Source organism: Triturus cristatus, chromosome 7 (assembly GCF_964204655.1).
Source record: "Triturus cristatus chromosome 7, aTriCri1.1, whole genome shotgun sequence".
Lineage (NCBI taxonomy): Eukaryota > Metazoa > Chordata > Amphibia > Caudata > Salamandridae > Triturus > Triturus cristatus.
The window spans coordinates 1,211,473,746-1,211,545,834 of record NC_140590.1 but is presented as its reverse complement, the minus strand read 5'-3'; positions in this window follow the sequence as shown (position 1 = coordinate 1,211,545,834).

Below are 72,089 nucleotides of genomic sequence, written 5' to 3'. Positions count from 1 at the left end.
GACGGAACGGGACCACTGGGCCCCCTCCCCGACAAATAGCCGCCGCAGCCCTGGGGGAAGGAGAGGAAGAGGAGGAAAGCCGTGAGGACGGGACCCCCGAGTGGGAACCAGCTGCCATGTCCCTCGTATGCCTGGGACCCCGAGAAATGGTGCCCCGAGCTGCCATCCCAAGCAACACCCAGAAGTACCAGCAGTGGGTCACCATTAATGGACAACGGGCCGAAGCCCTCCGGGACACTGGGGCCAGTGTGACCGCTGTTCGCTGCCACCTGGTGACCCCCGAACAAATCCTGCCGCATGTCCTATGCCCTGTCCGGACCGCGGACAACACCGAAAGCATGTGCCGGATGGCCAGGATCCCCTTCGAGTGGGGAGGAGTGTCAGGCACTCTAAAAGTAACTGTCCGCGACGACGCCCCGGTGGACTGCCTCCTGGGGAACGACCTAGAGAGCTCCCCCTGGGCCCAGGTGGAGCGCCGAGAGCATCTGGGGATGCTAGGGCTGCCCGAGTGGGCCTGCGCCACCACCCGGCCCCCGACGAGCCCACGGGCCAAGAACTGCCACCCTCATCCGGCACGGAGAAACCTGACGATGAGGCCGGACCCCCCGAACTTTTCCCCGACGAGGCCGCCTCCCTCAGCGAGATCCCCGAGCTGGCCCAGTGGCGCCACGACGGGGCCCCACCCGCGAACAATTCCAGCAAGAGCAGAAGGCCTGCCCGTCCCTCGAGGGGGCCCGACAGCAAGCGGCCGCCCAGGCCTCGGGGGACCCCACGGGAACCCACTGGATCTATTGGGACAATGACTTGTTGTATAGCGAGCAGAAAGTCGCCGAACTGGGAGCCGGCCGTGTGTTGGTGGTTCCCCTCCGATTCCGAGAGTTCCTCCTGAACCTGGTGCATGACGTGCCCCTCGCCGGACACCTCAGGCGAGACAAAACTTACAGCCGCCTAGTGACCCATTTTTATTGGCCCCGAATGCGGAGAGATGTGGACCACCACTGCCGGTCCTGCCCGACCTGCCAAGCTAGCGGAAAGACTGGGGGTCGAGTCAAGGCCCCCCTCCAACCGTTTCCAGCCGTCCACACCCCGTTCGAACGAGTAGGGATCAATATCGTGGGGCCCCTCGACCCCCGAACCGCCCTGGGACACCGCTTCATCCTGGTACTGGTCGACCACGCCACCTGAAACCCCGAGGCCATCCCACTCCGCACTGTGACAGCTCCAGTGGTGGGCCGGGCCCTGATGGGCATCTTCTCCAGGGTGGGGTTCCCCCGAGAAGTGGTGAGCGACAGGGGTACGAACTTTATTTCAAAGTACATGAGATCCCTCTGGCAACAATGTGGGGTCACCTACAAATTCACCACCCCTTACCACCCCCAGGGGAACGGACTGGTCGAGCGGTTCAACAGAACCTTGAAAGGGATGATCAAGGGCCTGGAGGAGCCCCTGAGGAGGAGATGGGACGTGCTGCTGCCCTGCCTCCTGTTCGCCTATCGAGAGGTACCACAGAAATCCCTGGGCTTCAGCCCCTTCGAACTATTGTATGGGCACCACGTCCGAGGGCCCCTCAGCCTGGTCAAGGAGGGCTGGGAGGCGAACGTCCAAGATGCCCCCCACCCGACGTCTACCGGTACCTCCTGACCCTGCGGAACCAGACTCGGAAGTTCCGGGCCCTGGCAGAAGCCAACCTCGAGGCCAGCCAAGAAGACATGAAACGCTGGTATGACGAAAATGCCTTGACCATCGAGTTCGAGCCGGGCCAGCAAGTCTGGGTCATGTCGCCCGTGGACCCCTGCGCCCTGCAGGACAAGTGGGCCGGGCCCTTCAAGGTGGTCGAGAAGAAGAGCCCCGTCACCTACCTGGTCGACATGGAGTCCCCGAGGAACCCCCTCCGGGTCCTACACGCCAACCGGCTCAAGCTCCACTTTGCCCGAACTGAACTAAGCCTGCTGCTGGCTACCGATGATGGGGGCGAAAGCAACTCCGAGCCCCTACCAGACCTCCTGGGGTCCTCGGGCCAAGACGGCTCCTTGGAGGGCGTCCACCTCTCCACCACCCTGACACCCGAACAGCGCCATGACTGCCGAAAGCTGCTGCAACCCTTCGCTGCCCTCTTCTCTCTCACGCCCGGGGTGACCCCCTCGGAGTCATCGAGCCATCCGACAGCCCGTGGGCCAGCCCTGTGGTCTTGGTGCCGAAGGCCGCCGCCCCAGGCACCCCCCGGAACTCAGATTTTGTGTAGACTACCGGGGCCTGAACGCAGTCACCAAGACCGATGCCCACCCCCTGCCACGGGCAGACGAACTGATCGATCGCTTAGGGGCCGCCCGCTACCTAAGCACCTTTGATCTCACCGCTGGGTACTGGCAGATCAAGCTCACCCCCGGCGCCCAGGAACGATACGCTTTTTCCACCCCCGATGGGCACTACCACTTTTGGGTGATGCCCTTCGGTATGAAGAACGCCCCAGCAACCTTCCAGAGGCTGGTGAACAAGGTCCTGGCCGGGCTAGAAGCTTTCAGCGCGGCCTACCTCGACGACATTGCCGTCTTCAGCAACCACTGGGCCGCGCACCTAGGCCACCTCCGAGAAGTCCTGGTCGCTCTCCAAAGGGCCGGGCTCACGATTAAGGCCAGCAAGTGCCAGATCGGTCAAGGATCTGTGACCTATCTGGGCCACCAGGTGGGGAGTGGCCAGGTGGCGCCCCTCCAGTTAAAGGTCGATGCCATCCAGGCGTGGGAGCCCCCCGCAACCCAAACCGCTGTCCGGGCCTTCTTAGGCCTCACAGGCTACTACCGTCGATTTATTAAGGATTATGGCAGTATTGTGGGGCCCCTCACAGAGCTCACTTCCAAGAAACAGCCCAAGGTGGTGCACTGGACGCCCCGCTGTCAGACCGCTTTTGAAGCCCTCAAGGCGGCTATGTGTGCTGCCCCTGTGCTACAGGCCCCTGACTACAGTAAGGAATTTGTGGTCCAGACCGATGCCTCGGAGTACGGGGTCGGGGCGGTCCTCTCCCAGATGGACACCGAGGGCCACGACCGACTGGTGGCCTTCATCAGCCACCGACTGCTGCCACGAGAACAGAGGTGGAGCACCATCGAGTGGGAAGCCTTCGCCGTGGTATGGGCTCTCAAGAAGCTCCGGCCCTACCTTTTCGGCACCCACTTCAGAGTCCAAACTGACCACCGGCCCTTGCGGTGGCTAATGCAAATGCGGGGCGAGAACCCCAAGTTGTTGCGATGGTCCATCTCGCTGCAAGGGATGGACTTCACCGTGGAACACCGGCTCGGCAACGACCACGCCAATGCCGACGGCCTGTCCAGATTCTTCCGCCTCGGCGAGGAGAACCCCCAAGGAGATGGGTGACTCTCCCTGCCTTCAGCTGGGGGGGACGCGTGTTGGAGCCGGCCTCGTGGCGTGGTCCTGTTCCCCCTCACTAAACCGCACGAGGTCCCATGCACCTCGGGGCTCCTCCATTTTGGATTGTACGTGACTCTACGTCACCGCCTACGTGACCCCGCTCCACCCGGCCTCGGTCCCGGCGAGGCCCGACATCAGGGCGCCAACCCCTGGCCCGGGGGATACCACGTGAACACCTCCCCACTCCCGGCGGAGGGCAGTATCGATGGGACCCCCAACCGTCCTTCCACACCTAGGTGCGATCGCCCCACAGCTCTCTTGGGACTGGCGCCTCTCCTGCTGGGCGTCTGGCCGCTCCCGACCCGGCCTCTCCGCCCCCCCGGGCGCAAGGGTCCGGACATCAAAGGGCTCCAAACCTATATCTGGGGCGACCCTGCAACAAGACGGCAGTTGTATCCCGGAGTCAAGAGCCCTGCTGATCGGATCGCGGCTGACCCTACGGAGAAAGACTCATCCCGGAACCACGCTCTGAGCCCTGCTGACTACGTCGCGGCTCCACCGTGCTTAAAGACCTTCACGAACCTTTGGGGCCCTGCTGACGCTGTCACGGCCCGACCTTGTTGAACTTGCCATCAGAGCCCAGCTGACCTCGTCGCGGCTCGACCGAAGCGGACCTACCACCGGAGCCCTGCTGACTGTGTCGCGGCTCGACCCAAGCGGAACTACCACCCGAGCCCCACAGACACCGTCGCGGCTCTCCACGTCCGAGCTGCTTTGAGACCTGCACCTGCCGCTCCGGTCCCGGAGCCTCCTTCGGCCTAATGCAAGGTCTGGCGCAGAGCATTCCCCGTACCAGGCTGGTACTAAGACTTTCCCGCTACCCTGTCCCTACAAAGACATTGAGACTCTTTCTGGATCTCTCGATCCCCCTGTAAATATCTTGAATGTGCTACTGTTGATAAAATACCTAGATAAAGCAACTGACACGGAGTCCTGTGTGGTGGTGTTACTGGGCCTAGTACGATCTTAGGAGAAAGACCTCCCCTAGGAGGCTTCTCAGCGGCGCTCGGCTAGAACTTTGCGGTAGGAAGGTGCCCCGGAGTGGTCCCCCTGACCCCCCCGGTGGTCCTCCCTCCAACAAGCTGTGTTATAAGATGTTACACAAGTGATTAGATCATCTTTTGATTCCTTTGGTATAGTATTCAGGAGACATTCTCTCGGTTGGTGTCTGGCTCTTTTTGGCATTTGCGTACGGTTTTCATTGGATAGTCTCTTTTCACCAGTTTTTGTATTAAATCATCGGCTTGTTGTTTGTAGTCCTACAATTTACTACAATTACGTCTAAGACGTAAAAATTGCCTGTAAGGAAGGTTGTCCCTTAAAGGCCTAGGGTGGAAACTTTTGTAAGATAACAAGCTGTTCTTTGCAGTGGGTTTATAATAGGTTTTTGTTTCAATGCTGTTATTCTCTATGTAGAGAGTAATATCCAGAAAATCCAATCTGCTTTTGTCAGCTGTATAAGTGAATCTTAGGCATTCGTCTCTGGTGTTGATCCAATGTATAAAGCTCTGGAGATTGTCACTGGTATCGTTCCAGATAACGATAATATCATCTATATATCGTTTCCAGAACAATATCTTGGGAAAAAATGGATTTTGATCATTCAGTATGTGTAGGTTCTCAAAACTGCTCACATACAGGCCTGCTACCGATGGCGCAAAAGCGCTGCCCATGGATGTCCGTGGCAGTGTACATACATTGATCCATCATACTCCCCAAAACAATTCTGTTAGGGCTAGTCTACAGCATTCTAGGACGAAATTCCTCGGTGTTTTGTATTGGCATTGTTCAGAGAATAAAATGGTCTCTAGAGTCTCCAGAGTATTTTGTTGCGGGAGGCTCGTGTAGAGACTCTCTACGTCCAAGCCTACTAAGTACATCTAATTTTCGTCAAACAGTAGGCCTATGAGTTGGTTCAGGAGGTCCCGGCTATCTTTTAGATACATAGGTGTTTTTTGGACCAGAGGTTTAACGAACTGATCAGCGAATTGGGACAATGGTTCTAGTACTGAACCTATCCCAGAAACGATTGTACGACCTGGGGGTGGGAATCTGTTTTTATGTGTTTTTGGTAATGAATAGAAATATGGTGTCTTTGGGTTCCGTGCAATCAAAAAATCTGCTTCATGTTTTGTGATCCAGGAGTTTATTTCAGCTTCTTTCACCACCATTTTTATAGTGTGCTGCAACCTGATTGTAGGATCACTCGTGATTTTTGTGTAAAACTTTTCATCAGAGAGGAGAAGTAGGCACTGTTGGTTATATCCTTCCTTGTCCAATAGGACAATTCCTCCCCCCTTGTCAGCGGGTTTGAGCTGGTCCAAGGCTTGTTGTTCGTGTTTGGTGATGTTGAAGAAGGGTTTTTGATGGTTTTCTGGACTTCCTCTGCCTCTTTCATAATAGCTTGTTCAAAAGCTTGTATTTCAATTGGTACCATATGATTTGGAGGGCAGAAGGTTGATTTTTTACTTAAATTTGTGTTGCTTTCCGGTGTAGAGTCTTCCTTTCGAGCGAAATAGGCTTTCAGTTTTAACTTCCTACAAAATTCAGCCAACTCACATCTTAGTTTAAATATGTCCAATGTTGGAGTTGGGACGAAACCTAAGCCTTTATTCAGGATCTGTACTTTATTTTTTTTTTTTTTTTTTTTTTTGAAGTTTTATATAGCGCTGACCTGACCGGAGGGTATGGGAGCGCTTTACATCAGTTACAGAACAGAACAAAACAGAGCAAAACATAATACAATAAAGCGGGAAAATCCGAATAAAAGTATTAATAATGTCAATGATGAAGAGTTCCAGTTCGGGGTCTTGTTGACACAGCGTCGGAGAGGAGTGAGGTGTCTACCTCAGCACTCCGACTGCTCCTACCGGTTTGCTAGGGATCGATAGAGGAACAGGATTTTTAGCTGACTTTTGAATTTAGCGAAGGAGGGAATAGTTCTGATGTGAGGTGGAATAGAGTTCCAGATTTTGGACGCATTTCCGGCGAAGCACCTGGCCGCGTTTTTTTGTTTTCGTGATTTCAGCGGGTTGAGTAGTAGGGTGTTAGAGCTCCTGATGTTCCTGGTCTGACCTGCTTTTTTGAGTTTGGCAGCCAGATATTCGGGTTTGCCGGTGTGTAGGGCTCTGTGTGTGAGGCAGGCTGTTCTGAAGCTCGCCCGCATTTCTACCGGTAGCCACTTGAGCTTTCTGAGTGCAGGTGAGATGTGATCAAATTTCTTGATTCCGGTGACCATTCTGGCAGCCGCGTTGAGAGTTGTTTTCAGAGGAGCAAGATGTGATTTAGCTATTCCCGAGAGGACTGCATTTCCATAGTCTAATCTTGACAGCACCAATGATTGGGTGGCTTGTTTGAGATCTTTGGGCGGGATGAAAGGTTTTATTTTGTTCAGTAGCTTCAGGTTGAGGAAGGCGCCGAGTTCTTAATGTGTTTGCTCATGTCCAGTTTTGGGTCTAGCAGGATGCCTAATGATTTAACAGAGTCGGCCAGGGTGAGGTTCCCATTGAGCGCATCGATAGATTTTAACCAATCGACCATTTGTGGGTTCTCTTCTTTGTTCGATAAGAGGAGTAATTTGGTTTTGTCCGGATTCAGTTCTAAGTGGTTACTTGACAGCCAAAGTTGCACTTCTTTGAATGTCTTTAGCAGAGGAGATTTCCAAGTAAATTAGAGTATCATCGGCATATAGGTGGAAGGGAATGTTAGCTTTTTTGAGTAGGGTGGTGAGGGGTTCCATGTAAATGTTGAAGAGTTGAGGGGAGAGCACTGACCCTTGAGGAACTCCCCTATTGACTGGGTGAAGGTCGGACTCAAAGCTTTTGATTTTGATTCTTTGGGAGCGATTGTTTAGGAATGAGGAGAACCATTTGAGGACCACCTCGTCAAGTCCGGCCCTTTCTTCAAGAGCCTTGATGAGAAGTTTGTGATCTACTGTGTCGAATGCTGCCGATAGGTCTAGGAGAATGAGGAGGCAACATTGGTCTGAGTCAAGTGATTTGTGGATATCATCGATGATGTTGAGGATCGCGGTTTCTGTGCTGCAGCCTTTCCTAAATTCCCGACTGATAGGAGTCGAGGAGGTTGATACTGTCCAAGTGTTGAGTTAATTGTTGGAGTACACATCTTTCTAGGATTTTGGATAGAAGAGGAAGGTTGGAGACGGGTCTGAAGTTATTCAAATCGTTTATATCCAGGCCAGGTTTTTTCAGCAGTGGTGTGACTTGTCCTATTTTGAGGCAGTCTGGAACGATTCCGCTTTTTAGGGAGCTGTTTATAATCGTGCACCAGAGTGGGCTAAGGAGAGTTTCAGCTTTTTGGTTAGTTGCGTGGTAGAGGGTCTAGGACGTGACATGAGGGCTTGGAGGTGGAGATCAATTTGACTATCTCTTCTTCTGGGATGGGATGGAAGAGTGACCAGGGTTTAGTGTGGGGTAAGGGAGCGCTACCAAACACCCCCGACGGGCTGCTATTGGAAAGGGGGGCGTTATTGATGTCCAGTGAGCACTCGATCTTAGAAATCTTGTCATTGAAGAAGTAGGCGATGTTGGCGCAAAGTTCTTTGGATTCCTGCCCTAGGGACGTAGCGGGTTTGGAGGTTTGTTGTCTGATGATGTTAAAGAGCTCCTTGGGTCTGTTTTTTGCGCTATCCAGTGCGGAGCAGAAAACGTGGATTTTTTGTTCTTGATGTGACTGTTGTACTTCTTCCGGACTGTTCTGAGTTGATTGCGGTGAATCGTAGTAGGATTGTTCCTCCAGCGTCTTTCTGTGGCTCTTAATTGTCTCCTTTTCTCGTTGATGTCTGAGTCAAACCATGATCTGGACAGAATAGCTTGGCTTTTTTTTTATTTCAGGGGTGCTAGTTGATCAAGCAAGGCTACCATATTCGAGTTATAGAGCAAGGTGAGATCCGTTGTGGAGAGGTGGTCATTGCCGCTGGGGAGGAGCGAATTTAGCCTTTCTTCCATGACGCCAAGGGGAATCTGGGTGAGATTTCTGGACCATTTGGGTGGGTCTTGTACGGGTGACAGGGATAGCACTCTTTGGTTGATGTGGAATAAGATCATGTGGTGATCCGACCAGTCCACTGGTAGAATGTTGTCGATCGTAATTACGTCTCGATGGGCGATGATGACATCCAAGGCTGCTCCTTTATTGTGAGTTTCCTCTGAACAGTGTTGGGATAGATTATTGTCACAGAGAAGATTGTTTAGAGTTTGAATTAGCATGTTGTTGGCTTCATTCCAGCGTAGGTTAAGGTCACCAAGGATTAGGTTGTTAGCGTCTCCGAGTGGGCAATGAGCAATCAGGTCGGATAAGTGTTCCCTGAATGTGAGGGTGTTGCCTGGTGGGTGATAGAGAAGGTGACAGAGTAATGGACTATTATCCTTAGTCTTGATGTTGACAGTAAGACATTCAAAGGAGCTATACTTGCAAGTGTCCATTTCAATGATGTTGATGTCGTCCTTGTGGATGATAGCTACACCTCCACCTTGTTGATCTTTTCGATCTTTGTTGATGATGGTAAAACCTGGGGGCACAAGCATATCCAAGCATGGTGGGGAGATCTAATTTAGCCACGTCTCCGTGATGAACGTAATGTCTATGTCCTGAGAGAGGATGGATTCTGCTAATTCCGTTGCATGCTAGGGGCTGATCTGCAGTTAATGAGCATGCAGTTAGTGAAGAGCCCTTTTTTGCTGAGATACTTTCCAGATGGGGCACTAGGTATAGTGGAGAGGAAGGGCGAGGGTCTTGTGGTTTTAGTGGGGGGTAATCTCTTTGGAAGCCCATGATCACTTGAATTTTGGATTTAGGAGAGGCTGTGGGAGGAGAGTCGTGTGTGGAGGCTAGATCCACTGCTGCTTCTGCAGACATTGCTGCTTTGGTTCTGGAAGGTCTTTGTGTCTGGATCTCAGCATCCTTACTTAGGAAACTCTGTGCCTCGGACGCGGGGTCTATGGTTCTTATGTGACTCTGTGACAGGATCTCTGCGTCAATTGTAATGGGCCTCTGTAGCCAGGTCGCGTAGGAGGATGAGGACCCGATAGGTTGTTTTAGAAGGTTGGAGTTGGTTGGTGTGGAAGCCCTAGGCCGGGATTGCCGGGGCTTTCGGGTCTTGTCAGGGTTGGTTAGGATTTCATTAAGGCCCAAGAATATTATTTCTAACTGACTTTCTAATAGGGCCAGACGGTGTGCCATGCTTTCCGGGGCTGGGGGTATGAAGTCTTGGCTAGGGCCGTCTCGTGGGGTGGGGGGCAAGACCGTGTTGTGAAGTCTATTGCTATTTGTGGAGGCCATGCTGCCTCTGTTTGTGACCCTCGGTAGGGGGTGCAAAGGGTCGACTCGTGAGTTCTTCCTCCTGGTTTCTGCGGGAGTGGAATAGAGGTCAGTGGACAATGCCCGCAGGGTGGGGTTGTGATGTTGAAGATGGTTACTCTGGAGGGGCGGTGGGGTCTGATGTTCCTTGGAGAGTTGGAGGTCGTGATTCGAGGGGGCGGAGGTGTGGGTAGAGACTCGAGAGGGGAGGCTGAAGGTTCTCGCAAGGGGTGTGGGAATTGATGTTTGCTTCGCCTGATGGGGCAGGTTGAGCAGGGAAGGGAGATGTTGCGGGGAAGGTCAAAGCGAGTGTAAGTGGGTGGATCGAAGTGCCAGGAAGAGGGAGTCGAAGGCCTCTAGGTTCTCATTGTTTGCCTGTATCAAAACTGTGCCATTTGAATAAATGGTCACAGATGTGTTCCCACTCCTAGTCGACTGGTTAGGGAGAGAGGTAGTCAGTTTACAACTATGTGTGGTGGTCGTTGTTTTATAGATGTGAAGTTGCATTCTTAATGTAGTGTTTCAGTTATCAGGTCTGTAGTGTGCAAGATGAGATCCATCTTTATCTGCCCTTTGGAGGTGCAGTGGTATGTGTCCGCCAATAGTGTTTCTGGATGCTGTCTGATCAATCTATGTTTGAAGTTTCTTTTCGCTTTTGGAGAGAGGTTAGGGGGGAAGCTAATAGCGAAGGAGTTCACACTGTGCGGTTTCAGGTGGGCCGGCATGGAGGGGTTGATGGAAATTGGAGTGCCCAGTGACATTGTTGTGTTTCTTTGAAGAGGGGGCCGTGCTTCTGATAAGGTGGGGCATCTACCTTGGTCAGGGAATGTCATCTGGGGGAAGCTGGACACGACGTGCGGCTGACATGCGCATGGGGGCTCTCACTAATATGAGAGCCGTGAGACTAGATTGGGAGAATAGCCGCTGCGTAGTGATGGAGGAAATGGGTGTCTGTGGGTTCTAGTTGCCCTGATCTGAGGTGGAAGGAAGTTCAGTAAGGACAGTATTTGTGAGAATAACTATCAGCGATTCTCCGAGCTCGGTCCTGGTTTGTCTTTGGACATGCTGCTTGTCTCTACTTGGCGTTGTTGTTGTATGGTCCAAGTCACTGCTTTCCATCTTCCTCTTTGGGGGTCTGGCCTCTTCCTAAAAAAGGCGGTTGTTGCATGTTCTGTGGTCCCATCATTGGAGCTATTCCTTGTTGGTATGTATTCATCCAACCGTGGTAGTTAAGTAAGTATGGTTGAAAGAAAGGAAATTGTTGATCATCATAATTCGGTCTGTGTCATCTGTTAGCTCTTCTCTGGCATTGCTGATTTCTGAATTTTTTTCGTCCTCTACGCTGGAAGCAATCTTCTTCACTCCAATCTGAGCTGTCAGTGGAGTTTCCTCCTGTTGAATCGTTAACCGTCGATTGATATGGAATGCCATAATGATCTTTTGAGTACGGATGCATCTTTTCTTGAGAGAAGCGTTTTAGATCTTTTCCCAGTTTTTGTATCTTGTTCTGGGTGATATAGTCTCTTGTTTCATTTATCTCACAGTTTATTTCTTCCAACCTCTTCTTATATGCCGAGATATGCACAGTTGTTTTCAGTTTTGCCTCACTTATTTGGATTTTTATGGTCAAAGCCTCAGATAATCTGGTAGCCGTTTTTATAATCAAGACCAAATAATCCTGTGTGCATTTCCAGGAAATTGAGGACCAATCTTTCCGGAAAGTAAGATCGTGTAGGAAGATACGGGGAGCATTATGTACCCATAGGTCCCTTGGGGCAGCGTTGGCACAAAGATATTCCGTCATAATTAAGCCATGTATGGCTGTTCTGACTTGTTCTCTTTTAGTTTCAGATAATTCTTCCCAGTCATCTGTTTGAGCCAGTGTTTGTGTCAGTTCCGTATTTTGTAGTAGTGGTGGTACCGATAGGATCTCACTGATATCTTCCTTGTTTATGGCTGACAAATAGGATGTTTAGCCTGGTCTCCAGGCCAGCCAGTCAAGACAAGTGAGATATCACACTTGGCAATAGAAATCTTAGGATGTGTAAATGTTGAAAATATTTGGTTGCATTAGGTTTATAAACTGCCACGGGTGATACCTGGAACCAAAAGACAGGTACCCTAAACTGGCATTTCACATTCAGTTGCTTTCAAATTTTCCTGAATGCACCACTCACAGTTTATTTATTATGGGCGCCCAAATCCTTTGAAGCTTACTCATATCTGATAACTGCAACAACAAGAAAACTATGGGAACACAAATGTGGGAGAAGCCGCGACATGGATATGTTTCTAAATGGATATGACTGGAGGGAATTACAATGGTTTGGAAAAAATTGCAGGAAATCTGAAAATCAGGCCAATCAGGGCGAGGGAAGTCTGTCTTGCACCAGTAGATAACTTAGGTCACACCTAAAAAACAATATATATATATATATATATATCTATATATATATATTACCTACTGGCGGTCGCCAGTAGGTAGTTATAGTTAGGACCACGTTTCCATAGGAAAACCTCAACATTCTATTTTGGATAACTTTGGCGCCGGTCGACGAATCGTCGCGAATTTCTCAAAATAGGTGGGGCGCTACGCTCCGCTCCTACCCTGAAAGTCTCGGGGGGATTCGTCAAGCGGGGGCTGAGATAAAAGGGGGGTCCCAAAACGCGTTTTTCCCATGCATTTTTCCATAGGACCTTTAGACAGGGCTACAGCCCGAACGGCTGAACAGAATTACTAGAAATTTGGCAGAGAGGTAGTCCTCAGGTCAAGGAAGTGCCTTTTGTAGGTTTGGTGTAAATCTGTTCAGTAGATTCTGAGAAAATAGCCTTTAAATCAATATATATATCTGAGCCAGCTTACGGTGCGCTTACGGTACGCTTACCGTACGCGTACGGTGGCGTGCGCGAGCGCGATTCTGATTGGCCCTTAGATCTTAGTAAACATTCGAATCGGTCGAAACCAGGAAGCGGCGGCCGCCATTTTCTCTCTCGCACTCAGAGGGGGGAGCTGATAAACAAATGCCAAAAACAAATAAAGGGGCTGTTTAGACAGCGCCCATGCACATAACCTGTTAGTTGAGTCTTCAAAAATCCCCCAAGGCAAAAAACGGTAATTTTTAATTTTTGCGAAAATTTCGCCGATTACGCTTACCGTACGCTTACCGTACGCGTACGGTAAAAAATTATAAAAAAAAAAATCCACACTCTCTCCACCCCGTGTGCAAATGGTGGTCGAAGGCCACCATTTGTGCATGGCTTATAAGACTACAGCATTTCCCCCAAAAATTTCAACAGATTACCTATCACAAGGAAGCGCATAATATGTCCTCCATGTGCGCACGGTGCGCGAAGCGCATCGTGCGTACATGGCCCATCTAGCGTAACGTGGGCACGCGGTGTGCGTAGCGCACCGCGTGCCCACCGTGCGTGCACGGCACTAACTGCGTAAAGTGGGCGCGCGGTGCGCGAAGCGCACCGCGTGCTCACTGTGTGCGCACGGTGCGCGAAGCGCACCGTGCGCGCACGGAACGAACTGCGTTAAGTGGTCGCGCACGCCACGAATGGCGTAAAGTAACTTAGCATTTAAAAAACCGTACAAATTCACTGAAAAAACCATAGGTTTCACACACGTTATAGTTAGGAATTAGCATTTAAAAAACCTTGCAAATTCACTGAAAAAACCATAGGTTTCACACATGTTATAGTTAGCGGAAATTTTACTGATAAAAAACCAATGAAATTCCCCCGTTATAGTTAGTGCAGGCAACTATAACTCACGCGACCGCAATCTTCTGCTGATGACATATGTGTCTTTATGAAAACAAAATATTTGTAATATATGTATAGCTAAAAATGTATGGAAGAAGACATGGGCAAATAAGTGTCTAAATACAGTATTAGCATCAGCAGAGGATTGCGGTCGCGTGAGTTATAGTTGCCTGCACTAACTATAACGGGGGAATTTCATTGGTTTTTTATCAGTAAAATTTCCGCTAACTATAACATGTGTGAAACCTATGGTTTTTTCAGTGAATATATATATATATATTATCTACTGGCGGTCGCCAGTAGATAGTTATAGTTAGGATCGTGTTTCCATAGGAAATCTGAAAATTCTATTTTGAATAACTTTGGCGCCGGTTGACGAATCCTCGCAAAATTTTCAAAACTAATGGGGCGCTCCGCTCAGTTCCTACCCTGAAAGTCTCGGGGTGATTCGTCAAGCGGGGGCCGAGAAAAAATGGGGGTCCCAAAACACGTTTTCCCTATGCATTTTTCCATAGGGACTTTTAGTCGAAGGTACAGCCCGAGCGGCTGAACAGAATGACTTGAAATTTGGCAAAGAGGTAGTCCTCAGGTCAGGGAAGTGCCTTTTGCATATCTGGTGTCAATCTGTTCAGTATTTCCTGAGAAAATTGCATTTAAAAGCATATAAATATCTATAGGCGCGCACGTGCGCGCACCGTGCGCGCACCGTGCCGTGCGCAAGCGTAAATCTGATTGGTTGTTAGATGTCAGTCAACATTCGAATCGGAAGAAATCAGGAAGTGTCGGACGCCATTTTGTGTGTCGCTATGAAAAAAAAAGGTGGAGAACGTGAAAAGGGGGCAGGGTAGGGAGTTCCTGACCCCCTAGCCTTTCTCAGGGGGTCACAGAAGGAGCCCGAAGGGTGAAAAAAACATTATTTATTTTTTTTAAATCGCGGGGTGCGGTGTGCACACGGTGAAAAACCCTTAAAAAAAGAAAAATAACATATAAGAACGTAAAAAGGGGGCAGGGTAGAGAGTTTCTGACCCCCTAGCCTTTGTCAGGGGGTCCCTGAAGGACCCCGAAGGGTGAAAAAAACATTTTTTTCAAAAAATCACGGGGTGCGCGCTCCGTGCGCAAACCGTGCACGCACGGTGCGCGCACGGCAGAAAAAAATCATAAATAAAATAGAATTAAAAATCAAGTGTAAGTGTTTAGATATTAGGTGGTTCTAAAAAGAGCTGTTGTGTTAATGGAGGAACAGAGGAACAAAAAAAACCAAAAATGAAAAAATTATGGCGTGGAGCATGTGTGCTGCTGTATCTTGCTCTCTATCAGGTTAATGCTGGTGTCACCGTAAGAGAGAAGAGCATAGCACAGATTGCACCGTATATGAACCCCCTTGAAGATAGGGCGCACATCCAGAGGAACAGAAGTAGGTGAAGCTGCATCCGCAGATGAAGTGCTCAGCTGACCTGCCGATGATGTGCTCGGCTGAGCTGCTGCGGATGTGCTCGGCTGAGCTGCTGGAGGGTTGTCGCTAGCAGCTCGAGCAAAAGCCATAGGAAGTAGTCCTTTAACGTGCCTGATCATAGAGAAAATACTAAAAGAGTATTTCTTTTTAGGATCTCCTCTTGATAAGATCACTCCACAAATAGTGCAGGTGACTTTAGGAGCATTCACCTTCTTCTGCCCCTGAGGAAAAGTGAAACATTGCCATATAAAAGAGTCTTTCTGTTTCCTCTGCCTCTGTAGCACAAGGGTCTCCGGCTCACTCCCAGAAGAAGACTGCTGCTCTGCCATTCTTAAGTACTGGAGTACTAGAAAAGCTGCTCAGCTCCTTCACCCAGGGAATTAGAAGAAAGAATGAGGGGAGTGGGAGTGGTGTTGGAAGATTATGGAACTGAAACTACTATTAACAAATGAAAAGTGTTGTTTTGTAATCACATGACTTGCCTTGGGAGTGGTTTTGGAAGATTCTGGAACTGAAACTACTATTAACCAATTAAAAGTGTTGTTTTGTAATCACATGACTTGCATTGGGAGTGGTGTTAGAAGATTCTGGAACTGGAACTACTATTAACCAATGAAAAGTGTTGTTTTGTAATCACATGACTTGCTGTGGGAGTGGTGCGCACCGTACGCGCACGGTGCGCGCACGAAGCACGCGCGCATGCGCGTACGGAGCACTCGCATGAGCGCCCGGAGCACGTGCGCATGCGCGTACGGAGCACGCGCGCGCGGAGCACGCGTGCATGCGTGTATGGAGCACACGCGCACGGAGCACGCACGACGTACCCATGCGCACACGGAGCACGTACGCATGCCCACACCGTGCGCGCACCGTTCGCGCACCGTGCGCGCATGGTACAAAAACCCTAAAAACTGTTTATAAGTTTATAGAAGATATTAACTATGCTGTTCAACTTTATTCAAATTAAAAAAAAAAAGAGCTGAGCCATTCCATATTACAGGATACAGTCAATCTATAACTATATACATAGGTAGCTTATTGTAAAATAAATATTTAAAAAATTTATTAATACATTCATAAATTAGCATTTAAAAAACCTTTGAGAAGGAGGAGCCTAGCGCGCAACCAAGATGGCCGCGTAGGTGCGAGGCTCCCGAGGACCTCCGCGACCTCCTGAATTAATCCTGGCGATATCCTGTCCTTGTTGAGGGGACTGTGTCGGGGAACCCGAGCTGAGGCGCCACCCGTTTTTTGGGCTCGAATCGGACCCCGGACACCGGTGGGAGCATCGATCGAAGGTTGCGGCCTTCTCCTCGCCGGCCCCCCGGATTGGAGTAGTGGGGCGATCCGGGGACAAAGTGAATAACAGCGGCGAGCGGGGCTGGGCGACTCGCGTACCCCGCACTTTCACTTTCGCTTTTGCGCCCTCCTTGCTCTCAAGCGGGGTCGGGCTGCGGAGCGGGGTGCGGTGGTGTGGCCTTGTCCAGGTGCCCGGCTGACCCGCCGGCGGTGGGTTGACCCGCGGCTCGGTGGTCGCCCCCGCCCCCCCCCTGACACCCGTGATTTGGTATAGCGGCCCGTTTGGAGATCTTGGCACGACGGCAGAGGAGCCAGCATGTCCACCAAGCAAGATGGCGACCGGGCGAAGGTGAAGACAACCCGCCGTGGCACGGCGCACCAGGCTAATAGTATGGACCGCTACACGCTCCAGAAGGGTTCTCCAGAGACATCGCGGTCATCCCCGGTGGGCCCGACGGAGGCATCCGCTCATCCGGTGGATCTGACCCTCCGGGACGTCATGGGCGCCATCGCAGAGATGAAGGCCTCAGTGGACCAGCGTTTCGACACCTTGGCGCAAAAAATTGACTCGGTCCTGGTGGATGTGAGCCTTGTGAGGGCAGACTTGTCCAAAACAAACGACCGAGTCGACTCCCTGGCCCACACCACAACGAGCCTCACGACGGACGTGGTGGCCCTCCAGAAGGAGGTGCGCCAGCTTGGCCAGGCGAGCGCCCTGATGGACCGGCGACTGGAGGATTCCGAGGGTCGGGCCCGGAGGAATAATGTCCGTATTATTGGTGTGCCGGAGGGACGAGAGGCGGAGGCGGCGGATCTCTTCGTGGAAGAATTGATCCTGACCCATCTCCAGCCCCGGGGGCTGAGTAAGCTGTTTGCGGTGGAGCGTGCCCACCGGGTCCCCGGGGGCCGCCCTAAGACCGGTGCCCCGCCGCGGCCTCTTATTGCCCGGATTTTTAATTTTCGGGACAGAGATGCCGTCCTCCAGACCTCCAGGCAACAGGGACCGGTCAAGCTGGACAACATGGATGTACATTTCTACCCAGACTTTACTCCGGCGGTCCAGAAGCAGCGACAGAGCTTTCTTGGTGTTAAACGTCGCCTAAGGGACCTAAACCTCAAGTACTCAATGCTCTTTCCGGCTAAGCTGCGGGTGGAGGTGGATGGTCGTACGCACTTCTTCGACCGGCCCGAGGCGGCTGGGGACTGGTTGGACACTCTGCCTGGAGGTCGGGGCCGGGGGGGCGGGGGGGGCGCGGCTGGCGAGGAGGGCCCGCCGGATCAGAATTGAGGGGTGACTGAATAGGCCTTGCTCTGAATGTTGTTCCTTTACCGTATATTGATTGCGTATGTTCCCCTCCCATGGAGGTCGTGCGGGGTCTGCTGGGGGCTTCCCTCCTCCTCTGGGGGACTAGTTAGTACTTAGCTATGGGGCGACAGGCACACTGCACTTTGGGGGGGCTGTCTGGGCTCATGCAGGGGTGCAGGGAGGGGGGAGTTCTGTTGGGACCGGGGGGTGGGGGGGGTGTGTTGTTTGTTAGCACCGCAAGGCAAACCCGCTACTGTGTTGTTGTTTTTAAGATGCTCGGTGGGGGACGACCGATTGTTTCGACGTATGATGGGGGGTAGGGATTTGACTGTGTTGTCATGGAATGTCAACGGCCTGGGGGATAGGATTAAGCGTGGTGTGGTCCTGCAATACTTAAAACGTATTTCACCAGATGTTGTCTTCCTGCAGGAGACGCACCTTATAGGTAACACCTTTCATGCAATGAATCGGCGGGGATATCGTTTGGCGGCCCATTCCGGCTTCACTTCGGGCTCGCGGGGGGTGGGTATTATGATCAAGAACTCGCTCCCGTTAGAGATTGACGAGGTGCGCCATGATGAGAGGGGACGCTACACTGTACTGGTGGGACGAATGGAGGGTAGAGTGTTTATCTTTATATCAGTGTACGTCCCGCCTGGGTTACAAGCCACCACATTTGCGGACTTGGGGCGCCTCCTTCTGGACCTTCCGAGTGGCCTGCTGGTGGTTGGAGGGGACTTTAATGCGGTAGCCTCTGGGTCTATGGATCGCCATCCCCCTAGGGACCTCCCCCGGGCACAGGCGTGGCTGCCCGGCCTTTTGGACACGCTGGGCCTGGTGGATTGCTGGCGATTAAAGCATCCCGTATTGCAACAGTACACCTTCCACTCGGGTGCCCATGGTAGCCTCTCGCGGCTTGATTACATCCTTGTCCCGGCGGCCCATGCAGGGAGGGTGGGGGAGGTGCGCCATCTGGCGCGGGGTATCTCAGACCACTCCCCATTGTTGTTGCATTTCGATGTCTTCCCGAGGGGGGATGGCAGGGTGGCCCCGATCAATGCATGGTATTTGCGCGACCCCACCATTCGTGCCGATTTGATCAAATCCTTACAGCGATATTTCGATGAGAATGTGGGGTCGGTCCCGTCGGCCATCTCCCTGTGGGAGGCTTTTAAGGTAGTTCTTAGAGGGGAGGCCCTCTCCTTTATTTCCAATGCCCGGCGGCGCGAGCGGGAGGAGGTGACCCGGGTAGAGGCCGAGATTGCAGAACTGGAGGGTGACCTGGGGAGCGGGGTAACCGACGCCAAGTTGCATGTTCTACACCTAAAGCAGGTGGCCTATCGGGCCCTCGTCACGGAGGCGGCCAGGGGCCTCAGTAGAGAGCAGCAGGGGCGATTGTATGATGTGGGTGACAAGGCTGGCAAATTGATTGCGTGGTTGGATAAGAGGGAGAGAGCGAGCCGCGTGGTGCCTTTGATTGAGAGTGTGGATGGTGCGTGTGTCACTGAGCCGGAAGCCATTGTCTCCTGCTTCGCGGATTATTTCTGCGAAGTCTACTCCCCGGTTTCTCCCTGCTCGGAGGAAGATTCCCATGCCTTGCTTCGGGACATCGCACTGCCCTCCCTTACGGTGGAGGACAGGGATTCGCTGGACGCCCCTCCCACCTCGGACGAAATTGCCTTGGCTATTCGCTCGGTTGCATCCGGCAAGGCCATGGGCCCCAATGGTATTCCCATTGAGCTATACAAGCTACGCCCGGATGTGTTGGCGCCCCACCTGCGCGCGATGTTCCTGGCGGCCCACTCGCAGGGTTCCCTCCCGCCGGACCAGCGTCTGGCCACAATTGTGGTGATCCACAAGGAGGGGAAGCCCCGTGAACGGGTCACATCCTATAGGCCGATTTCGCTCTTGAACGCGGAGCCCAAAATCCTCGCCAAGGTGTTGGCCAACCGGTTGGTTGGCGTGGTGGGCGATTTAGTCCACCAAGACCAATCGGGCTTTATACCACACCGCAACACGGCGCTCAATCTGCGGCGCTTACACGGGGTGCTCGCGCGTGTCCCATTTGTGCGGGAGCCGGCCATCTTGGCGTCCTTGGACGCCACCATGGCGTTTGATACGCTTGAATGGCCATACATCTGGGCGATGCTGGCGAAGTTTGGGTTTGGCCCGGGTTTTATTAGCTGGGTCAAATTGCTATATTCGGGCCCATTGGCGCAGGTGGTGGTGAATGGGCGAGTCTCGGCCCCATTCGCGCTGGGGCGGGGCACGCGACAGGGTTGCCCCCTGTCGCCTCTCCTGTTTGCACTGGCCCTGGAGCCCCTGGCGGAGTGGCTGCGGTGGCACCCTTCTATCCGTGGTCTCCGCTGGACCCCCGAGCATGAGGACCGTGTGTCCCTCTATGCTGACGATATCCTTCTGTATCTCGCCTCCCCGCGTAAATCACTGATCGTCCTGGTTGATGTTTTGCGCTCCTTCGGTCGCAACTCAGGCCTGGTCATCAACTGGGCGAAATCCTGTGTCTATGTGCTTTCCGGGGAGGCTCCGGTCCTACCACGGGACTGTCCGATCCAGATTGCCTCCCAAGGTTTTCGGTACCTGGGTATATATATCACTCTTGACCCGGAGGCCCGCTATGAGCGGAATTTGCTGCCCCCCCTCCAGCGTTTGAAGGAGGACGTGGTGCGCTGGCGGCATCTGCCGCTTTCGCCGCTCGGTCGAGCGGCCTTGTTTAAAATGATGTCCCTGCCGCGCTTCCTCTACGCCCTCCAGAATACTATGGACTTGGTCCCGGCACGCTACTTCTGTGAGGTGGAGGGCCTTCAGCGGCGCCTGTTCTGGGATGGGAGGCCGCGTATTGCTCTGGCTAAATTGACGCTCCCGTGGTACGATGGGGGGGTCGCCCTCCCGGACATTAAACGGTATTACTGGGCCTCCCAACTAGCTGCAATTAATCATGGCCTTTACGGGCCCGCCTTGAACCCGGCATTTGAGATGGACAAGATGCTCCTGCCCGGTGGCGATTACAATCGAGCGCTCTACTCTGGCGCGCCCGACTCCCGTTTGACGGGACCGACGCGTGTCATGGTGCGTGTCTGGCACGCGGCTAATGCAGCTATGGGGTGGAAGGACCGTTTGACCCGGGCGTCACCGCTGTACGCGTCTGAGAGGTTGGGCTCCCTGTGGACGTCGAAGGGCTTCGAGAAGTGGGACACGATCGGAATCAGCACGGTGGGAGATCTCTGGACGAGGGGGGGATTCAAAACTTTTGAGACGCTGCAGGCGGAGTTTCAGCTGCAGGGCAGTGAGTACTTTCGGTACCTACAAGTCCGCCATGCGCTGGGCTCCGTCTTCCCGGATGTCGCATCCATTCCGGAGTCTTCCCCCCTGGAGGACAGAGTGCTAGATGGCCATGTCCCGGACAGCACGATCTCCCTCATATACAAAAAACTGATCAACGACAGATCGTGCCTGCTGACTAGTCTCCGCGAGGCTTGGGTTGCCGACGGGCTGGAGCTGGACGACGAGGATTGGATTTCCGCGGTGGCCTCTCCGAAAGAGGTGGCCATCCCGGCTCGCCTTCGTTTCGTCCAGCTCAAGATCCTTGACCGGGTTTACGTGACGGGGCCAAGGCTTCTGCGTATGGGTTTTGCTGGCGACGGAATGTGTAAGCGTGGCTGTGGTGCGTTGGCGACTTTCATGCATATACTGTGGGAGTGCCCGAAGGTGGAGCGATTCTGGCGTGGGGTGCATGAGGTTCTGCGAGTGGTTACGCGTGTCGCGCTGCTGCCTGAAGCGAGGAGATGCTTGCTGAATGTATGGGAACCAAATGACTATTCGGTCCCGCAGACGCGGTGGGTGACTCTGGGATACATGATAGCTAAGCGTGATATTGCTCAATTGTGGGGATCCCAGAGGCCCCCTGCGGTGTCGGCCTGGAAAGAGCATGTGGATTGGTGTATGTTTCGTGAAAAGGTGGTGTATGTGGCGAGGGGTAAGCCTGGGGCGTGGGTGAAACTCTGGGGCCCCTGGAACGCCTACCACGGGGGTATTTGTGAGCCGCCACTGCTACCGGCTGCCTCGCCTGCTCCGTCTCCCTAGACGGCCCCCCTCCCTCGGCCGCGGGCGCGCGGTCCCCCAGTCCCTGATCTACTCCCATTCCCCTCTTCAGAGTTTTGCTGCTGGTTTGGATCCCCCACTTATGGAGCACGTGTTGTCATTTTGGATCGCGGGTTGCCTTGCGGGTGTGGTTTTTGGTGTTGTTTTGCTTTAAGAAAATGGAACCGTACTGTGGGCATGGAGCTGTGTGGCCTGCACCATTGATTACTCCTGTTTTACTACTTTGCACTGCTGAGAGACTTTTACTGTATGTATGCAATATGCTTTTGACACTCTAGCGGCCGGCCGGGTGGTTGTAGGCCCATACCTGTAACTTTTACAAACTGCAATAAACGGTTTCAAAAAAAAAAAAAAAAAAAAAAAAAGAAAAAAACCTTTGAAATTCACTGAAAAAACCATAGGTTTCACACACGTTATAGTTAGGAATTAGCATTTAAAAAAACCTTGCAAATTCACTGAAAAAACCATATAGTTAGCTGGACATTTCACTCGTACAAAACCATTGAAATTCCCCCGTTATAGTTAGTTCAGCTAACTATAACTCACGCGCCCGCAATCCACTGCTGATGACGTCACATATTACATCACTCATGACATGGTCAGTGACATCACTCATGACATCACTGATGACATCTCAAATGACATCACTGATGACATCACTGATGACATCATCCAGTGAGTATGTGTCTTTCTGAAAAATAAATATTTTTTATATATGTAAATCTAAAGGTTAATGGAAGAAAAAATGGCTAAATAAGTGTCTAAATGAATGTTTTTTTTGGTAAAATTAATTGTATAACTGACTTATTAACAGTATCTTAGTGAATACAAGTATTAGTGATTAATGTTTAAATTTTTAAATATCTGTATCAGTGTCTCACTTTGTGGATAAGTGGCTGCATGGGTTGGTGAGTAGCTACATGAGTGTGTATGTGGGTTATTACTTCGTTTTTAGAGTATCAGTATGAGTGTCTGTATGGTTCAGTGGGGGATGTTACTAAGCGTATGGACGCATGAATGAGTGACTCACTGTTTCTATGTATTTTGAAGACAGTATGTGAGCAGGACAGTATGGGTGGATGAGTGTGTGTGTGGGTGAGTAAGAGAGTGAATGACTGTCTCAATAGTGTCTTCATGAGTAAGTCCATATGTTTTGAACTAGTATATGTGAGTATTGATGTATATAAGTGAGGATATATGAGAGTGAGAGATTGGAAGAGTTCCTGTATAAATAAGTATGTGATGCTATAAGTGATTGTTTTAGAGAGTAAGTATGTGTACGTTTCTGTAGAAGTAAGTGTACTGGTGTGTGTATAGCTGTACATGCAAGTAAATGGATGTTTATTTGCATGTGTGAGTATGTGTGTGAGTAACTCTATGTATGAGTGTAGGTGTGTAACAGGATGTATAGGTGTACGAGTACATATGATGACTGAGTACATGTATGAGTGACTATATAGAAGTGTTGATAAATGAGTGGATGCATATGTAGATTTTGAAATTACTGAATAGGTTGTTTAACTGGTATTGGTATCTCTATAGTTTTCAAAACTTTAGTTTGTATTTTTCAATGTGAGTATCAAAGTTTATATTAGGATAAGAGGAGGTCTGCGACTCTTACACAAGGATGATGTCATCAGTGATGTCATCAGTGATGTCATTTGAGATGTCATCAGTGATGTCATGGGTGAGGTCACTGACCATGTCATGAGTGATGTAATATGTGACGTCATCAGCAGTGGATTGCGGGCGCGCGAGTTATAGTTAGCTGAACTAACTATAACAGGGGAATTTCAATGGTTTTGTACGAGTGAAATGTCCAGCTAACTATAACGTGTGTGAAACCTATGGTTTTTTCAGTGAATATATATATATATATATTTTACCTACTGGCGGTCGCCAGTAGGTAGTTATAGTTAGGACCTATTTTCCATAGGAAATCCGCAACATTCTATTCCCAATAAGTCTGGTGCCGGATGACGAATCTTCGCGAAATTATCAAAACTTTTGGCCAGCTCCGGTCCGCTCCTATCCTGCAAGTTTCGTGGTGATTCGTCAAGCAGGAGCTGAGAAAAAAGGGGGGTTCCAAAACACGTTTTCCCCATGCAATTTCCCGTAGGACCTGTTGGCGCAGCTACAGCCCGAACTGCTGAATGGAATTACGCCAAATTTGGCAAAGAGGTAGTCCTCAGTTCAAACTCGTGCCTTTTGCATAAATGGTGTAAATCTGTTCAGTAGTTCCTGAGAAAATTAGACTAAAAAATATAGATATATCTATGGCCTCGGAGGATCCACGCACCCTATGCGCACCCTAAGCGCACCCTCCCCGGAGCGAGCGCGCACCCTACCAATCACGCGCTGAATGCTAATTGGCTGTCAAGTGTCTGTCTACATTCGAAACCAGGAACCGTTGGCAGCCATTTTGTGCCTCGGTAGAAGCGAGGCTGAAGAAGTAAGGGGATTAAGTGTTGCTTAGGGGGTCCCAGAAGGACCCACTGAAGCCCCCTTTTTAAAAAAAAAAATGGCGAAATGCGGGCTTCCGCGCTTCATTAATAATTAGCCCCCGGGTGGGCCAAATCCCGGGGGTAAAATGTTTAGAAATTTATCGAGGGAGGGGGGCTGCATGGCCCCCCACCTGGAGCCTTCGAGGGCCCTGGGGACCGCCATCCCCAGGGCCGGCTCCTACAGTGTCCTGGGGTGCCCACCCCCAGGACACTGTTGTTTGCTATGAGAGGGCGGGAGTCTCCCGCCCTCCCATAGCAAACTTCGTTAGGATTTTGAAAGAGAGAGCAGGGAAACCTGCTCTCTCTTTCAAAATCCAAACGATATTGCTTTTCCACACGGGGAGCTGCATGTCAGCAGCTCCCCATTTATTTACTTATTTATTTTTGAAATTTGTAAAGCGCAGCGTTTACCCGTGGGCGTCTTGGCGCTATAACTCGGCTTAAGTCTCTTTAGGAAGCAAAGACAGCATGGGACAAAAGAGGCACAAAATAGGGAACTATTGGTCAAAAAGCCAGGTCTTCAGCAGTTTCCTAAATTGGACAAGTGTGGGTGTGGATCTAATAACCAGTGGGAGAGTATTCCACAGTCTTGCTGCGGTGGTAATGAAACGTCTGTCTCCCCAGGAAACTGTCTTAGTCCGTGGCATCACTAGTTGGTATGAATGTTTGGATCTTAGCTGACGGGTAGGGTGGTAGAAAGAGAGATTCTGTTTAAGGAACTCTGGCCCTAGCTGATGGAGGGCTTTAAACGTAAGACATAGTGTCTTAAATTTAATCCGGTTTTTGATCGTCAACCAATGATAATTCTTTATTACTTGCGTGATCGGTTTGAATTTGGGGGTCCCAGATAGCAGTCTTGCAGCCGCATTCTGGACCAGTTGCAGCTTGGCTAGTACCCGACATTGGGCATTTGCAAATAAACCGTTGCAATAGTCGAGAGATGATAGTATCAGTGAAGTCACTACAGTTTTCCTGGCACTTTCTGGGAGAAAAGGAATTTTTTTTTTTTAAAGTTTGAGTTTATGAAATGCTGAGGAAGCTGTTTGGTTGGCATGGTTAACAAAATTTAGTTTCTCATCAAAGATGATACCTAAATTCCTAACCTTCTGGACTGGAGTTGGAATGGCTCCGAGTAATGGAGGCCACCAAATAGATGACCACATGGGCGATAGATTACCAAAAATGATCACCTCAGTCTTCTCGGAGTTCAGCCTTAGACAGTTACAGGCCATCCACTCCTTTATTGCTAACATGCCTTCCTGAAACTGGGCCGCCACTCTTTCTCCATCATTATTGATGGATAGCACCAGCTGGGTATCGTCGGCATATGTTGTTAGGCTCATCCGATAGGTCTTGATGACCCTGGCTAAGTCCGACACATAGATGTTGAAAAGTGTCGGACTTAGGGATGAGCCCTGAGGAACCCCACAAGGTAGAACCAAATCGGCCGATTTGAAAGGGCCTAATGTTACGGCCTGAGTTCTACCGGACAAAAAAGAGGCAAGCAATGCTCCTGCCTTTGTGTGAATGCCCAATTTTCTGACACGGTCATTCAAAATGGAGTGGTTGACCGTGTCGAAAGCCGCAGACAGATCAAGCAAGACCAATACCGCCGTGCCCCCCTGGTCTCTAATAGTTCTAATGTCATCTGCAGCTTTGATTAAGGCGGTCTCAGTGCTATGCAATTTCCAGAATCCGAACTGAGAATCATCCAGCAATGCGTTGTGTTCAATATATTCTGAAAGTTGCTTGTTCATTACTTTCTCAGCTACCTTAGCCAGAAACGGCAGGCTAGCAATAGGCCTATAGTTTTTCAACAGATCTTTATCTAGACCAGGTTTCTTGAGAAGTGGTTTTAATAAAGTGTTCTTGAGACTGTCTGGAAAAATCCCGGAATTGAACATTACATTGCATATTTGCATGATGGTTTCACTGATCAGATCAACTACTTGATGAAGAAACTTTGGGGGACAGGGATCAATGGCCGAGCCTGTTTTGACGGATTTGATAATGTCGGCTATTTGGTCTTCTTTTATCTCTTTAAATTGGTTTAGTGAGCATTCAATGTGTTTACTTTGAGAACTGGGAACCGGGGTCATAAATGGGTCATCCGTTGAGAACTCAGAGTAAATATCGTTTACTTTAGAGAAAAAGAAATTTGCCAATGCGTCACAAAGCTCTTGAGAAGGGAGGGGAGCCAGGTCGGGTAATTTCCCAGCCAAAGATTTTACCACCTCATACAGTTGCCTGCTTGAGTTTTTGGCATTTTCTATTTGTTCCCCATAAAAGTTTTTTTTGGCTTCATTGATCATTGTTTTATAAGTAAGCAATGTGTTTTTGTATAGAATTTTACTTTCGCTGTCATAATACCTTCGCCAAATTCTTTCATGGCTCCTACAAATTTGTTTTTGTTTTCTTAACGATTCCGAGAACCAGGGTGCAGACGGCGTTTTCCTGTTTCTAGAAATCGATTTGAGAGGAACTAATGTCTTCACAGCATTACTTAGCCAATCTGAGTATTGTTGCACAGCTATATTGGCATCTGTGGAAATGGTTGGATGGGAGTTGTTTAAAGATGCCCTCAGGGTCACATCATCGACATCCTTCCAAACTCTAAAGTATTCTTGGGTTGGAGGAGGCTGATTAGGCGTATGAGTCGGGATGATCGAGATGTTACTCAGAATGGCGAAATGGTCGGACCATGTAAGAGGCAGTATATCACTTACTATTATATCTTTAGTATTGGAGAAGATACCGTCTAATGTATGACCCGCCTCGTGTGTGGGTACAGTTATTAGCTGAGATAGTCCTAAAGTACTGAGATCAGCCATAAGGGACTGGGTCTCGGTATCTTCCGTTTTTTCCAAATGGAAGTTTAGGTCTCCTAATACCACAAAGGTATCGTCAATGGCAAGGGGTTCCATAAGTGACATAAATGTGGCCAAAAATTCGGAGCGAGGACCTGGTGGTCTATAGATAAATGCTCCTTTAAGGTTATATAAGGGGGTAAATTTAATATTGAAGTGTAGAGCTTCGCAAGTGTTGGAGAGAATGGGGGAGATTCTGACCTGAAAGTTGTTGCGGATAATAATTGCCAAACCTCCACCTTTCTTCCCTTGTCTATCGTGACGATATACAGTGAAGCCCTGAGGCACTGCTACCACTAAATCAGGATCGGATGCCTCATTCATCCATGTCTCCGTGACAAAGAGTAGGTAAATTTTTTTGTCCTGAATAAAATCGACAATCTCCTGCCTGTGTCTGCCTAGGGATCGCGCATTAATAAGTGAAAACAGGATGTTCTTGGTTTTAAACTTATGAGCTTGAGATGAAAAGGCTTTGGAGGTACAGAGTGGTATAGAGGACTTACATTTAAGGCAGTGAGTGATGACCGTTCTGGTGATGGTGCTCAGATCATACTGTAGGCACACAGTCTCACCAGAAGGTCTCAGCTGCAATAACTGCGCCGTAGAGTATCTAATCCGTTCTTTAATTAGTGGACCAGGGGTTATGGCGCTGGGCGCTGGGCCGGCGCGGACGGGCGCAGACGGGCACGCCTTTGGCGCGCCTTCGGTGCGCCGCCGGCGCGCCCGCTGCGCCCGCCCGCTGCGCGGACGGGATAACATACTCTTTTTATCCAGTGTGGAAGAGTGGAAGAGGGCGGGAATCAGCCAACTACTGGCGCGGCACCCTTTGTTCCCCCAATATGGTGGCTGCTCACACTTTACTCCCAGCGTCAGCACGTCATCGGCTGTGCTGGAGCAGCGTGGTGAATCAAGTGAGATGCGGTCCACTCGCGATCTTTTAAAAGCAGACAAAAATGTGAGTAAAACTAATACAAACTAAACAGTACAAATGCACGCAATTTAAAAACCATGCTGAGCCCCGGCTTCCGCCTCAGGGGTGAGACTAGTTTTGGAGTCGGCCCAGTCACACTACAAGCCTGTAATTTATAACCTTAGAGGGCGGGAATCAGCCAACTACTGGCGCGGCATCCTTTGTTCCCCCAATATGGCGGCTGCTCACACTTTACTCCCAGCGTCAGCACGTCATCGGCTGCGCTGGAGCAGCGTGGTGAATCAAGTGAGATGCGGTCCACTCGCGATCTTTTAAAAGCAGACAAAAATGTGAGTAAAACTAATACAAACTAAGCAGTACAAATGCACGCAATTTAAAAACCATGCTGAGCCCCCGGCTTCCGCCTCAGGGGTGAGACTAGTTTTGGAGTCATGTGGAAAAGCAATGCCGGCTCCCGAAGGACGCGGGGAGCCGGCTGGGACCGTGGGGGTGTTGGGGCTCCCCCCACGGTCTCCAACGTTTTTTTATAAGCCCCGGGGGATAGGGTCCCCGGGGATAATAAAAATTAGTGATAGGGGCTATTTTTTTTTTAACGGTAAAATTAGCAGTTGCGCATCCTAACGCGTTGGGTGCACGGTTCCTCCCACTTTGGGTGCGTGGTTCCGAACGCGTTGGGTGCTCGGATCCAAGGAAAAAAACCTGACATTTTTGGGAGATAAACATCAAGCTTAAGTGTTTTGTTCTTGAGTGGCTCTAAAAAGAGCCGTTGTGTTTATTGAGAGTTTTTGGTACTTATAAGTAAGTACCTATACAGAGTCTAAAGTTGTTGAGGAAAACTCTGTTTCCTTCATCAGTAAAGTGTACTCCATCTCTCCTATACATCTCTTGCATATGAAAGCGCAGATTGTTATTGTAAATGGACCCCATTCTATAGTCTCGGAGAAAAGCAGAAACAGATTTATTCACATGTTTCCTAGCTTTCTCAATTTGTGGACAAAAATGATTGGACCAGTTCCATTTCTGCCTTTGACATATGTTGGAATACACAAAGGCAGTTTTGGGAAAAAGTGAAATCAATTCTGCAAAGGTGTCCTTCATAAGCATTTCCAGACCTACCCCAGTCAAAGTGCCTAGGTCATTGCCACCACAGTGCACTATTATGAGGTCAGGGTGTTGGATATGCATAAAGGATTTTACCAATGGCATCAATTGGTGCCACTTTAACCCTCTCTGACCAATCCATTTAATGTCTACATTTGGCAAACCTAGGTCTTTGTGAATGTCTTTGTTTTCTGCATACCTTTGGCTCCAGAAAATATAGCTGTGTCCCACAATCCACACTCTAAGCATCTTGAAGGGAGGTTTGGATGCACTCAGATGGTCTCTGTAAATGAAATGGCAGTTTGAAAAGTAGGATTTTTCTAAAATGGTGGCTAAGATGCAGTTTTTAAAAAAGACAAGAAATTATTGGTTGTTTGACAACCTGCTACACTGAAAGGTAGGGTGCATGTTTCTGTTTTTTAAACGCATGATTCTTATTGGTTAACAAAAACTGAGTGAAAGGAACACTATATATGATAAGCTGATATGTTGAAAAGTCAAGCACACTTGCTGTTTTGATTAGCAACATTGTGTGCTGATTTTGTGACCTGTGTGCTCACTTCAGTGTTCCTTGACCTGTTTCTATGGTAACAGGCAGAAGGCAGATTGGGGGTAGGGTTCAAAGTTATGTCATTTGGAAAGGGTTGAAATGTTTAACCAATAGAAATGTGTGTTTGGTTTTGAATTTATGTGGGAAGGAATGTGATTTGATGTTTACATGTATATGTGTGGAAAATGAGAGGGAAACTTTGCCGTTCTTTGGTTTTGCTGACAGGTGCACAGTGCAGAGATTCTGTATAAGAAAATCTTGTGTGTGACTGATATACTTCTTAATCTACAAAACAACTTGAAAGGTGAGTTATTTAATTGTGAGGGGATGTATGTGCTGTATTTTGATTTTAATCAGACTAATGTATTCTTCCTGGTAAAGTGCAGGGAGTACTTTTTTTGTCTACAATCTTATTGACAGTGTGTGTGCATGTAGAAATCACTCTGTGATAAGCATTTGTGTTTTTCATGTCTTTGCAGAAAGATAACTGTGCTGTTTTTATATTTTGGTACAATTAGATATCAGTCATTGTTTATAAATTTGCAAAATGAGTCATGTTTCTACACTAAAATTTTGTATTCGTAGATTAAGAAATGTGTTTTGGTATAGTGCAAGGGATAGTGTTGTTTGTCTAGGATCACACAGTGAGTCTGTGTGCATTTAGGAATCATTTTGAGAGAAACATTTTGGTACTAATCTGTAGTAGTAGATTTTCTGCAATGTGTGCAGTCACCTTAGGTCTTGTAGACTAGTAAATGTGTTTTGTACAAGGGATCGTTGTCTGTCTACAACAGGGGTCTCCAACCTTTTGTGTAGTGGGAGCTACTTCTGGTCAGTGAAAATCATCGTGAGCTACTAAACCCAAGGAACTCGGGCATTTTTCCGAGCGACCCCCCACGCCTAGTTTAATTGACTATAAGGCTAAGTCTAATTTCCACTGAAACTTTGGACTTTTTGGCCCACCAGCCAATAAAATCGGGCCGCAAATAGCCCAAAAACCACAGACAAGTATTGACACAGCCCACCAGCCAATAAAATCGACCCACAAACAGCCTAAAAACCAACCAATGCACTGATCTGTCAGGCCAGGCCTTAGGGCAGCGTCTGCATCACCTGTCGTCATTCCCACCCCACTGGCCTCTCGAGTGCGGTTCCATAGAATGGCATCACCCCCGTACAAAGTCACTCAATAATAATGTTTCACATTTAACAATTGTGGCCAAATGCAAAATGGGCATTACAAACAGACATACTTTGCTTGCTCCTGGCAGTGTTGTGAGATGGAATGGAAAGTTAGTTACAGTAAGGGGTGGATCGTGGAAACCAGCAGTTGCGCATATGATCATACACCCACCATTTTATAAACTTGTTCAAGAAATTAGCTGCTTGCTGACAGAACTGGTCTCATCCAGGGTGCAACAGTGACTTTTTTCCACTTCTTTTTCATTAACATTAACTCTTACGAAGCCTGACCTTTATTGGACAGTGTGTAACTACAAGCCCCAGCATGCATTGTGCTGTGGGCTCAGAAACCAAGACTGTCTGATTCTGAAAGTCTCTGCACTTCTATGCTCTGTTACTGAAGCGAAGCCCACATGACTAGCTGTGACCACCCTGTGAAGTAAGCCGCGCAAACTGCTTGCTTTGTTAAATCAATGAAGCAATAACACAGCAAAGCCTGGGACAATCAGGCCACCTGCCTTGAGAAAACACAAGACTTCATGATGCTTGCTGCACAGAGAGCCCTCATATGCAGAGAAATATGGCATGCTTGAGGGCAGACCGCACACAAGACACATAGAAACACCATTCATGCCCATGCTGCACATAAATTATCAGGGCTGCTGTTTAACATGACCCTGCCCTCTCCTGCGTCTTTCCTTACCTAATTCTCTGATATATAAGATGGCAGGCTGAAAAGGCAGGTGGCACTGTGCCCGGCAAGTTCAATACTACTCATGCCACCTGCAAACCTGCTCTGCACTGGCACTTATCGCACACAATAAACAGCACGTTGCCAGGGTGGGAAAGTCAGGAGGCGCAGACACGAGATGTGCATGTAGGAGAGGAACGTCATCCCCTTCGGCCCGCCCGACCCCAGCTAAGCTCAAACCAATCTGAGCAGCTGCTGTGGGTGAGGGCGGACAATGGAGCAAAAAAAGGCTAAAATTATGGTATTAGACCGGACGAGTCTGTGTGCCTTTGGAGTGTTGACCTATAAATAATCTTCTTGAGGCACGCATATCACTATGGAGGCGACGTGCTTTGCCCATGCTAACAGTTTTCTAGCAATATAGGTGCTCTGTTTTAATCATGCATGCCAACCCTCCCGATTCAGGCGGGAGACTACCGATTTCAAGGCTAGTCTCCCGCCTCCCGATTCCTGCAAGCAAAAACCCGATTCCTCGGGGTTTCAGCAGACAGGGCTTGGTATTGTGTAACGTGCTAATTCCAACAGCAATAGTAAGAGTGGCGATGCGGGGGCTCTAGAAGGGGTGAAAAACCAACAAAGCCTCTAACAAGCGAATGGTCTTTAAAAGACCTGTGAAGTACTCGGGGGCGGCTGTGTGTGTGTGCCTGGGCTGCCACTCAGGTGGGGGGGTGGTATTTGCACTGCCAGAAACCTGCCGGGCCAGTGAGTGCAGAACACTTGCATAACCCTCTCTCTGCCTGCCATTGCGTTCCATGCTTCTGAAAGGTAAGAAAAAAACGTGCATTTGCGCTTCAAATGTCCGATCCTGCAGCAGCACACGTCCAAGGCCCATACATGACAGTAACCCGATTCAAGGCCCCATTCTCCCGATTTTTTTTTAAAGAAACTCCCACTTTGCTCTTCTGAAATGTTGGCATGTATAGTTTTAATTAAGGTTGGGCAAATCCACCGTTTGCCGTTTCCCTGGTTTGAAAGTACACGAAGGGGCAGCTAGACTAGAGAGGAGGTGAGGGCCCGAGTAATGTTCTATTTCCGGCCCAGGGATGAAGGCGGGGCTGGGGTGTGCTCCTGGATATGTTTTTACCTAAGTACGGGGAGCTATGAGCCACAGGAAAGTTATGCAATTGGATAGTTAAGTATGCCATCTCCTCAATAGTGCGCGGGGACCGAAGGGCCTTATTCAATAAAATCATTTCTCTTACCTCCTGCAGTGGCAGGCTGTACTGTAGGCACAAAATGGCAGATGGCGTGGGTCCCGGTGGTCCTATACTGCTTGTACCACCTTGACATGCCTACTGCTCTGCAATGGCCTCACCCTGCCACGCCTGTTGCTCCGTACTGGCACTCGTTGTGCAAAAAGAAAAGTGCGGTGCCAGAGTGAGAAAAGCAGGGGGTGCAGACACAAGATGTACACGAAGGAGAGGAGAGGAACGTCATCCTCTCCCCCCCGCCCCAGCTAAGCTCAAAACCAATCCGAGCAGCTGCTTTGGGTGAGGGGAGGCAACGGAGCAAAAAAAAAAGCCTGAATAGCCCAAACAACACCAAAGGGCTACTAAATTTAAATGCAAGCTGCAAGAGCTACTCACAGGGTCTCGGCGAGCTACTGGTAGCTCGCGATCGACCGGTTGGAGACCCCTGGTCTACAATCATACTGTGAGTCTGTGTGTATTTGGGTAAGCATTGTGAGAGAAGCATTTGGTAAAATTATGTATCTGCTGACAGACAATTGTTTTAAAACCTGTCATGTTGTCAATTTTAGTAGCTTTAGAAGCCAGTCTTTGCTTGTGAATTGATAAAATGAGTCAGGCTTTGACACTAAAGTGCAGTACTAAAATATGTAGATTGTGAGCAGTCCCCTTACCCCTTCCAGACTAGTGAATGAGTTTTGGTTAACTCCTAGGATAGTGTTGCTTGTCTAAAATCACACTGTGAGTCTGTGTGCATTTGGGTAAGGATTGTGAGAGAAGCATTTGGTAACATTGTGCATTTGCTGACAGATAACTGTTTTAAAACCTGTCTTGTTGTCAAGTTTTAGTAGCATTAGAAGCCAGTCTTTGCTTGTGCATTGATAAAATGAGTCAGGCTTTGACACTAAAGCGCAGTACTTAAATATTTAGATTGTGTGCAGTCCCCTTATCCCTTCCCTAGTAGTGAATGAGTTTTGGTAAACTCCTAGTGATAGTGTCTCAACCTGTGCACGAGCACAACGCCAGCTACCTGCATTATATAAGTGTGTGGAACAACTCCATGTGCCCACGTACAGTGCAACACGGAAGGCGCCAATGCATGGCTCGCCACACCTGCTCACTCCACTGCTGACTGCAGTCACAATTGACGCAGCAAGTAAGACTGTGTCACACATAGGTAAAGTCTCAAAAGCTGTGGCCAAGGGACATACCCATGCACAAGTGCACTGTGAGTGGAATGCAAGACATATCCAAATACCCAGAGGAAATGTGCCAACTTTGAAACTAATGAAACATGGATGTTGCATGGAACAAAAATAACATTGTCTCTCTCACACACAGGTCAACGTCGTGGATCACCCCCCAACACTGGGGGGGAAGACTCACAGGACCTGGCTCTGCGGGATGACGATCCCACCAGCAGCGACGACTCTCACCACTCTGTGGACGACCCCGACCAACCTGGCCCCTCTGGTGTCCAACCACCTGCAGAACCTGCGTCAGGTACAACTGGGCCAACCACCACCCCCACTCCTGCCACATCCCAGGAGACACCCAGGATCCCTGCCCCACCACCACAACGCAGCCAGGCTGACCAGGAGGAACACGGTGTACCGGGCACCCAGGAGGAGGCAGGCGACAATGCAAATGCCACCCCTCAGGGCTCCCGGAGACCCGATGTGCCCACAAGGGCAGGCCAAGTGCAAGTGGGCAGGGGTGGTGGGAGTGGAGGACGGCGGAGGCGCAAGCCTGACCAGTTGGCTGCGGAACCGGTATATTCCCATGTAAGAAACATCCTGGACACATACCGGCAGGACACCACGGGCATGAGCCAGGTTGTGTCCACCCTCAACGAGATGAAGGGGACCCTCGAGGAGATCAAGACCCAGCAGGCCCAGCAACATGCGGAGCAACATGCCTGTCAACAGCGACACCAAGGGCAGATGGAGGAGAGACAGGCTGAGCTTGTGACGGTGCTCACGGGAATTAACCGTTCACTCCGTCGGATAGCCGACAACATGGACAACCCTCCCTGTGCCACCAGGCGGAGAACATCACCACCCACAGGGAGGGATCAGGAGGAGGAGGATACATCCGACGGAGCATCCCAAACATCGTCACGGCCTGCTTCTGAGGGTTCCCGCAGGAGGGCGGGTCGTCCACGGAAAAGACCGTGAGGGTCGGCGCAACAGCACCATCTCCCAGGACACCTGGCCTGGCACCTCGCCCACTGGCCCAACAGCAGCACATCAGCAAATGACATTCTCTGCCACATGGACTTGCTGGTCACTATCTGACCAATGTTGACAAAGACTGTGGCATGGACTCTGATGATTTCCAATGGCAAGGATACCAACTCCCCCAGTGAACTTTGGATTCCACACACCCGGAAAGCCCCTCTTGTCATACCCCCCCCCAACACGTACCCCAACACAAATAAAAACTTACACGATCAAGAGATGATGCCTATATTTTGCATTATTACCTTACATGTGTCTTGTAAAGTCTAACCATGCCTGAGTTCTCATATGACTTCAACCATCCATACCCTGGGGCCTGAGTCTGGCACAGGACACACATGGGTCACAATGTATTAGGCAAGACAGACATGGAGCACCATACACACCTGTGATGGGCCCAACCAGCTGAGGGGGTGGCCGCACAACCGTGCCGACAGACATATTGAGTACAGCAACAGTCATGCGCAGAGGTCAGGGATCATGTGGAGTGTCCTGGGGGGCACCCAGGTATGTGTAGACAGGTGGCAGAACCATGCCCTGCAAGCTTGAGTCAGGTGGATGCAGAGAATGGTGGCCTGGCCAACGTTGGATGCATGGGGATGGCACATGTCACAATACCCACACAGTCATGGACATCATGCACAATACAGAGTCTAATCCCAGACAAACAGCTTGCATCTTGCTACTCTGCACATAGACACATAGCCACTATCACTGAAAACCATGCCAGACATGCCGTATGCACCGTGGCAACACACCAGCATTGACTGAGAAGAGGCACCTTGGAGGCATAGGGACACCTTTATTAGTCATGTATTCCGGAATGCAGAGGCAACTCGGAGTACACATACACAGGTCATGTGGAGTAACATGTGGGTCCAACACTGGCACCCCCCTTCTGCACCACAAATGCTTGATATCCATGGAACTGGCACACAAGTGTCGGGTAACAGCTAAACACCCCCTGCTGCTCACGGAGAGGCTGCCATACACCATTGATCCTCTGATGTGGAAGACCCACACCATGTCAAGCCAATGCAAACCGTATGTGTCCAAGGGCAGTGTTACACACATTGATGCCATCATCACAATCCACTATCCCATTACAGATGACTGTCAACAAGTCTGACCATCTATTCAGGTGTATCCAGCTACATGTCATGTGTCCCATGGTGATGCGACATGTCTGCAGAGGAACCAAACATCGACAGGGGCAGTGTGCACACATCGTAAACAACTGCCACACCCAATACACCCCTGATGCATCCCTGACCCTAAGGAGACTTCCAAACTTGTCCGTGCGTGTAACGCTGAGTCAGCACACGATGACGTGTCCATGAGGAATAGCAGTGCCACAACAATGCAACCAGCAGACGGCATGCGCAAGTACCTGGGGATGAGAGACACACAAGAAGTCAGCCACAAAAAGCACATGCACTTGCATGTGCATGGACTCGCCACATGTAAGGATGACAACATGCTAGGTCACAATTATGACTGTGGAAATACACTCATCACTGGCACCATCACTCGAGTGACACATCCACACAAACCTCTGACTCACGTGGCATACATGCAGATGGACACACACATTGCAACACATGCCACACAAGGACCAATGCGTGCACACTCAGACACTGGTACTCACCACTAAGCAAAGAAGTCGCGTATGAGCCGACTCCGGATGTCCTCTTGCAGAACCACATCCTCCACATCACTAGCCCCATTGCCAAGCCCTTCGTCCACCACGGGTGGATGGTCCTGATCATCTTGATACAGGATGAGTGGCACAGCTTTCTCAACTGCCATGTTGTGCAGCATGCATCAGACCATGAAGATTTTGCAGACCTTCGCCGGGGCATATGGGGGGGCGCCGCCGGTCTTGTGTAGGCACCTGAATCGGTTCTTCAGGAGGCCAAATGTCCTCTCTATCACTCGCCTTGTCCGGCCATGGGCAGTGTTGTAGCGGAGCTGGGCCAGCGTGCTGGGGTTGCGGAGAGGTGTGATCAGCCATGGCATGTTGGGATAGCCAGCGTCCCCTACATGGAAACCACATGGACATAAGTAGGACAGGAGAAGCAGTCGGGCTGGAAGTCTACGCAAAATACAGGACAGACAGAGTGTACCCACCAACAACACATGCTCGTTCGTTGCGCAGCTGCGTCATCATTTCAGGCACCCTGCTACGCCTCATGATGTAGTCATCGTGTGCTTATCCTGGAAAACGAGCACAGACATGTGAAATCACCATGTTGGACAGACACACCACAAGGGCATTGATGGAGTGGTAGTGCTTGCGATTCCTGTACGCTACCTCCTGTGCCTGTGGTGGTACCAAAGCCACATGTGTCCCATCTATGGACCCAATGACATGGGGCATCCCTCCCAGGGCATAGAATCCACGCTTGACACCTGTCAACTGTTCAGGAGTTGGGAAATGGATGAACTCATCCAGGTGAATCAACATGGCCTCTAAAAAATCATGCAGCACACGGCTGAACATGCTCTGGGACATGCCACCAACATGAGCTATGGTATATTGAAAGGTACCCGTGGCAAAAAAATGTAGGGCTGCCATTACCTTCAGCTTGGGTGTCAGTGCCGTAGGATACCTGTGCAGCAGTTGCAGGTGTGGTGCCAGCCTTGCCGTCAACTCCTCAATCAACGGTTGGGGGAAGCGGTAGCAGCGTATACAGTCATTCTCCCGCATGTCAGCCAAGTCCGGAATTGGTCGGGGAAGAGGCGGCGCTCTGCAGTAATTTGGAAGTGACAAGGAAGAGTGAGTGCACTACAACAACAATTTATATGTACTGAGCACATGTTAATCTGTCAATACACATATGCTACATACGAAGTCAGGTATGTGCTACATGCCCTGGACACGTATGGCTGCCAGGTGACACTCCTACCAAGACCCAGCTACACACGGGGATTGTGAACCTCCACATCACATGGCATGGGACTAGCTGTGTCCCAGTGTAAGTGAACAGCCAGACGCAATACAGGAGTGACATATATCAACATATCAGCAGAAGTAGGATGTTGATTGCAGAGACAGGTAGCGGAACACTAGAGCCACAGGTCACATGACATTACACTAGGACAGCCCACACACCTTGCCATGAAGGTGTACATGTCATGACTGACCACACATACATTGAGAGGATGCAGACAGGTCCTTGTTACGCTACTCCGTGTCCCATGCATACATACACACCTTATATCCGATACCACATGTGGCCTGGTGTGCGTAACAGTGTGCCATGGCCATCTACACACAGACACATGTTGGTTGCAGCAACTGCAGATGCATTTGAGGGAACACCAACATCAAGCTAATGGGAACACACCACACATACATGACATAGTCACATCGTGCAACGTGGGTAGTCACATGTCAGGTGTGGTAACCCCTGTAGCGGGCATCAGGGGACTCTTGCGTGTGTTGTTGACTGTGCCATGCCAGTGACGCTCAGCTCAAGTGTTCTGTACGACATGCACACATGTCAAAGGAGTGAAGGGCATGTCTGGCACATAGTGCACCATCACACATAACATCTGTACACATCTCATCATACATCTATTGCCTTCACAACTCAGGAGTAATGTGCCACATCACAGCCTTCCACACCTGTGCACCACACATATAGTACTGCCCAGACAATGCCTTGATGTCCATCCATGGACAAGTATGTCAGCTCTATTCCTTTCTGTGTGCTGCCTGTCACCACTGTTGTTAGACGGACCGGGAGGGTCGGCCGAGGACAAGGGGAGAGGTCTCCGGGGAGAGCCGTCTCCAGCGATCGTACAGATAAATAACTTCCCCCCCACAGACAGACACCACACAAGGAGAAGATTTAGCATTCTTTATAGGCAATTTCTTAAGGTACGATGAAATGGTACAAGGAGGTCTGGACTCAGGGGTCCCCTCGATTCAAGTCTCTCAAGATGGGGAAAAGGGGGTAGCGGGACAGTCTGGTTACCAGTCTGGTAGTTGAGATGGTATGGTGGATAGCTCACAATCCTCGAACTCGGTGTTCTAGCTGGGACGGGCCGCGGCAGCGCCAGCAGGTCCCGGTGAAGATGGTCGATACACGGTCCGCGGCAGCGCCAGCAGGTCCCGGGAAGATGGTCGATACACGGTCCGCGGCAGCGCCAGCAGGTCCCGGTGAAGATGGTCGTTACAACGGGCCGCGGCAGCGCCAGCAGGTCCCGACGAGGATGGATGTTGCAGAAGGCCGCGGCAGCGCCAGCAGGCAGGACGATAGTTCACAAGGTAGGGCTACGGCAGCGCCAGTAGTCCGTCAAGGCTGAGTTCTCTCGGTGTCTCTCGACTCCAGGATACAACTGCCGTCCTGCTCCGGAGCTGCCCTAGTTATAGGTCTGGCGCCCTTTGATGTCCGGACCCTCGCACTTGGAGGTCGGAGGGTCCGGGATGAAGGTGTCCAGACACCCAGCAGGGGGTGGAGCCAGCGCCTGGGGGAGCTAGAGGCGATCGGCACCTGGCGGGGGAGAGCCCTTGACGCTTCGTTCTCCCATTGACCTGCCAAGTGGTCCGCTCACCTCCTGGGTGGATGGTGGTGCCGGAATGTCGGGGCCGGCCAGGCCCAGGGTTAGGGTCGGGTGGAGGCCACGCGGCCTCGTGGCGCAGGGCCCAAGATGGCGGCTTGATCCGGCCGGGGGAGCCGGTGGTGGCTCGGTCCCGTGATACATGGAGGTCCGGGGGCAGGAGTTCCGTCAGGAGACGGGGTGCGGGTGATTCTTGTGGGTCACGCCTGGCGGGCCGGGGCTTGGGCCCTGTCATGCGGGGAGGGAGCAAGCCCTTCGTGTGGCCTGTCCAACATGCGTCCCCCCCAGCTGAAGGCGGGGAGAGTCACCCATCTTCCTGGGGACTCTCCTCGTCGAGGCGGAAAAAGCGTGACAGGCCATCTGCGTTGGCGTGGTCTTGGCCCGGTCGATGTTCCACGGTGAAGTCCATTCCCTGCAGGGAGATGGACCAGCGCAATAGTTTTGGGTTCTCCCCCCGCATCTGCATCAGCCACTGCAGGGGTCGATGGTCGGTTTGTACCCGGAAGTGGGTACCGAAGAGATAGGGCCGGAGCTTTTTGAGGGCCCACACCACTGCGAAGGCCTCCCTCTCGATTGTGCTCCAGCGCTGTTCTCGGGCCAGGAGACGTCTGCTGATGAAGGCCACCGGCTGTTCATGACCCTCGGGGTTCAGTTGGGAAAGAACCGCTCCGATGCCGTGGTCGGAGGCGTCTGTCTGTACAATGAATTCCCGACTGTAATCGGGGGCCTGGAGCACAGGGGCGGTGCACAGGGCGGCCTTCAGCTTTTCGAAGGCCGCTTGACAGTCGGGGGTCCAGTTAATCCGCTTCGGCTGGTTTTTGGACGTGAGACCCGTGAGGGGCCCCACAATGCTGCCGTGCTCCCTCACGAACCGCCGGTAGTAGCCGGTGAGCCCCAAGAAGGCTCGGACCTCGGTCTGGGTGACGGGGGGCTGCCAGGACTGGATGGCAGCAATTTTAAGTTGCAGCGGGGCCACCAGCCCGCTTCCCACCTGGTGCCCGAGGTAGGTCACGGACCCTTGACCAATTTGGCATTTGCCGGCCTTAATCGTGAGGCCGGCCCGCTGGAGGGCCTGCAGGACCTCTTGGAGTTGGAGGAGGTGGTCGGACCAGTGGCGGCTGTACACAGCGATATCGTCCAGGTAGGCGGCGCTGAACTCTTCGAGCCCCGCCAAGACCTGGTTCACTAGACGTTGAAAAGTAGCGGGGGCATTCTTCATGCCGAAGGGCATGACCTTGAAGTGGTAGTGGCCATCGGGGGTAGAGAAGGCGGACCGTTCCTGAGCCCGGGGTGTGAGACCGATCTGCCAGTAGCCCGCTGTTAGGTCGAAGATGCTGAGGTAGCGGGCGGCCCCCAGCCGGTCGATCAATTCATCCGCTCGGGGGATAGGATGAGCGTCGGTCCGGGTGACAGCGTTCAAGCCCCGGTAGTCGACGCAGAATCTCAGTTCAGGTGTGGTGCCGGGGGCAGCGGCTTTGGGGACCAGTACAACCGGGCTGGCCCAGGGGCTGTCCGAGGGCTCGATGACCCCGATCGTGAGCATTTTGGCCACTTCCTCTTGGATGCAGGCCCGTACCCGATCTGGCACGCGGTAGGCCCGGTGTCGGATAGGGGGACTGTCCCCGGTGTCCACGTCGTGCAAGCACCAAGGGGTGATCCCGGGGGTGAGGGAGAACAGTGTAGCGAACCGCAGCAGGAGGTCCCGGCAGCCCTGGCGTTGCTCTGGGGTGAGGGCATCGGAGAGCCGGACCCCGTCCACGGAACCGTCGTTCTCCTGAGTCTTCAGGAGATCCGGGAGGGGTTCGGAGTCCTCCTCCGCCCCACTGTCCGTAGCCATCAGGAGGCTGAGTTCTGAGCGCGCAAAGTGTGGTTTGAGTCTGTTGGTGTGGAGGACCCGAAGGGGGTTCCGGGGGGTCCCCATGTCGATGAGGTAAGTGACGGGGCTTTTGCGCTCGACCACTTTGAAGGGCCCCGTCCACTTATCTTGCAAGGCACATGGTTCGGTGGGGGACATCACCCACACTTGTTGACCAGGTTCGAACTCGACGGAGGAGGCATTGTGATCGTACCATTTTTTCATGTCCTCCTGGCTGGCCTCGAGGTTCGCCTTGGCCATCTCCCTGAAGCGCCGGGTCTGATTGCGTAGGGCCAGGAGGTACTTGAAGACGTCTGGAGGGGTCTTTAGGGGGGCCATCTCCCAACCTTCTTTGACTAGGCTGAGGGGCCCTCGCACAGGGTGCCCGTACAGGAGTTCGAAAGGGCTAAAGCCGAGGGACTTCTGGGGAACTTCTCGATAGGCGAAGAGGAGGCACGGGAGTAGTACATCCCACTGGCGACGGAGGGGCTCTTCCAATCCCCCAATCATCCCCTTGAGGGTGCGGTTGAATCGCTCCACTAGTCCGTTCCCTTGGGGGTGATAGGGGGTCATGAATCGGTAGGTGACCCCGCACTGTTGCCAGAGGGACTTCATATATTTTGAGATAAAGTTCGTGCCTCGGTCGCTGACGACTTCTCGGGGGAAGCCCACCCGGGAGAAGATCCCCATTAGGGCCCGGCCAACCACCGGAGCTGTTACAGTTCGTAGGGGCACCGCCTCGGGGTAGCGGGTGGCGTGGTCCACCAGTACCAGGATGAACCTATGTCCTTGTGCCGTGCGGGGGTCCAGGGGCCCCACAATGTCTATTCCTACCCTCTCGAACGGGGTGGTGACCACTGGGAAGGGTTGCAGAGGGGCTTTCAGCTTACGGCCGCTCTTCCCACTGGCCTGGCACGTGGGGCAGGACCGGCAGTGGTTAAGGACGTCGTTCCGCATCTTCGGCCAGAAAAAGTGAGTCACTAGGCGACTGTAGGTTTTGTCCTGGCCCAGGTGTCCTGCCAGGGGGACATCGTGGGCCAGAGTTAGTAGGAAGTCTCTGAAGCGGAGAGGTACCACCAGCACTCGACTGGCCCCTAGCTCTGCGATTCTTTGTTCGCTGTATAGCAGGTCGTTATCCCAATAGACCCAATGAGTTCCGGTGGAGTCCCCTGCGCTCTGGGCGCTGGCTTGCTGGCGGAGTCCCTCGAGGGAGGGGCAGGTCTTTTGCTCCTGGCGGAACTGTTCTTGGGTGGGCCCCCCTTCTTGACGCCACTGAGCCAGGCCGGGAAGGTCCTGGGGTTGCGCGACCCCTTCGGCCGTTGGTTCTGGGGGGTTGGCCTCGTCGTTGTCCTCTACTGGGGCAACCGGGGGCGGAGGTGCTGGCCATTCTGGTTCTTCTGATCGGGGGACGGCACGGGCGGCCATGGACCGGGTGGTTACGCAGGCCCAGTCCGGGAGGCCCAGCATTCCCAGGTGCTCTCTTCTTTCGACGGTGGCCCACGGGGAACTCTCAAGGTCATTCCCCAGGAGGCAGTCCACGGGGGCATCATCCCGGACCATCACCTTCAACAGGCCGGAGACCCCTCCCCATTCGAAGGGGACGCAGGCCATTTGACACAGACTTTCGGAATTGTCGGCTGAGCGGACGGGGCAGAGAATGTTCGGCAGGATCTGCTCGTGCTTCACCAGGTGACAGCGGACGGCCGTCACACTGGCGCCTGTGTCACGTAAGGCCTCGGCCCGACGCCCATTAATGGTCACCCACTGGCCGTATTTCCGGGTGTTGGCGGGTAGGGGAGCCCGCGGGACCATGTCTTTTCCCCCTAGGCACGCTAGAACCATGGCGGCCGGTTCCCACTCTTGCTGGGCCGGCTCATATTCTTCCTGTTCCTCTGATAGTCGTTCTTCCCCCAGGGCGGCGGCAGCTACCTGGCGGGGCTTTGGTGTTTGGTTCTGCGGGCAGCTCGGGTCATTGGCGTAGTGGCCGACTCGCTGGCATCGGTGGCACGTGACGTTGGCTCGGAACCCCGGGCGCATCGGGGGGTTGCCCCGGCCGGCCGGGGGCGGGGTGCTGACCACGGGTGTTGCCGGGATGGTGTCTCTCCCTCGCCCCTGGCCTCCTCCTCCTCCCCGGGGACGGTGCTGGCCTTGGTTGTTTCGGTTTTGCTCGTGTGGTCCTCTCCGGCCCACTCGGGTGCTTTCCCATCGGTCAGCTTCGGCGGCGAGTTGCCGGGGGTCAGTCAATTTACTGTCGAGGAGGTGCTGCCTGAGCTCGACGAAACAGTTGTTCGACAGGTGCTCCCATACCATAAGGTTAAAGAGTTGCTCGTAGGTCGTTACATGGCTCCCCTTGATCCAACCCTCGAAGGCTCGGCTGAAATAGTTGACGTACTCCACCCAAGTTGTACCCGGGATCCGGGTGCAGTCTCTGATCCTCTGGCGGTACATCTCGGGTGTGAGGCCGTAGCGGGTGAGGAGGGCAGCCTTCATGTGGTCGTAGGACGACATCTGGTGATCTGGGAGCTGCAATAGGGCATCGCTGCCTTCGTTGACGAACCTCCCCCATAGTCCGGCTCCCCAATCACTCCGGTCGATCCGGTGGGAGGTCATGGCGATCTCGTAGGCTTTGAACCACTGTTATATGTCGTCCTCTCGGACATACTCTCGGACAACATCCTTGGGGATGTGGACTTTTTTCTCGGTTGCTCCCGGGGTGTGCGGTCGCTCAGGCACCCCCGGTTCTTTATTCTGTTTCCGAAGTTCTATTTCCGCCAGTTTGCGCTCGTGTTCGAGTGTTATTCTTTTTTCCTCGAGCTCTCTCTGTCTCTGTTTTTCTTCTCGTTCTTCTCGGAGCCCCAGATGTTCTAGATTTAGTTTCTGCTCGGCTAACTTTAGTTCACCGTCCATCTTGAGTCGTGCCATTTCCAACTCATGTAATCTGGTTCTTTCTCTTTCTTGGATCTCCTCCTGCGAGAGGCCCGTTCCCCGCTCCTCGGGAGCCGTGGCGTTCCCCTCTGGTGCGACACTGTTTTGGTCGGGGGATCCGGCGACCCCAGTTTCTGCCCACGACTCAAGGGCGCGCTTCAAATCGTCTTTGGTACTCAGGCCGGTGGTAGCAATGCCTAGTTCCATGCAGAATTGTTTAAGTTCGCGGTGGCTATATTCTTCCAACTTATCCATTTGGAACTTTTCAGTGGAACCGCTATCTTTGGCTAACATCGTGGTTTTGTCGTGGGGTGAGCTACTCTCTGTACGATTACGCGTTGATTCGGATCGCGCCGCTGGCCACCAATGTTAAACGGACCGGGAGGGTCGGCCGAGGACAAGGGGAGAGGTCTCCGGGGAGAGCCGTCTCCAGCGATCGTACAGATAAATAACTTCCCCCCCACAGACAGACACCACACAAGGAGAAGATTTAGCGTTCTTTATAGGCAATTTCTTAAGGTACGATGAAATGGTACAAGGAGGTCTGGACTCAGGGGTCCCCTCGATTCAAGTCTCTCAAGATGGGAAAAAGGGGGTAGCGGGACAGTCTGGTTACCAGTCTGGTAGTTGAGATGGTATGGTGGATAGCTCACAATCCTCGAGCTCGGTGTTCTAGCTGGGACGGGCCTCGGCAGCGCCAGCAGGTCCCGGTGAAGATGGTCGATACACGGTCCGCGGCAGCGCCAGCAGGTCCCGGGAAGATGGTCGATACACGGTCCGCGGCAGCGCCAGCAGGTCCCGGTGAAGATGGTCGTTACAACGGGCCGCGGCAGCGCCAGCAGGTCCCGACGAGGATGGATGTTGCAGAAGGCTGCGGCAGCGCCAGCAGGCAGGACGATAGTTCACAAGGTAGGGCTACGGCAGCGCCAGTAGTCCGTCAAGGCTGAGTTCTCTCGGTGTCTCTCGACTCCAGGATACAACTGCCGTCCTGCTCCGGAGCTGCCCTAGTTATAGGTCTGGCGCCCTTTGATGTCCGGACCCTCGCACTTGGAGGTCGGAGGGTCCGGGATGAAGGTGTCCAGACACCCAGCAGGGGGTGGAGCCAGCGCCTGGGGGAGCTGGAGGCGATCGGCACCTGGCGGCGGAGAGCCCTTGACGCTTCGTTCTCCCATTGACCTGCCAAGTGGTCCGCTCACCTCCTGGGTGGATGGTGGTGCCGGAATGTCGGGGCCGGCCAGGCCCAGGGTTAGGGTCGGGTGGAGGCCACGCGGCCTCGTGGCGCAGGGCCCAAGATGGCGGCTTGATCCGGCCGGGGGAGCCGGTGGTGGCTCGGTCCCGTGATACATGGAGGTCCGGGGGCAGGAGTTCCGTCGGGAGACGGGGTGCGGGTGATTCTTGTGGGTCACGCCTGGCGGGCCGGGGCTTGGGCCCTGTCATGCGGGGAGGGAGCAAGCCCTTCGTGTGGCCTGTCCAACAACTGTTATGTGTGAAAGGCACCGTACATTCGCTCTGAGGGCGTGTGTACGTTCCTTATCACTATGGGAGTGCTGCCGTAGGCCTACCCATAGTGATAGTGAGCGTTCAGGCGTGTGTACGGTCCATATCACTATGGGTACGTATACGCGAGCACACCCATAGTGATAGTGAGCGTACACGCGTGTGTACGGTCCGTATCACAATGGGTACGCATACGCGAGCACACCCATAGTGATAGTGAGTGTACACGCGTGTGTACGGTCCGTATCACTATGGGTTTGCTCGCGTATGCGTACCCATAGTGATACGGACCGTACACACGCCTGTACGGCCCGTTGCTATGCATTTGGGGTGCCCTGGGGCCCCGGAACGCACCGTACCTGTGTGTGAATCTCCAAATTACATAGGGGACACATGAGGGACAAGTGTAAAGCCCTACATGCATGCTGGTTGTCATGGAGACCAAGTTTAAAGTTTGAATTTTTTGCATCAGGTGCCCAGCAAAAGTCGGTTTGAAAGAATCTACTTTGTTGCAAAGTGGTTGTGGAGTTGACATCATGCTAAAGAAAAAAAAAAAAGAAAAGCCACTGACTGTGCTAGGTTTAAAGGGATTGGAGGAAACATAGGATGCAAATGTGAGTGACCAATCACTCTGTACTCCTGTGCATGAAACAGGCCAGCAAGGCAGATATAAGGCAGCCAGGTCCCATGAGAGAGCACTTGCCTGCACATCTTTTGATTCTACAACACTGCTGCTGCTCGTGATTCCCTGGCACCATGTCAAGGTCTGTGGAGAGGGCCCAGCCTTTCACCCTGGAGGAGAATCTGCCATTGCTGGATGTGATCCTCCCACAGTACCCCATGCTGTATGGGCGACCAGGGTTTCAGGTGAGTGCAGAGTCCACTAGCACAGACTGTGTCCCTTTTTTGTGACTGGGACTTCTGGCATTGTGTCCAGGTGTGACACACATGCAATGTACTGTAGAGTGGGTCCCAGGGGGGGGGGGGAATGCCTGATGTCTCCCAGCCAGAGCATGCTGTGGTGCATGTCTGCCGTCCTCACTTGCATTGTGTTTACTGTGACAATCACTGCATGGTGCATGCCACATTCTGCCTGTCTAATCCTCCTGGGAATGTTGCTTCTACAGTCCTCATGTGATTCTGTGGCCACCCCAGTGTGACAGGTGACTGTACCCACAGATGTGTGTTAGTTCAGTGTACCTGTGCTGAGAGTGTCCACATGATGTGTTCGTACCCTGGACATCGGTGTGTGTGTAAGTCCCCTGTCATGTGGGTGGGTGCATATGTGGAGTGTAGCACCCCAGCTGCATGAGGGATGGATATACCCTGCCCATCTGATGCGAGCAGGGAGCAGTGTTGTGTGTCTGACATGCAGAGCCAGCCCCACACCTGTGAGCCCCCCCAGTCTAGTGGCACATGTGCAGAGTGAGGTTTGTAGCTGCATTTGGCAATGGCAGTTGAATGTCCTGTGCCTGTGTGTGTCTGTGTACTCTGCTGAGGTAGCGTCAGTGGCCTGTGGCATGTGACTGCTTTGAGGTGCTGCACATAATCCTGGTGTACCTTCTGATGCACAGTGTGAGTCTGGATCATTTATTGTGTCGTACCCCTCATGCCACCTGTGTACTTTCAATGGCACGTGGTGCATTTGCCCTTACACAGAGAAAAATGTCCCTATGACAAAGGTGCAATGCTTTGGCTGCATACTATGCCTTGTTGAAACCAGCAAAATTGTTCTAATGTGTGTCTTTGTGACATGTGGCAGGTGTATTGATGTAGTCTCACTTTTTCAACCCCACAGGTAGGCGCCTCTGCCAAGGAGCAGATCTGGAGGGACGCCGTCAGTGCCGTGAGGAGGACAGAGGGTCGCAAGCGGCGCCTGGCCCAGGTGAGAAAACGCTGGCAGGATATCCGGTGCTGGACGCGGAGGATCGCACGGGTCCTGCTGGGGGACTCACCTGTGGGCCCTAAGAACCATGGGCGTCACCGTCTGACCCACATCCACAAGCGTGTGCTGGCGGTGGTCTTTCCAGACATGGACAGGCGCTTACGGGAGAAGCAGCAGCAGGAAGGGGGTAGGTACATGTGTGTTTGTTGTTTGTCACCAGCATTTGTAAGTGCGCAGTTGCATGGATACACTGCCAGTGTTTAAATGTGCGGTGCAGGTCATGTCACCCACAGTATAGCGGTGCTGTCCTTCCTCCCTTCCCCTCCTTGCCATGTGTTCCCTGGTCTGTGTGTAGTCACACTTTCACAGGGTCATCTGGGCTGGCAGTTTATCCACGTGACCAATGCTTGCAGCATCATGTGTGGGGGTGGTGTGCAACAGGTTTTGGGACCTTGCCTGTGCCCTGTCCAGTTCAGTACTTGTGGGGTCCATGTCAATTGGCACTGATGCTGAGTCCAGACTTAGGAGTATGTCTCTGAAGTGTAATGCCTTACAGCAAGCATGTCCTATTTTGTGGCCTGTGACATGATGTGCATGAGTGTGCGATACGCAGAGTGCAGGGATGGTGGCCTGTGTTGCAGTCATTACCATTCAGGACCATGGAATATTGTGGCCACTACTGTCCCCTGGGGCATATTTTGCTAGGTATCATGTGTGTCATCACAATGTGTGGACACTCTCAGTGTCTACAGCATAGGATGTGCTCTGTGCCATTGTACCCTGGCACCATGTATATTTCCGTAACGTGTTCTACAAGTGTCCACTGTACAGCCTGACCTAAGTTTCCTCGTTCATACTCACGGTGGCCAGTGCCTGTGTGTCTTGTTACAATTATCTGATGATGGACATTTGTAAATGAGATCGTTGTACAGGCGCACATGGGGTATTTTGGGTCCAATATGGGTTTCTGGCAGCCCATGTGTATGTCTCCCAGACTAAGAGATGCAAGTGCTTCCTGTGTCTCATCAAATTGTCGCATGTAGGGAGTGGTTGGTGCGGGCAAGGCCTACATGTCAACACCTGAAATCTCATTGCTCGGTCTGGCCAGTGTGTGATGTTTGTCTGGACATACACTCAAGGTGCAGTGTCCCATTCATGTTGGGCATGTTTTTAAGTATTACCTTTGCAGCATGTGCCTCAAGTTCATGGAGATGGTCCCTGCTCATCCCTAGTTACGGCAACGCTGTGTGGTGCAGATGCAGTGCTGGATTGTCCCCAGAGCCTGGCTCCTCTGTCCAAATCCATAATATGTCATTTGCAAATGTGTCATGCTCTCCATAGTTTCTCAGTGGCATGGTGGGTGAACCAACTGTGTGTTGCAGGGCCTATATATGTACCTTGTATTGTAGATGTTACTCATCTTTCATTTCAGGCTATGCACTGTAACCTATGTAGATTTGACTCATGTGACATATGTATACAGGTGTCTGATTAATTCCTGTTTATTCACCTTGCCCACAGCATCGTCGGGGGACACGGATGGAGACACCGGCACGGACCGTGCGGAGGGACCGGGCACCAGTGCCAGCAGTGACATCTTAGCTGGCACATCAAGTGGAACTGAGGCTGAGGGGAGTGAACCGGAGGACCTGTCCACTGCCACCACAGAATATGAAGCTGACGGGTCCGAGGCTGAGCTCTCCGAGGGGGCGGAGGATGCTCCAACAGCTGACAGCAGCACAACATCTCTCCCCGCCCCCTCCATTGCCATCACCGGCCTCCCACTTGCTCGTGTCCCTTCCTGGCGTGCTAGGTCACCACGTGTCTCCTTCCTGCCAGGCACCGCACCCCCTGCCCCTGTCTCCACTGCTGCCACCAATGCCGAGTCTGTGGACATCCTGCGGCAGTTGCAGGTTGGTCAGGCTGCGATGCCTAATGTCCTCCATGGCCACAGCCAAGTGCTCAACAACATGGAGGCATACTTGAGGGGCATTTCAGCATAGCAGGCTGACCAACGCAACTTGCTGCGGTCTATTGACTCGACACTGACTGCAGCAGTGGGTCTCCTGCAGCACTTCGTCCCACCCCCTACCCATGCCCCATCCACACTTCCCACTCCCATGCCTGTCCCACGTACACCCAGACGTCAGCATGCACACACCCCACCAGACACAGGCACCACACCAGCAGGGAAGGCAAAGCGCACACCTCCTGGCACGCACACACAGGGTGAAGTAGGCACACCCACTGGGTCGGGGGGAAACGGAAGACACGCAGCCAGAGTGGGAGTCCACATTCCTCACGACCACCACCCTCCAAATCCACTCCCCTCAGCTCTCCTGGCCAAGAGTCGGACACAGGGTCAGTCCTGCCCAGTCTGTCCATCAGCCCCACTGTGGCACCACCCCGCAAGCGGTGGAGGCAGGACACCGGCAGGGGAGTTGAGTCCCCCCCCGTCCACCCTCCCCCCCAGTAGCGCTGCGACCCATCCCTCCAACAACCCCCTCCTTGGGGCCTGTGGTTCCTTCGGGTGCAGGGGAGACGCTGGGCGACCTGGCAGTAGTGTACAGCGCCGTGCTCGAATCCACCTTTGGCGCTGCCCCACCCCCTGTGTTGGAGTCGTCCGTCCCTGCACCCACAACACCTCCCCTTGCCCCTCCTGTCCCTGCGGTGCCTGGTCCTTACCCCCAACATGATGCCCCCCCCTGTGGAAGACAAAGGAGTCTGACTGTGCAGGCAAGCTAGGGGACACACGTACCACTGTGTCCCCCATCCGGATTTGGGTCATGGACTGCCCTATGGGCCTTGTATAGATTGACATTTATTATGATGACTACTTCCATCCTGCTGAATAAAGCAATTTGTTTTTTCCTTGGAACACTACTGTTTATCTGGTATTGCTGTTGGTGGACCAGCTCCATGATTTTGGGTGGTGATAATGTGTTGGGTGTGTGGGAAATGTAGTCTTGTGCTGGTCATAGGGTGGACCCTGTGTGCCATCACAAGCTGTTGGCTAAATTACTTTGTTCATGTAAGCAGTTACTGCATGGTGACATCGTCCCAATGTGTGTTCCTTCCTCTGTGTAACCTGACATCTTCCCTGCAGGGTGTTTCCACTATGTGGTGCTGAGCTGTGTCTACATCAGCTGGGTGTGTGACGGACTCCTTCAACTTTGCACATGCATGCTGAGCGATGTCTCCACCTGCATCATTCGTGGCATCCTTGGTGGTCACTGTACTTGTGTATGTAGACTGTTGACATGACTTCATGTGGACATGTTCTCTTTTAGGCGTTATGCATGTGTGTACTCCCAGCCTCGCACACATGTGGTACATGTACTGCAGGGTCTTTGTGCACCTGACTGACATTTGTGGGCATTGTATATGTGGCTACTCCACCCTTTGCGTTCCATGGGCACTGCTGGGAGGACTCTGCACCCACCCCTCCTGTGTCTGGGCACTGCTGGGAGGACTCTGCACCCACCCCTCCTGTGTCTGGGCACTGCTGGGAGGACTCTACACCCAACCCTCCTATGTCTGGGCACTGCTGGGAGGACTCTACACCCACCCCTCCTGCGTCTGGGCACTGCTGGGAGGACTCTGCACCCACCCCTCCTGCGTCTGGGCACTGCTGGGAGTGATAGGCACCCACCCCTCCTGCGTCTGGGCACTGCTGGGAGGACTCTACACCCACCCCTCCTGTGTCTGGGCACTGCTGGGAGGACTCTACACCCATCCCTCCTGTGTCTGGGCACTGCTGGGAGGACTCTACACCCACCCCTCCTGCATCTGGGCACTGCTGGGAGGACTCTGCACCCACCCCTCCTGTGTCTGGGCACTGCTGGGAGGACTCTACACCCACCCCTCCTGCGTCTGGGCACTGCTGGGAGGACTCTGCACCCACCCCTCCTGTGTCTGGGCACTGCTGGGGGGACTCTACACCCACCCCTCCTGCGTCTGGGCACTGCTGGGAGGACTCTGCACCCACCCCTCCTGTGTCTGGGCACTGCTGGGAGGACTCTACACCCATCCCTCCTGCGTCTGGGCACGTACGCTCCATACATACACTGTTGGGGTGGGGGTACGCTCCATACATACGCGGGTGAGGGTACGGTCCGTACATACACTGTTGGGGTGGGGGTACGCTCCATACATACACGGGTGTGGGTACGGTCCGTACATACACTGTTGGGGTGGGGGTACGCTCCATACATACGTGGGTGGGGGTACGGTCCGTACATACACTGGTGGGGGTACGGTCCGTACATACACTGTTGGGGTGGGGGTACGCTCCATACATACGCGGGTGGGGGTATGGTCCATACATACACTGTTGGGGTGGGGGTACGCTCCATACATACGCGGGTGGGGGTACACTCCATACATACGCGGGTGTGGGTACGGTCTGTACATACACTGTTGGGGTGGGGGTACGCTCCATACATACGCGGGTGGGGGTACGGTCCATACATACACTGTTGGGGTGGGGGTACGCTCCATACATACGCGGGTGGGGGTACGGTCCATACATACACTGGTGTACATACACGGGTGGGGGTACGGTCTGTACATACACTGTTGGGGTGGGGGTACGCTCCATACATAAGCGGGTGTGGGTACGGTCCGTACATACACTGTTGGGGTGGGGGTACGCTCCATACATACGCAGGTGGGGGTACGGTCCGTACATACACTGGTGTACATACACGGGTGGGGGTACGGTCCGTACATACACTGTTGGGGCGGGGGTACGCTCCATACATACGCGGGTGGGGGTACGTTCCGTACATACACTGTTGGGGTGGGGGTACGCTCCATACATACGTGGGTGTGGGTACGGTCCGTACATACACTGTTGGGGTGGGGGTACACTCCATATATGCGCGGGTGGGGGTACGGTCCATACATACACTGTTAGGGTGGGGGTATGCTCCATACATACGCGGGTGGGGGTACGCTCCATACATACACGGGTGTGGGTACGGTCCGTACATACACTGTTGGGGTGGGGGTACGCTCCATACATACACGGGTGGGGGTACAGTCCGTACATACACTGTTGGGGTTGGGGTACGCTCCATACATACACGGGTGAGGGTACGGTCCGTACGTACCCGTGCCCACGCTGTGGAATGCTTGTGCGGCCCGTACCCAGGCCTTTGGCACATGGGTACGGGCCGTACCACCATTGTTGGGGTGACGTGGGTGTGGGCGTGGTACGACTCGTACCCGCGCTCTTAAGGCGTGGGTACGGTACGTACCTGTATTGTTGTGTTGCCGGTTCGCATCGTCGTCCACTTCCGTTGTGGCGGACGCTGGCGTTGCTGGACACGCCCCCACTCCCTCGAAGTGACCAGGGCCTGGAGGTCAGGTATGTCCCGGGAATGTGTGCTGTGTGACTTGGGTGGGGGTTTTGTGTCCTGCCCCTGCCCCCCCCCCCTTTGCCCCTGGCTGTTGTTCTGACCTTCTGCAGCGTCTGCGTCGGTACCTGTAGAGGAGGTCGACTGCTATGAGGACCGGGATGACACGTAGGTTCGGGTCCATGTCTGTCCGTCGCGTACAGGTGCTCCTTGTGCGCGTCGTCATGATTTCCCGGCAGTTTTTGGCTGCCGGAAAATATTCTCCGTGCGGGATGACGTCTGTGCGAATCGTACTTCCTGGTTCGTGGAACGCAGGCTGCATACGTCCCGACGTCACGTCGGCGCTTTTCCGGATGTCATTTGTATGTTTATTTTCCTCGGTTGGTGTTTTGTACGAATCGGACGGAAATAGTGTTTCCGTGCGAATTGTACTTGCATGTTTGTAATGTTTTACAACCGGATACGAGTCGGACGGAGAAACGCCTCCGTCCGACGGTTCGTGCCCGGTTTCTCCAGGATCCTAATCGGCACCTAAGTGCCCAGCCAAAGTCTCCCCCTGGTTCACTCCTGACCTAAAAACTGATAAACATATCGTCCGGAAGGTCGAACGTAAATGGCAACACACTAAAAATGAAACAGATAAACAGCACTACAAAAAAATGGTTCAGTGACTAAATATCGGGGGACATAATATAGAATGCCCAAAATATCGACGCCAAAATATAGAAGGACAGAATATCGACTCCCTATCTACAAACAGGTAAGTACTAAAATATCGATTCCAAAATATAGAATGTTAAAATATAGTTAGCTAAAATATCGAATTTTTTTAATGTATTAAAAATAATATAAAAGTAATTAAATATTAAAAACAATTAAATAAAACATACATATTATAATATAAAAAAGCTTAAAATGTAATCATAATAAAAGTAATGTAAAAAAAGTAGAGCTTTTGTTGGATAGTGAGAGCGTAAAAATTACTATTCCCACTCCAGTGAGTGCAACAGTAGGGAAAACGTTGGATAGCGTAGGGGTAAAAATTACTATTCCCACTCCAGTGAGTGCAACAGTAGGGAAAGCGTTGGATATCGTAGGGGTAAAAATTACTATTCCCACTCCAGAGAGTGCAACAGTGAGGAAAGCGTTGGATAGCGGGAGGGTAAAAATTACTATTCCCACTCCAGAGAGTGCAACAGTAGGGAAAGCGTTGGATAGCGGGAATGGAAAAATTACTATTCCCACTCCAGTGAGTGCAACAGTAGGGAAAGCGTTGGATAGCGTAGGGGTAAAAATTACTATTCCCACTCCAAAGAGTGCAGCAGTAGGGAAAGCATCGGATAGCGGGAGAGTTAAAATTACTATTACCACTCCAGAGAGTGCATCAGTAGGGAAATCGTTGGATAGCGGGAAGGGAAAAATTACTATTCCCACTCCAGTGACTCCAACAGTAGGGAAAGCATTGGATAGCGTAGTGGTAAAAATTACTATTCCCACTCCAGAGAGTGCAACAGTACAGAAAACATTGGATAGCAGGAAGGGAAAAATTATTCCCATTCCAATGAGTGCAACAGTAGAGAAAGCGTTGGATAGCGTAGGGGTAAAAATTACTATTCCCACTCCAGTGAGTGCAACAGTAGGGAAAACGTTGGAAAGCGTAGGGGTAAAAATTACTATTCCCACTTCAAAGAGTGCAACAGTAAGGAAAGCGTTGGATAGCGGGAGGATAAAATTTACTATTCCCACTCCAGAGAGTGCAACAGTAGGGAAAGCGTTGGATAGCGGGAAGGGAAAAATTACTATTCCCACTCCAGTGAGTGCAACAGTAGGGAAAGTATTGGATAGCGTAGGGGTACAAATTACTATTCCCACTCCAGTGAATGCAACAGTAGGGAAAACGCTGGATAGTGTAGGGGTAAAAATTACTATTCCCACTCCAAAGAGTGTAACAGTAGGGAAAGCGTTGGATAGCAGGAGGGTAAAAATTACTATTCCCACTCCAGTGAGTGCAACAGTAGGGAAAGAGTTGGATAGCGGGAGGGTAAGAAATACTATTCCCACTCCTGAGAGTGCAAAAGTAGGGAAAGTAATGATTTAATTTTAAAATAAGATTACATTAATTATCAATACCAATAAAAAGTTAATTAAAAATAATTACCAATTAATAACAATTAATTACCATTGGAAAAAATTATTAGCAATTAATAAAAATGAATTACCAATTAATACACATTAATTACCAATTAATAATTAATTATCAATTATCAATACACATAAATAAAAAAATTAATATTTACTTTATTACAATTAATTTACTTCCCAACCAATTCCCCTATAAACCCACAACCCACTCCCAATAATAAAAAAGACAATTAAAATTATTATCAATTAATAAAAATTATTTTGCAATTAATAAAAATTATTTAGCAATTCATACAAATTATTTACCCATTAATACAAATTAATTACCAATTATTAATTAATTATCAATTAATTATCAATACACATAAATAAAAAAATAATTATTTACTTTATTACAATTAATTTACTTCCCACCCAATTCCCCTACAAACCCACAACCCGCTCTTAATAATAAAAAATGCAATTAACATAATTATCAATTATTCAATTATTATAAATTAATTACCAATTATTAAAAATTAATTACCAATTAATAATTAATTATCAATCAATTAATTATCAAAACATATAAATAGGTTTAATATTTAATTAACCATAATTAAATTACTTCCCACCCTATTCCCCTATGAACCCACAACCCGCTACGGAATTAAAGTACGCAAAAATTAAATTACATAACATTCATTAGTTTAAATAAATTAAACATACATTACAAAAATATAACATAATTTTAACACATATACTACCATACATAACACACAAAAAAAATCGATATTATTGATATCTATATTTTTAAATTCGATATTATGGTAATCTATATTTTAAAATTCGATATTATGGAATTCTATATTTTTAAATTCTCTATTATGGAAATCGATATTTCGTACCCCAATTTCGATATTCTGACCTATCTATATTTTGATAATTCGATATTCTGACCACTCTATATTTTGAATTCGATATTCTGGGCAGTCGATATTTCTGAATCGATATTTAGGGTGTTCACCCAAAAAAAATCATAGGTGCTACATGGATCATATAGCCTTAGCTAAAAAACTACCTCGGAATCAGAATAAATCAGGACTCCAACTCACATAAAGAACTCTATAAAATAGTCAAAGAATTTACCAACCCTGCCTCTTGCCAATTACCACTCACTGCCTCCCAAGAATGGGTCGACGCCCTTTCATCTTTTTTCGCAGAGAAAATAGAGGACACTTACAGACAGTTTCCACCTGACACCACACCTAAACAAGAGACCAACAAAACTTCCCCCCACACACCCCCTCTCTCAAACAATTCTGCACTATCACAGAGGAGGAGGTAGCTCTCACCCTAAACAAAATCAAATCTGGATCTCCAGATGACCCGGCATCCTCTCAGATCCTATCTAAAATCACCCCAGTCCTCATCCCACACCTAACAAAAATCTTCAATCTCTCACTGTCCCAATCTACCATTCCCACTCATTGGAAGGAGGCCACAATTCGACCAATTTTGAAAAAACCTACGGCCGACCGAAAACAACTTGCCAATTATCGACCTATCTCCCTCCTACCCCTGTTTGGCAAGGTTATGGAATCACTGATTAATGGCCAGCTATATAAATACCTGGAACACAACAATCTATTGGACCCATCCCAATCGGGTTTCCGGGCGTGCCACAGCACCAAAACCGCCATGCTCGAAATTGTCAACAACATCAGGCTTTCCCTCGATGCAATACAATCTGCTATCCTGATCTTGCTGGACTTGTCCGCGGATTTCGACACCATCTTCCATGACGTCCTTCTGGAGCGTCTGTCAGAGCTTGGTGTCGAGTGCCCAGCACTAAGCTGGATCAGAAGCTACCTGACAGGCAGGTCCTCCAAGGTGCAAATAGGTGCTTTCTCCTTCAAAAAACAGAACATTCATCATGGATTCGACACAGTGTCATACGCCGATGACACACAGCTGCCAATTACACTTGGAGCAGATCCTAATTACACTAAATCCAGATTCAAACAGTGCATGTCATCCATCAAAGATTGGATGACGAGCAATCACTTATTACTCAATGCGAACAAAAACCGAAATCCTACTTTTCAGCAATGCTCAGAAAGCATGGACAGACGACTGATGTCCATTGTCCTTAGGTCCCTGCCCTCCACCCAAAACCACAGCGCGTAATCTGGGCATAATAATAGACGACAAACTTTCCATGGCCGATCACATAAACACCGTGATCCGTACCAGCTTGGGCCTAATGAGAACCCTCAGAAAAATCTGTGGATTCCTTTACCATCCCGGATGCCCCTAGTACAGGGTCTCATTATTAGTCGCTTAGATTATGGAAACGCTCTACTGGCATCTGTCCAAACTCCAAGTCTTACAGAACACGGCAGCCAGATTGGTTATTAATCTCCCTCCCCGCACCCCCTCTGCCCCCAGTTTGAAGACCCTCCACTGGCTCCCCATAAAAAAGAGGATCCATTTTAAAATCTGCTCCCTGGTCTTTAAGTTCTTAAATGGCAATGGGCCCAAATATCTAGCTAAAAAACTAATAAAATACCAACCAGCCAGACTACTACGCTCGACCGGCAAATTCCTCCTAGCCATACCTAAAGTGCGTACAGTAAGGAACGGAGGTAGAGCCTTCTCCAAAACAGGCCCTGAATCCTGGAGTGCCCTACCGCTACATCTTCGCGCAGAACAAGAGGTTTCGCAAATCACTCAAAACGTGGCTTTTCCAGCAATAACGAGAGACCATTCACGGCTATCTGAGTATTATGCTAGCGCTGCGAGACCTACGGGTGATGCATGCGCCTAACAAATACCAAATACCAGTACCAATACCTAAAAGGCTCAGAGGCTGGACTATGTTAGTCAGCTCAATGGGGGCTCCCCTATCTCTTCTCCCCGGTACTATATGCCCCCTAAGTGGGTTTGTGGGCTCCCCAGGATTACGAATGTTCACAGGAATTAGAAGAAACCTAACAGCAGCGCTCTAATTCCCAGAGTGCTAGACCTATATTGTAACAGCCCTCCTGCGATGGCAGGTTGATCAAAGTTAAGAACAACGCAATACCCCTCTTTCCCACCCTACCCACTTGTCTAGCCATAATAATATGTGAGAATACTTAGGTGGCAATTACGATCCTGTAAAAAATTTCCCCGTACGACTCGTATCCGGTCTTTATACCGTACGAATCGTACAAGTGCCGTACAAACTGGCAATCACGATTCGCATGGTAAAAAGTCCATACGAACCGCCTTGGGAATTATTCCCCACACGTCCTCGGGTCGGAAAATGTGTCCGATACGTCCTCGGACGATTTACCGTACAAATGTGAAAAGTGAAGTCCGACCGAGGAATCACGATCCTACCCGTGCGTCCGATCTCACAACCGTATGGTAAAAACACCGTCCGCACCGAACTCCCATTGCAACCATGGAGACATGTGCCCGCATACGCGCCCAACACTCCCCCCAGCACCCATACGTTCGAGTCGTACTCCCCGTGAATGTACACCCCCCCTGTATGTACACCCGTGTACGTGTCGAACCCCCACCCGTGTATGTACACCCCTGTACGTTCGAGTCCTACCCCCACCCCTGTACGTGTCGTACCACCGTGTATGTACACCCCTGTACGTTTGAGTCGTACCCCCACCCCTGTACGTGTCATACCACCGTGTATGTACACCCGTGTACGTTTGAGTCGTACCCCCACCCCTGTACGTGTCGTACCACCGTGTACCTACATCCGTGTACGTCAGAGTCGTACCCCCACCCCTGTACGTGTCGTACCCCGTGTACCTACACCCGTGTACGTCAGAGTCGTACCCCCACCCCTGTACGTGTCATACCCCCGTGTACCTACATCCGTGTACGTCAGAGTCGTACCCCCACCCCTGTACGTGTCGTACCACCGTGTATGTACACCCCAGTACGTTCGAGTCGTACCCCCACCCCTGTACGTGTCGTACCACCATGTATGTACACCCCTGTACGTTCGAGTCGTACCCCCACCCCTGTACGTGTCGTACCCCCGTGTACCTACACCCGTGTACGTCAGAGTCGTACCCCCACCCCTGTACGTGTCGTACCACCGTGTACCTACACCCGTGTACGTCAGAGTCGTACCCCCACCCCTGTACGTGTCGTACCACCGTGTATGTACACCCCTGTACGTTCGAGTCGTACCCCCACCCCTGTACGTGTCGTACCACCGTGTATGTACACCCCTGTACATTCGAGTCGAACCCCCACCCCTGTACGTGTCGTACCCCCGTGTACCTACACCCGTGTACGTCAGAGTCGTACCCCCACCCCTGTACGTGTCGTACCACCCTGTACCTACACCCGTGTACGTCAGAGTCGTACCCCCACCCCTGTACGTGTCGTACCCCCGTGTACCTACACCCATGTACGTCAGAGTCGTACCCCCACCCCTGTACGTGTCGTACCACCGTGTATGTACACCCCTGTACGTTCGAGTCGTACCCCCACCCCTGTACGTGTCGTACCACCGTGTATGTACACCCCTGTACGTTCGAGTCGTACCCCACCCCTGTACGTGTCGTACCACCGTGTATGTACACCCCTGTACATTCGAGTCGTACCCCCACCCCTGTACGTGTCGTACCCCCGTGTACCTACACCCGTGTACGTCAGAGTCGTACCCCCACCCGCGTATGCATGGAGCGTACCCACACCACAATATCCTAAGGACGGAGCGCACCCCAGGCCCCAGCATCACAACCAATAGTACGACTCGTACCAAGCCACACACAAGGACAGCACTGTACAACAAAAAGGCCCATGTACACACCGTATACACGCCAAAAAATGCACGTACACAACCAGGACAAACCAAAACGACACAATAATACACCATTCGAATGGCACAAAGCCACAAAACATGTCCAACAACTACCAAAACAACACATTCATTGACCTGCAATAGCCAAAAACAAACAGAGGCCCAAAGCACCACCACTCCTTATAACACACCCACCCAAAGTTCAAACACAGCCACACCCACCAATGGACCAATAAAAAGGGCCCACACACACAAACCATGAGCCTTTGCAACAGACTCACTGCTGCCAGACCCCACAGACAACCTACAGCACCAAACTAGAAGCTTCACCACACCTTACACTTGCACACCTTCACACAACCACCTTCTCTAACACACCCTCATCACATTCACACACACACCTGCACAACCACACCCACACACCCACAACCATCCACACCCCCCCCCACCATCCACACCCACACCCCTCACCATGCCTACTAACAAGAATCCAAAGTTCAGTAACCGAGAGTTGGAGGTCCTTGTCGATGAAATCCTCAGAGTCGAGCCACAGCTCTTTGGAACCTTGGTCAGACAGACCAGCATGTCAGAAAAAACAGCCATGTGGCAGACCATCGTCGATGCTGTGAATGCTGTTGCGGACACCAGAAGGAACAAGCAGGAATGCCAAGCCAGGTGGTAAGATCTGCGGAGGAGGGTCCGAGCCAAGATGACCGATGAACACAACCAGGCCAACGCCACTGGAGGAGGGCCGTCCCGCAGACCCGTACACTACCATCCCTGGGAGGAGAAGGTGATGGCCATACTGCCGGTGGAGACAGTGGAGGGATTAGGAGGACTCCGAGACCCGGGTGAGTACACAAACAACGCACCTCACATGGGGGGAACGTCATCCACAACCAAAATCACAAACTGGCACTCAACCACCCCAAGCTATCGCATGACTCAACCACACTCCATGAACACGCACATGCCACTGCCTCCACCATGCCCCATGCACCCAGCTGGACAATGTCAAGTCACAGGCCACAGAAGACACCAACACATGACACGGTAACCCGGATGGCGGGAGGGTGGGCCCCAAAATTCACATAGTGCAACTCAGAAGCAGACAACAATGCCCTCTGCCCATATGGCCTAGGTCACAGCCAGACAAACACTGTGTCCCCACACAGGAAAGACTTGCCATCAAATGGCGGATGCCTTGCATCAACACATGGGGGTGAAGGGACTGTTTTGCACATGACAGCAGCTAATGAACAGCCAACATTGTGAAAGAGTGGCAGCACACACCACCACAGCAGCAGCGCAGAGACACACACTACACCCAATGGGTGCCTGGAGATCAGAAACAAACTCACATCAACAAGCCAAGGGCCATTCAAAGATCTGCTAACAGTGTGTGCCCAGGAAGCTGGGCTGAGGTGACAGAGGGTGACACACAGAGGGAGGGAAAGGGGGACAGAGAAGGAGGGAGAGGGGGACAGAGAGGGAGGGAGACACAGGGAGACGGACAGAGGGAGGAGGCTGACACACAGAGGGAGGGAGAGGGGGACAGAGAGGGAGGGAGACACAGGGAGACGGACAGAGGGAGGAGGCTGACACACAGAGGGAGGGAGAGGGGGACAGAGAGGGAGGGAGAGGTGGACAGAGAGGGAGGGAGACACAGGGAGAGCAAATCAGTCCTTTGGTGTGTGGGAATGTCTGCTCGTCAGCAGGTGGACTGCGTGCATGTAGACAAGGGTGGCCAGTGCCAGCACCCCCCCTCTCCTCCATGGCTAAACACAGGGCCATGTCACAACCTGTGCACGAGCACAAGGACAGCTACCTGCATCATTGAAGTGTGTGTAACTACTTCATGTGCCCACGTACAGTGCAACACGGAAGGCGCCAATGCACGGCTCGCCACACCTGCCCACTCCACTGCTGACTGCAGTCACACTTGAAATAAAGTAGAAACCTCTTAGCCGGCCTATACACTTTTACATCGATCTATTTAGATTCTGCATCCCCAGTCAAAATGTCATAAATGAGTTACATTACATTTGCATTAAGACCATCTGAAACAATTTTGATTTTTGAATGACAAACAGTTCTTTTATTTATATCTTTTTTGTTGTGTTTTATAATTTACACATAATTTAAGAAAAAGAAAACATTTTTTACATTTATGAATTTTGATACAAACACATTGCACATTTAATATAAAAAAGAGAGAACAACATCCTAGACATCTGTGATATATACAATAAACAATTACTAGTCACTCATACTTGCATTCACACAATAAAAAATGAAAGGAAGATATACAAGAAAGAGGGAAATAGAACTCTTAGATTGGTCAAATTTCTCAGACAAGCAGAGTAGAAAGATTGTCAGTTTTCTCTGTGTCAAAAGTAATGTTGCAGTCGTATGGGAAACAATGTCGCGGTCAACGCGTGTTTCAGTGGAAAGAACCACCTTCTTCAGGACCAAACTGCTGAGTATTAGAAAATCCCTCTTTTTTAGAACAGGGCAGAGGCAGGGGACGAGCCAGATTCCAAAGACGAGGCAGGAACAATTATCATCAGATGGAGCAAGCACATCCGCAACCATATATGAGAACGAGAAATCAACAATATTGGAAGTCATAACAGGTAATGCTATAGAAAGAGAAAGCATACCTATCTTCAACCTCTCAAGACACCAATTAACCATTGCGGAATGCACGCTCCTTAGTAAAGGCCTCTCCTTTGTCCCTAGTACCTATCCAGATATCTTTAATTTGAATAAAGATCTTTTTTCCTTCTTTAGGAAAATTTGCCTACAAAAATATATGTCAGAGTTAGTTCCGATGGAAGAGGAAGAGAATTACTCAGGATGCAAACCACCGTCGAGCTTTACACCCACCTTAGAAATGGTGGGACCTGAGGTCGCTATATTTGAGAAAACAGTGATTAAAGAACTAGAAAGAGTCACAAAATTTGTTCGCAAACCAACTCCGAACTTAACGAAGCCAGAATTGGCAGCTTTAAGAGACCTAGGAAAAAACAATTCCATCATAATTAAACCTAGTGACAAAGCAGGTGGAATTGTCATTCTAGACAGTGACTCCTACTCACAGAAAGTGGAAAATATGCTTAGCATCCCAGAACATTACCAACCAGCCCGCAAGTCTGTTTTAAAAGAACTACAAACCAGAATAGAAAGCAGTACATCCAAAGCCTTCAATGATGGCTACATTTGTCAAAAAGAACTGACTTTTCTTAACAAAAACAACGCGGTCACGTCTACGCTATATGGTGTCCCAAAAACCCATAAAGACATACATGATCCTCCACTGCGTCCCATTATCTCGTCTATCAACTCGCACACGGAACCGCTTTCACAATATGTAGACTCATTTCTCTGTCCTCTCACCAAATTATACCGGTCGTACATCAAGGACACAGGCCATATGATTTCTACTGTGGAATACATGCCCTTTAACAAAGATAGCCAACTCTTGGTGACATTAGATATAGAATCTCTATATACTAATATACCTCAAGATCGCGCCCTAGAGGCAGTGGCAGCCCTTCTTAACAGAACACAGGGCGATAGACCCAATGCTTTTATCTTGGAATGTTTAGACATAGTACTTCACAACAACTACTTTGAATTTAAAGATAAGCTATATAAACAAATACAAGGTACTAGCATGGGTGCTTCATGCGCACCGAGTGTAGCCAATATATACATGGGGGAGTTTGAGTTAAAACGGATGTATGTCGTTACAACGCACACTTTTACAACGCATGCACTTACAACGCATTTTTTACAACGCACAATCCATTACAACGCATGACATTACAACGCAGGACACTACAACGCATTTTTAAAAACTACCTTTACAACGCATTTCCATTACAACGCATACTACCTTTACAACGCATACCATTACAACGCATAATATTAAATTGCATTTAAGGTAAGTATTAGATAGTATAGGGGTAAAAATTACTATTCTAACTCCAGGGGGTGCAACAGTAAGGTAAGTGTTGGATAGTATATGGTTAAAAATTACTATTCTAACTCCAGGGGGTGCAACAGTAGGGTAAATGTTGGATAGTATAGGGGTAAAAATTACTATTCTAACTCCAGGGGGTGCAACAGTAGGGAAAGTGTTGGATAGTATAGGGGTAAAAATTACTATTCTAACTCCAGGGGGTGCAACAGTAGGGTAAGTGTTGGATAGTATAGGGGTAGAAATTACTATTCTAACTCCAGGGGGTGCAACAGTAGGCTAAGTGTTGGATAGTATAGGGGTAAAAATGACTATTCTAACTCCAGGGGGTGCAACAGTAGGGTAAGTGTTGGATAGTATAGGGGTAAAAATTACTATTCTAACTCCAGGGGGTGCAACAGTAGGGAAAGTGTTGGATAGTATAGGGGTAAAAATTACTATTCTAACTCCAGGGGGTGCAACAGTAGGGTAAGTGTTGGATAGTTTAGGGGTAAAAATTACTATTCTAACTCCAGGGGGTGCAACAGTAGGGTAAGTGTTGGATAGTATAGGGGTAAAAATTACTATTCTAACTCCAGGGGGTGCAACAGTAGGGTAAGTGTTGGATAGTATACGGGTAAAAATTACTATATTATGCGTTGTAATGGTATGCGTTGTAATGGTAGTATGCGTTGTAATGGAATGCGTTGTAAAGGTAGTTTTTAAAAATGCGTTGTAGTGTCATGCGTTGTAATGTCATGCGTTGTAATGGATTGTGCGTTGTAAAAAATGCGTTGTAAGTGTAGTGCGTTGTAAAAGTTGCGTTGTAAAGGTTGTTCCCCAGTTAAAACACATCTATAACGAAATGGCCCCCTTCTATGAAAATATCAATACCTGGCATAGATTCATAGACGATATCTTTTTTATCTGGACAGGAACTGTAGACGAGCTCAATCAATTCATTGAATGGCTAAATCACAGTGGATATAATTTAAAATTCACTGTTCATTATTCATCAGAAAAGGTGGAATTTCTAGATATCTGGATCAAAAGCGGCAATGGAAATATTGAAGTTAGTCTATATCGTAAGCCCACAGCAAAGAACACCATTTTGCAACATGCAAGCTTCCATCCTTCCTGTCAGAAGGATTCAATCCCCTTCGGGGAATTCCTTAGAATCAGACGTAACTGTACCAACATACAGGACTATAACACACACGCTGAAGACCTAAAGAATAGGCTCTTACTTAGGGGCTATCCTAAGCGCCTCATTAAACAATCTATGAAAAGATCTAAATATTACAACCGTGATAGTCTTATCTCAGGAAAGGAAAAAAAAACCATGGAAAGATTAGTATGTGTAGTCAATCATTCTAATTACAATCATAAAGTCCAGCAAATACTAAATAAAAACTGGAAAATTCTCAAAACGAATGAGAGTGGTAAACCCCTTGCAAAACCTATAGTGGCTTTCAGAAGAAATGCTAACTTAAGGGATAAGCTAGTCCACAGTAGAATGCGATACATCAACACCTCAGCTGAACAAAGAACTATTGATGGACTGCCTCCAATTCTAGGCAACCACAGATGTGGCACATGCCATGCATGTACAACAGCTATCACAACAGAGACTTGGACATATGGAAACAGAGGTGGTAGGCTTAAAAGCCACACAAATTGCAGAAGCAACAATGTCATTTATCTCATCCTCTGCCCTTGCGGCCTAGGCTATATCGGTGAAACTGGCCGGGAATTCCGCATTAGACTCTCAGAGCACAAATCGGCCATTAGAACCCGTAAAGAACATGCACCTATGGTCAAACATTTTCTTCAATACAATCATGGAGAAAATGATCTAAAATGACTGATCCTAGAAAAAGTGAACCCCAGACTAGGCCAAGACATGAATAAGCTACGGAAAAATAGGGAGACTTTCTGGATCTTCCATTGTGATACAGTCCGCAGGGGCCTCAACGAGGAGATAATTTGGATCATCACATAATGACATGTTTCTATAGACTTAGTTACAATCTTGTCCTGTTACCCTTATACCAGCCAAGACATATATTACATATGTCTACTATCTCCACATCTCAGATGGCCATAGCATCATAGCTATATAGAACACCATGACTTCTCTCTCACCATCACAGGGGTTTCCTGCGAATTAAAAATAGGATCTTGATTGATTTCACATGATAATATCTATGACTCTTACACCATTCCAATATGGCGACTACTGTGCCAGACATCGTGTACTTAAAATCATGGCACTTGTCCTTTTCTCACTACATCATATCAAGTGTGCGACACCCTTCCTCAACTTTATTCATCAATGCTTTCATGCCAAACTTAGCACATCAGTTTATATACGACAATCATTAAATAACATTCTACATTAGGGCGCTCGGCCATTCCATATTAAATATTATTATGTTTTAACCATGTTCTTCGATTCAATAGATTCAGAAATACTGTGCACTTCTTAAAGAGTTAAAGATTACCATCATTAAACATATCAAATTATTACTCCTTTCTAAGATGGCGCCCAGTAAAACAGATGTAGATGCACTTTAAACACTGCTTATGGGATCGTAATCTCGCGAGCCCACTAACGCGTTTAAGCACGTCTAGTTCTCACTTCCGCCTTTTGACTGATCGGCAAAGAAGCTTCACGGCGTAAAGAGGTATGCTTTAACCGGTTCCGTTGTAGAATTACCCCGGCTCTTCTTAGATACCGACACCACTGTTTGCACACTTTTTTAAGTGTAACTACGGGCCAATTATGTTTGTGTGTTTTACCGCACATTTTAACTTGTGTGACTATAATCGCTCGCTGCCACCCCACTATCTCAAGTTTCACTATTAAGAGAGAGGTGCCCTTAGTATTGATGTATTCGGTTACTAGAAGGGTCCTTGTATATTTTCTGTCTTGCGTGAACAACGCATTAGAAAATCAGATAATAACTACAGTCGTGGTAGTTTTTGTTTATCTGATTAGCATGCTCCGCTGCCAGTTAACACATCAATGGAAACTAGTTAGCCACACATCTAATCACTTCCCCTTCGCATTTCTTTGGAGATACATGTATATATATTTTTTCTGTCTTTTTTCTCTACAGAGACATGCCGGGACGCGATGCAACTTAGATGAATGGTATTAAAAATATACATAGAGAGAGGCATGGTATCAAGACACTTGCCTGACATTATTTGCTAATACCAACCCTTGCACTGACAAGGTATACAAACTACCGGCACTCAATGATCTTTCTAATTTCACTATCTGACTAGGTCTGATAATGAGTCTACTTGTCTCCACAGGACTGCCGTAGTTGCTTTTACTTCACCTTTGGAGATAACTACACTAACCTCGGATTGAAAACGTATCTCCATATTTTAACTCGTTGAGGTAGTATGGCACTTCTATCAGATACAGCCACTCGCATTCTCTCTCCTGAGTGGGTTATATAATTCGAACCCTTTTTTTTTTCAGAAAAATTCTATATTCTTGCACTGCAAGACAGACGCTTTTTACAGCGGGTCACATGCATCTGGCCTAATAATATATAAGGTAGCTATCAAAAGATTTATTCCTCGAGGATTGCATGTTCTTTCTGGGCACCCTATATCCGGAGTCTCCTTATGTGCACCTAAACTTTTTCAGATCTCACCCTCACAAAACCAATGGGTCTCACAGGAGATGGTTCATTCTTTGCATTCCTTACCTAAGTGCATGACCTTTGCAGCTATTTTTCGTACATCTCTTTGAAGCAGGATGAGCACGCTCACAGACTAATAGGAAGTAATCTCCTTAAAAAGTATTTACATCCCCGTCCGTTTTGTCAATGTCATTTTCTTTGTTTATTCTACAGACATATCATTATTGTATATATCACAGATGTCTAGGATGTTGTTCTCTCTTTTTTAGATTAAATGTGCAATGTGTTTGTATCAAAATTCATAAATGTAAAAAATGTTTTCTTTTTCTTAAATTATGTGTAAATTATAAAACACAACAAAAAAGATATAAATAAAAGAACTGTTTGTCATTCAAAAATCAAAATTGTTTCATATGGTCTTAATGCAAATGTAATGTAACTCATTTATGACATTTTGACTGGGGATGCAGAATCTAAATAGATCGATGTAAAAGTGTATAGGCCGGCTAAGAGGTTTCTACTTTATTTTGCTGTGTTTTCTCCCTCCTCTACGGCCTCGATTGAATTAGGGAGATCCTTTTGTTTAATGCAGTCACACTTGACGCAGCAAGTAAGACTGTGCCACACATAGTTAAAGGCGCCAAACCTGTGCCCAAGGGACACACCCATGCACAAGTGCACTGTGAGTGGAATGCCAGACAGATCCAAATTCCCAGAGGAAATGTTCCAACTGTGAAACTGATGAAACATGGATGTTGCATGGACCTAAATTAACATTGTCTCTCTCACACACAGGTCAACCTCGTGGTTCACCCCCCAACCCTGGGGGGGAAGACTCACAGGACCCGGCTCTGCGGGAGGCCGATCCCACCGGCAGCGACGACTCTCACCACTCAGTGGACGACCCCGACCAACCTAGCACCTCTGGTGTCCAACGACCTGCAGCACCTGCGTCAGATACAACGGGGCCAACCACCACCCCCACTCCTGCCACATCCCAGGAGACACCCAGGATCCCTGCCCCACCACCACAAAGCAGCCAGGCTGGCCAGGAGGGACACGGTGTCCCGGGCACCCAGGAGGAGGCAGGCGACAACGCCAATGCCACCCCTCAGGGGTCCCGGAGACCCGATGTGCCCACAAGGGCAGGCCAGGTGCAAGTGGGCAGAGGTGGTGGGAGTGGAGGACGGCGGAGGCGCCAGCCTGACCAGTTGGCTGGGGACCCGGTATATTCCCATGTCCGAAACATCCTGGACACATACCGGCAGGATACCACGGGCATGGCCCAGGTTGTGTCCACCCTCAATGAGATGAAGGGGACCCTCGATGAGATAAAGACCCAGCAGGCCCAGCAACATGCCTGTCTACTGCAACACCAACGGAGGATGGAGGACAGACAGGCTGAGCTCGTGACGGTGTTCCAGGGGATTCACAATACACTCCGTCGGATGGCCGACAACATGGGCAACCCTCCCTGTGCCAGAAGGCGTAGAACATCACCACCCACAGGGAGGGATCAGTAGGAGGAGGAAACATCCGACGGAGCATCCCAGACGTCGTCACGGCCTGCTTCTGAGGGTCCCCGCAGGAGGGCGGGTCGTCCACGGAAAAGACCGTGAGGGTCGGCGCTACATCACCATCTCCCAGGACACCTGGCCTGGCACCTGGCCCACTGGAGCAACAGCATCACAGCATCATAAGACATTCTCTGCCACATGGCCTTGCTGGTCACCGTCTGACCAATGTTGACAAAGATTGTGGCATGGATTCTGAGGATTTCCAATGGCAAGGACACCAACTCCCCTACTGAACTTTGGATTCCAAACACCCGGAAAGCCCCTCATGTCATATCCCCCCCCCCTAAAATAAAAATTCACACCATGATGAGCAGATGCCTACTGGTTGCATTATTACCTTACATGTGTCTTGTAAAGTCTAACCATGCCTGAGTTCTCTTTTGACTTCTACCATCCACACCCTGGGGCCTGAGTCTGGCACAGGACACACGGGTCACAGTGTATTAGGCAAGACAGACATGGAGCACCATACACACCCCTGATTGGCCCAACCAGCTGAGGGGGTGGCCGCACAACCGTGCTGACAGACATATTGAGTACAGCAACAGTCATGCGCAGAGGTCAGGGATCATGTCCAGTGTCCTCGGGGGCACCCAGGTATGTGTATACAGGTGGCAGAACCATGACCTGCAAGCTTGAGTCAGGTGGATGTACCTAATGGGGGCCTGGCCAACGTTGGATGCATGGGGATGGCACATGTCACAATACCCACACAGTCATGGACATCATGCACGATACACAGTCACATCCCACACACACAGCTTGCATCTTGCTACTCGACACATAGACACATAGCCACAATCATGGAAAACCATGCCAGACATGCTGGATGCACCGTGGCAACACACCAGCATTGACTGAGAAGAGGCACCTTGGAGGCATAGGGACACCTTTATTAGTCATGTATTCCGGAATGCAGAGGCAACTCGGAGTACACATACACAGGTCATGTGGAGTAACATGTGGGTCCAACACTGGCACCACCCTTCTGCAGCACAAATGCGTGATAGCCATGGAACTGGCACACAAGCGTTGGCTAACAGCTAAACACCCACAGCTGCTCATGGAGAGCCTGCCATACACCATTGATCAGCTGATGTGGAAGTCCCACAGCATGTCAACCCAATGCAAACCGTATGTGTCCGAGGGCAGTGTTACACACATTGATGCCATCATCACAATCCACTATCCCATCACTGATGACTGTCAACAAGTCAGACCATCTATTCAGGTGTACCCAGCTGCATGTCATGTGCAACATGGTGATGCGACATGTCTGCAGAGGAACCAAACATCGACAGGGGCAGTGTGCATACATCGTGAACAACTGCCACACCCAATACACCCCTGATGCATCCCTTACCCTAAGGAGACTTCCAAACTTGTCCGTGCCTGTAACGCTGAGTCAGCACACGATGACGTGTCCATGAGGAATAGCAGTGCCACAACAATGCAAGCAGCAGACGGCATGCGCAAGTACCTGGGGAAGAGAGACACACAAGCAGTCAGACACAAGAAGCACAGCCACTTGCATGTGCATTTACTCGACACATGTATGGATGACAACATGCTAGGTCACAATTATGACTGGGGAAATACACCCCTCACTGGCACCATCACTCCAGTGACACACCCACACACACCTCTGACTCACGTGCCATACATGCAGGTGGAGACACACATCACAACACATGCCACACGGGGACCAATGCGTGCACACTCAGACAATGGTACTCACCACTAAGCAAAGAAGTCGCGTATGAGCCGAGTCCGGATGTCCTCTTGCGGCTCCACATCCTCCACATCACTAGCCCCATTGCCAAGCCCTTCGTCCTCCACGGGTGGATGGTCCTCGTCATCTTGATCCAGGATGAGTGGCACAGCTCTCTCAACTGCCATGTTGTGCAGCATGCAGCAGACCATGAAGATCTTGCAGACCTTCGCCGGGGCATATGGGAGTGCACCGCCGGTCTTGTGTAGGCACCTGAATCGGCTCTTCAGCAGGCCAAACGTCCTCTCTATCACTCGCCTCGTCCGGCCATGGGCGGTGTTGTAGCGGAGCTGGGCCGGCGTGATGGGGTTGCGGAGAGGTGTGATCAGCCATGGCATGTTGGGATAGCCAGCGTCCCCTACATGGGAAGCACATGGACATCGTTAGAACAGGAGAAGCGGTCGTGCTGGAAGTCTACGCAAAATACAGGACAGACAGACTGTACCCACCAACAACACATGCTCGTTCGTTGCGCAGCTGCGTCATCATTTCAGGCATCCTACTACGCCTCATGATGTAGGCATCGTGTGCTGATCCTGGGAAACGAGCACAGACATGTGAAATCACCATGTTGGACAGACACACCACAAGGGCATTGATGGAGTTGTGGAAATGTGGATTTCTTTGATCAGTTGTGTCCCCTATCTTAGACCCCAACGGTTCCATGTATATGTTACAAGTACATGTATGTTCCCTCCAGTTCTAGTTATGAAGACGCAAACACATGTGCGTCCACCGTCAACATGTCCTCTTTCAGATCCGCCATGAATGGGCCGGATATTCGATTCCTAAGTACAAAAGGCCACCGACTTTATATGGCTCAGTTACTCCATTTTGCAGTTCAGGCGAGTAGGCCCTGAATGCTACCATCAAGCCTTTCCCTGCTTTCTTCCTCTGACAGCTCCAGTCTGAGCTCGCATCTGTATCCATGAACTTTGTCCCACTCCCTGCGCAGCTAACGGTGCCTGACTCAGCCCGTCTGCTTGCCTGCCAAAAACTGTATTTCACCTTCAAGATTATCTGCTCCGCTCCTCATCCAATGCATTCCTGTCTAGTAGTTTAAGTAAACATTTCTT